This window comes from Malurus melanocephalus, unplaced genomic scaffold (assembly GCF_030028575.1).
Source record: "Malurus melanocephalus ecotype Western Australia unplaced genomic scaffold, MMel_1.1 scaffold_255, whole genome shotgun sequence".
NCBI lineage: Eukaryota > Metazoa > Chordata > Aves > Passeriformes > Maluridae > Malurus > Malurus melanocephalus.
Window position 1 is genome coordinate 387271 of NW_026623487.1, and position 72089 is coordinate 459359.

At 38.3% G+C, this 72089-nt stretch overlaps 1 long non-coding RNA gene across 1 annotated transcript; it reads left to right on the top strand.

The window, feature by feature from the left end:
* The first annotated feature begins 13966 nt into the window (after positions 1-13966).
* On the top strand, positions 13967-58808 carry LOC130579124 (uncharacterized). Its single transcript, XR_008965956.1, has 3 exons — positions 13967-14105; positions 26773-26867; positions 56521-58808. It is a non-coding gene; the product is annotated as an uncharacterized LOC130579124 (long non-coding RNA).
* The last annotated feature ends 13281 nt before the right edge of the window (positions 58809-72089 follow it).

The window sequence follows — 72089 nt, forward strand, 5'->3', positions numbered from 1 at the left end:
ATTTGGCCTAAAGTAACTCTGAAGCACTTCAGATCAGCTACCATAAAAATAAATATTCTTTGAAAATACCTGTCTTTCTGCCTGTTTCTTTGGGCAATGAGCKTTTAAAGCTCATCCAGTATAATGTGAATATTCCCAGCCATTTGGAAGGTGGGGCCATGCTGTCCCACTAAGGAATATATGTTAAATTAAAAACCTCTCCTGAGAAGATGCCCCATRTGAGCTTCTAATGGATGCATAAAGAGCAATGTGTTCCTTGCATGCATGCCCCGTGGGAAAGCCTATCAAAAGAGGGGATATGAGAGATCAGGAAAGAGTTTAAGGGAAAGCACAGCAGTCAACTCCAAGAGGTACAGAGTGGCTCAAAAGAGTGGTACTCTTCTTCTTAATAGATTATATATTATTTTTATATCATTTTTTCTTCAGTCTGTCTCTCAAAATGGTAGGTACAGGAAGGGAGCAGTGGTGTTCTTGTCTTCGAGCAGCCAGTCGAGATGTTTGGAATTTCAGTCTAAATKTTCCAGCAGCCTTCAGATGTGTCCACAGGCAGAAATCTTCATTGCGCTTTTAAACATAAAAATCCCAGAAACTGATTTTGCTGGTAGTAAAGTCTGGTGGTGTTCTAAAACATTGTGCACATACTTGTAGACACTGGAAAAAGCCAAACAGGGTGCATGTGAGGCAATACCAGCATATTTTAATTCAATATATAAGGAAGCAAAAGTGCTTGTGACCAAGACAGAAAACTGAATGCAAATAGTGCTTTGGGCTTACCAGCCAAAGGTCTCCTAACTGGAAATATTATATTTTTTGATTTCAGTTTCACAATAGTGTGTACTTGGCTTCTCCAGTTCAAGTCCATAACAAATTATTTGCATGCTGTGCTGGGATTTAAAAAAAAGTTTAAAAATTGAGAAACAGCTGCTGTTGGCTCTTTAGTCTGACTTCAATTTATTCTCAGACTCAGCCAACACACACAGTCCTCCTACACTTGTAGAGCTTCTGGTTTTTCTTGGCCCATACAGCCCTTTGTCCTCTGGCAAAATTTCACTGGAAACTTCATGCAAATACTGTTTGATCTTTACCAACTCATCTCAAGGAGGAGGACTCATGTTTTAGCTTCTTTTCCTTCTCTGCAGTGGGGAGAGGAAGGTAGAGATTTCATGTGAGGAAACAACTGTGTGCAGGTCTGATCTCAAGAACTCTTGGACAACTGTGACTGTGGGCTTTCCATGTGATCTCCAGTGAGATATTTACCAGGATAACCAGTGACTGTAATAAGGGTAATGGGGTCTTACTCTATTTTCTGTCTGTGTTTTGCATGCAGTTTACCCAACACTCCTAATCTCTCTGGAGTGAGCCGACTCTGAAARCCTCCTCTTTATTAAGTTCAATTCATTGTCTTATAAGAATGGGAAGCAATGCACATCTATGTTGGAAAATAAAAGGTAGGGAACTATGGCACTTAGTTTTTKATCACCACCACCCTTGCTGATCAAATTATGCATATGTGAAATCAAATATTCTTTGAATCTATTAAACAGCAGTGTCCAAGAAGGGAAAAGGAATAGCTTGGAATAGACATGGAATTTGTTAGTTAGGAGTATGAGAGAATGAAGAGTTTGTGATRAAAGGGGTTGTGGCAACTTAACGGTTTACCTGGACAGAAGAAACATAAAAGTTGGTTTAAATATATTTAGTAGTAAAATYAGGATGCTGTCATGGATTATATTTTCTAAAATATGAGATAATGGTACAATACAGGAATGTCAAAAAAACCTACGATTAATTATTAATACAAATAATAAATACACAGTTCCAATTGCCATTCATTCTGAATTCTTCTTTGTTCAAGGTTTAGAAGGGTCTGACTCAGATACAAACTCATTCTGTTAGTAATGCAAGCTATTTTTAGTAGTGCATATTAAGTTCCTTTAAAAGATTGTTTTAAAATTCTCTTTGATTTCAGATATCTTCATATATCACACTAGATATGTATCCCAGATATCCGAGCTGTGTGGGAAATGAGTATGTTCTAACTTACACAATGTTTTGGAAAGGCAACCTGAAACAGGAGATGTTTTGATATTGCAGTGGCAACCAAAGGAGTGTCTGGAGCCAGCTAGGMAGAAGTACTCTTTAGTTCAGCATCTGGGCTTAAAATGAATAATTGTCAGTTTTCTACTTTAGAAGGGAGAAAAAATTATTTGCTTTTTGTTCATCTACCATGGGGAAAATTGGGGAAAAAAACCCAAAACAGCAAGCTAGAACAAAAAAAATCTTGCTATCCAGTATGCATTTTCAGATAAAATGCATTTCTCTTTCGACATCTTGGCAAAACAGAAAATGTTCCTATAAAGTACTTTGGGTACTGAAGTTGCCTTTGTCTTAAAATATTTTTGCAAGCAAACTAATTCAGCAGTTTGGATTCATTTATGTTGGTGCATCTTTATTCATTTTCCAGTTTAGAGAAATAATCAGATCCTTACTTCTAAAATGTAGGAAAGAATTGTATGATTCTGGGCTTGGGCAATCCCATCCAAAGCAGGACATCAAGCATGGTTTTTTCCATTCATAAACAAGTTATTTCCTGTTGTGGTATCATTGCTGATTCATTTGGACTATTAACAGGCTTTTAAAAACTTTTAAAGCCTCGCCACCCATCTTCAAAACTGCCTCTAGGCATCTTTGATTTATGTGGTCAGCATTTACTCCCTAAGGTCTTACCGACCTTGGCAGTGTTAGAAATCATATTTTCACATGCATGAATTGCCCTTGACTAATTTCCCCAGTACAGTTTGAACATAAATAACTTTCCTTGGGCAGTTGAGTTTTTTACTTCTTTTCACTTGTTTATTTTTAAGAAATGCTGTGAATGTGTGCATGGAATATACTGCAAAGTAAATCTCTATGTTGAAGTCTGGGTAAGAATGTGCATTATTGTTCTTGAATGTGTTAATACTAGATTGAAAGTTTGGTGTTTTTTTAAATTCCTTTMTTTCTAATTTCTCTTTCAGTCATACAATTCACAGTGACTTTCGATGTTATTCTCCCTCCTAGTAGTTACACATTTCTAAGAACAGAGTGAAATTAATTTTCTCATTGTGATGTGGGACATGAACTCCATAACAGTCCTCCCTATTTGATTAGCAAACTTTARAAAGGTAAAAGTTCAGAAAGATTTGCAATTTGTGAAATTTGACTTCCAGTAGAAGTGTGCCAGGGCTGCAAACACATTGCAAGTAACTACACCAGACAACAGCCCAGAAGAGAAATACAAGAGCAGAGCTTCACTACCAGTACCTGAGCATCAAGAAAATATGCTGTGTAACTGACTGGGAGCATTTCCAGAGTGGGAGCATGGAATTTGAGCACTGCACACATTTCCCACATTTGTTGTAGATGTAGGATGTGGCCTGGCMAGCCAAGCAGCTTGGCATCAACAGGGAAGATGAAAAAAAAGATTGGAAAGTAAAGTTCCTCAATCCAAATTCAAACTCTKCAGCTGAGCCATTATGTCCTGGTGTGTAGAGGAAAGCAGTGGATTGGAGAATGTGTTAACTGCCATGGCATTAGAAAACTCCTGTGATTTGGGTACTTTCTCCAACATTTAACAGTGCTCATAGAAAGCAGGTAACCATTTAATTTACTTGATCAAGGTAAACCTTCCATATCTAAATAAAAAGAGAGTTGTAAGATGAATCTAACTAGTAACGAAATAGTTACTATTGAGTCATTCAGCTTTTTGAGCCTGTGCCTTTTACCAGCATGTTAGAAGTGGGATGAATAATTTGCTGGTACTTTCTGATACAATACATTGAATATTTCCTTAGTGATGCAACTACAACAACCATGGGTGAATGAGCTGCAAGATTGTCACAGTTCATAGAGCATTAGCTGAGGTACAACCCTGTGATGCGTTTTCTACACATAATCCTTGAGTAAGAATAGAATTTTTCCTTCTCCTTGCAAATATGTATTTTCAGTTCCCTTTGCAATGTTCTCACCAGACATATTCCTAACCTTTAGCCAAAATTTTACTTACAGAAGCTTTAGTTCCACTGTCTAATTCTTGAATTATGCCTTTTTCCTTAAATGTTATCCTGTGGACTTTCTTCTGTATTCCTAAGTACTATTTCTGCTGATAATCTTTCAGATCTTTTATTTTATTAAAAAAAAAAAGCCTTTTCTGTGATAATCTAAAACAAAGACTAATCCAACAATGGGAGCCTGAAGGCAAAAGACTCCTTGTGTTAATATGCTTGTTGCAGAAATACAACTTTCTATGAAGATTGAAGCTCTAGTTTATGGGATTGGAACCTTCAGCCTAAAGAGAAATGTTCAGCTTAAGAAACAGCTGTTCACTGCTTGTGCTGTTAGGTTATGTGTTCTTTAAAGGCCTTAGCTTTACCTACCATATTATAAACTGTCTCCTGTTTGTTATTTATGTTGGAGATTKCTGGAAACTCTTGAGAGCTTCTTGTACTGCCTGTGAAGTGCTGTCAGCATGGCACACCTTTGTGCTTTCAGAAAAGGCATAGGATAATCACAGGCTGGCAGTGGATAATGTTTTCATTACGTGGCTTGTTCCCCATTTCACAGGACCACTGGCAGTTCCAGAGGAACAAGAGGATAAATGATTCTGATCTTTCTCCACGCAAATGACACCTCTGAGGGCCTGAGAGAAAGTTGTAGTCAAATCCACATACATTCAGGCAAGGATCTTATGTAACTTTTCTTTATAAAACCCTGTTTGAGTGAATGTTTTAGAGTAAGCAGCTTTGCTTATTCTGCTTTATTGAGCAAAATAATTTTAAAACCAAGTTGTGAGAGCACCAGGTCAGGTTGAGAGCAGACATGACTGCATCTCTATCTGAAAACAATTGCCRTCATTGCATGGAAACAAAGCCTGCAGGAGGATGACCACTAGATATTTTCAGAGACATGAAGAATTAGCTCACCTTAAATAGGTTGCCTCATCACTTGTTTTGTTTCAAGCTGATGTTCTGTTCTCTTTTCCTTCATTTTGTTGCTATGCCAGACGAATAATTTATTACACTATTGTCAAGGCAGACAAGGGGRCTTTTTCTCATTTTTTTAATGTTGCTTGGATTCACAGGATAATTACATAGACTTGCTTATATGCTCAGTGTTAGAGCTAATCTCACATTGTTGTTATCACTGCCTAGGTAGGTCTATTACAAAGAATTCCTACAAAAATTGCTCAATATGGCTCAAGTACTATATGTATATCAGTTTCTATAGATTTGTCTTTGTCACCTTAAGATAAGAAAACATAAAATTCTGTAAGGGTTTGCAAGATGAAGCTATATAAAATCTTCACCACATTCTCTCACTTCTGTGTGATATGTTATGTGGTGATTTACCTAGATTCTACCAGAGAGTTGGAAATACATACTGTAGTCATATGCTACTGATTTGAGAATTGCTATGGGCTCATTAAGTCATGGGAGTAATAATCCGATCAATAAATTATTTATTTGCAATTAGTTTGGCTAATTTATATGCTGCCAAAGCTCAAATCCAAAGCAGAATCTGGGTTTTTTTTTAAAAAAAGCAAGCTGTCATGACTTAAGCAATACAACTTCATCAGATTAAATGTTATAGTTTTGTCTTCATCTTGGAAGTTGTATTAGGATGATGAATTTAGACATCAACTTTTGTAAGTGACCTGGTKTATTCAGAAAGAGTAATTCATGTATAATGATACTGACTTTGCTATAGTCAGCACAGAAAAGGAGCAGGGAGAGTTGGGGAAGCCATTCAGAACGGAGATCTGAACTACAGGAACACTAGAGGGGAACTGATTCCACAAGGTTAAACTTAACCTGTCACTCACATTCAGAGCTACTGCAGAAATTCTGAGCCTCTCACTTGCAATGAACACTGACAATACTCAGAGCTTTGCAGAACCAAGTACAGCCTTAGTTTTTCTTCCACAGATGAGACCATTTGAGAATTTCTAGTGAGGAGAAATACGGGTTTCCACCTAGTAATGGCAAGGGAGCATATGCAGGGCTTTTRGAAACACAGATACGTACAGTAACAGAGAGTTAAGTGCTAGCTTGCATTATATGGAACACTGGCATTGGGGTGAGCTCTGTAGTTGTACATTTGGCATGATCCTGTTGYTCATTTCTGTGCTCTGTCTGAGCATTCTTAACATCCATACCCTCCTAGCCCAGATAAAGACACAGAAGGATGGTCAAACTTCTTGACAGATGGGAATTAAGTCATTGCCTTGAGCTACTCAGGAAATAATAGGATTCAAGAGACATCCCTCTCCCATTCCATGCTCCAAATTACAGAACCATCTTTCCTCCCTCATTTTTTTGTAGCTGTCCGTAGCGATCCACAAAAACAATGTACTTGATTTCTCAGTGAAATAGATTTCATAGATATRCAATAAAGGACATTTAACAGTCTTTCTACAGTTACACCTAATTACTCAGGCTCTTGAATATGCATTGCTGAAGTACCTGTGAATTCATCAGTTTCACTGCTCAGCTTTAATTGGTTTACTTTTTGTTGTTTGATTAATTTGTATTGTTGWAGCATTGATGTTTTCATTGTTCTATTCAAAATAATTGAACAACGAAACCTTAAAATTCTATGCATGTGGTGCTGGTAAATTTGCACCTAAAAAACCTTGAATATAATGTTCCCAAGCCAACTAAAGGGGGGCAACTCACACATGCCTGTACAAACAGCATTCTGTCATAGTGTTTATCACAATAAARTAGTGGGTTTTTCATTGAGTAATGTGTTCTGAGCAAGATGCACAAGTGAGTAAGACAGGAGAGCCTGGGGCTGTATTTGATCACAACCTTGGCACAATCTGACTGGGTCAATTAGTTTTTCCAGCCAATTTAGACAATTTTCTCTGTGTAGACAAAATCCCTGGATTTCTCCTTAGTGTTTATCAAGGTAAGCTTTACAAAGTATTTCAGAATTTGTCCTGCCTGCCTCCTGCCTGCCTTAGGACTGATGTGCACTTCTCCACATCTACCATAAGATCAGCATGGTCACTACCAGTGTATCTTGTGTGTAAAGAGAATAGGATTAGCTGGCCACAAGTGTATCTGGACTGCCCAGGGAATCACATTTAATCTTTGCTATATGTAACTCCACCCAGAGTGGGAATGCAGGATATGCAGAATGGTTTCCAGCCCTGTCTGCAAACAGCATAGCAAAAGTTTTTCCAGTTGATGAAGACTAGGTGCTAAAATTAAGCCTCGCAGCATGACAGACACTGCTGAAATTAATTTCATTTCTTAAACTCTTTGTTCTAGAAGTTTACCCTCACAGCTCTTCATTAATCCCCCTTAATGCACCTGAAGTGTTTTTTGAATTTAGAACCTTCTAGTATTACACTTTTCCATGTTCCTGTGTTTCAGTAGTTTCTTGGTTTTTTTTTTTTCAAAGTACGTAAATCTGGCCAGAATTTTTTTGAGGTGCTTGACATTTTGGTACAGAACTATTAAAAGTAGTGAGGTTTGAAGTACGGTTTGGCAGGCCTGATTTGTACAGTGCATCAATTGTTTGTGCATCTGAAGAGAAGCAGTTCTATGTGTAGAGGTTTTGTGGGACATGGGGCTATGTCATAYTATATTTTCCCTTTCTGTTTGAGTAGTAGTTTTTTTAGTTTTGATGTTTAGGTTGCAAAGTTTCTGAGCCTGAGCCCAAGTAAGGCTTTGCTGTGATGCTGCTTATTTAGTTAGCAACACCACAATGCAGTTGAAAAGAAGCAGATAGTTCAACCACATTGGGCTTAATTTGTTGGTAGTGGAGAAATCTGCTTAATCTTAGAGTCAATGTATGGTTCATGTGAGAAAAGGGGAAGCACATAAATCCTTCATGGTATCCATGAAAACTGGAAGTGGATTGCTAGAGGCTAAATTTCTTAATTTTGTCACTATTATACTGTAGGTAAAATTAGAGGAATTAAGGTATGGTAGTGATCACAGAAAATATTAAATGAACAATTTAAAATTTTTTATGTGTAGTTTCAAACACAATTAGAGAATAAGTATTTAGGGGTTAATGGTCATCCATTTGATATGTCCATATGCTGTGTTTAATGAAAGATGGCAACAGTCTGACAGCTGGGATGTTTGTGAGGAAGGGGACAGGTTAAGGCTGGCATTGTGACTTTAATACTGTCATTCCTTGCATCTTGAGCTATTTAATTTGGAAGCACTGTGTTCTTTGAATGAGATAAGAATTTAGTATGCTGWGCATCTTCTCTTAATACATCTGCTGTCTATACAAAGCAAGGTGGAAAAAAGCAACAAATAAACCAGTAGAAATTGTATCAGTAGCACTTAGTTTTACATCCCATTTAGTGCAAAGACAAAGCAAATCAGCCCATAAGAGAAATAACCAAAAAGAAAATGAATGGTTGTAGAGAAATGGCCTATCTAAAGCACTAAGTGGGGTATAAATAAGGATTTCACTAGTTTTATGGGAGAATCCTAGAAAYAGTCCTTTCCCAAGGTAGAACTAGATTATTAGGTATATATTTCCCATTAATATGTGGTATCCATGACTGAGACACAAGTATTGGAAAATTCTATAATGGTGACAGTGTAAATAATACATAATAAGGTGAATAATACATAATAAGGTAATTATTTCTTTATTTTTATCACCCTTTTTTTGTGGTCAAACTCTTCCTTGAAGTTCCTTTGAAAAGAAAAGAAAATTCTACTTTCTTTTGAGTCATTTGGCTGCAATAAGTTTTAACAAAAAGCAAAATAATGATACAAAACCACTGTATTCTCAGAATCAGAAGACTGTAAGAGGGATTTTACTGCATGCCATTCAGAACCTAAAACAGATTTCCATGTTTCCACTCAACAGTTAGAGCATATCTGTGGAARGTTCTGAAGATCACCATCACAGGCAAGTTTCTCACTTCTTTGTCCCCTCAGTGTCGTGTTTTCTGCTGAGGTTTGGTGTTCTCTCCTGCAGGTTTGCCCCAGCCTTCTTGACTTTCAGAGCCTTTCAGTTCTGTAAAAGTGTCTTGCTAAGTTATGCCAAGACAAATACCAGCAGAACTGTATCCATGCTAGGAAATTGCACCAGTGTACCTATAAACTGAGATAGTTAAATCAGCACTGTGTGTAGACATAAGTACTTTGCTGGATTTTAGTCAAAACACTTTAAAAGTAATGTTAAATTTTGTTTTTGTGCCAGCTGTGGGCCAAACTGAGCCACCTGTGTTCATATTCTATGCTTAGCCATTAGTACATTTCAAGTATATTCAAAATTTAAGACAAGAGAAAGTCCCACTGAAGTAATTTAAAACTTAAGGATATGCATCTGCTTAACCTGTTTCCCARTTCAGGAGGAACTTAACCATGTTCTTAGATTTCTACACCAACGTTTYATGTTGAATAACTACCTTTCTTTTCTAAAATGGCAGTCAAGAAATTCTAATTTTGAATGTAATARGAAAATTCCTAGTTTCATTCAGCCAAAGATAATTGCTGTTTGGAGAGCTTTGCATGCTCACAGTAAGAAAAGTATGTTTATAYAAGGAAAAAATATACCTCTTTAAATTAGTACAACCTACAACACAGTTTTATTTTTATTAACATGTATGCTGTAATGCTAAAAGTTATTATATGTTTGACTCAACCCAATAATCACACAATGGAAGRGATATTCAAACAAGATCTTGAATTAATCTTTGCATTGGGAAGATTAATTAGCCAGAAGGTTATTTCTCACCATTCTTCAGGGCAAAATATATCATTTACTCCCAAGTTACAGCCTCTTTACCTTGCCAGAGCACTTTAAAATAGTTTTGAAATTTCTTTTTTGAGGAGCAAGGCAATAAATTATTCCCAAGGACATGTTAGATAGTATAAATTCTGCCAGTAGAGCTACTTCAAAAGGTATGAGCCCACAGCTGACTCTTGCTGGGCCACAAGAATTCCAGTGATTATCCATTTCAGTCAATTCCACTGGAGGAGAATCCCCCTTGCATCCACTCAGGTGAGCTGCTCTGGCCACACAGGTTACTGGTCCTCTGCCAAATCTGATAGATTTCCATCCAATGCTTCAGGATCATCTTCATGCCCCTTCTTCATCTCATGTTTTGTGTTTGAATGATTCTGTTGGAGATGCTAATTAAGCCTGTAGAATCTGTTTTGAGACACGCCATTAAATACTTTTTCCATATAATGCGCTTATACCTTTTCTGTGCGWAAAGGGCATCCAAGAATCTTCAGAAGGGAGGGCTTTATGAAATCAGCTTCTTACTAAATCATTCAATTTCATGGTCCAAGCTCTTTGGTAGGCTCTTGGGAGTGATATTTGTGTGGTACCAAAGGTATTCATGTTGCTGTATTTTCATCTATGTAGCCTGGATGCCTCAAAACTTGCTTTTTAGGTGTGCTGGAATTTGATTCTTGCTGTAGTATGTGCTTACACACATCTCTGTGAGATTTTTCCCCTTTCTATACAAAAGGCAAAACAACTTTTCAATCTCTTTTTTCCTTTCCCACAGCTCTGTTCTTCACTGGGGACATGATAACATATTTAAGTAATGCCCAACATGGCATTTTAACGTTAATCCTTAATGTTCTTTTATTGAAATGTGTAAACCTGTGTATTTTTCACTGTCTCTTACACCATTCTAATTTCTTTTACTCTGTTAAATTCAGAYGTAATTGAGGATGGAAAAATATATTTCAGAATTACACCTGCAGCATGTAGTATTAGTATGACTTTTTCATGGCATGACAGTGATGTTTCTACAATCTATACATATTGATTTAGGCTGATAATAAACAATTTGATTAGGCTCTATCTATAGGCTGTCATTTCAATCACTGTCACTGTTCCAATAGAGTGGAAGGCAGATAGCAGACACATATGGCAAGATTTCTCAAAATAAAAACTCTGGCCTGATTAGAGCCCTAGGTTCAGTGAATTGGACAAGACAGCTCAGCTGCCAGGTTATTAACTCCCTCAGAAAATACTCTGCCTTTTCCCTGGGGCCAGCCTGAATATTCTGATCTGGATCGATAAGCAATCTCCGGTGTGTACAAAATGCCAGCTAGAATCATTTGTCTCAGTGCAGTCTCCTTACAAAGGATAAAACACCTGCAGTATATGGCCTTCTCTCCCTCCTCCCCCACCTTCCCCTTTTTAACTAATGACCCACAAAGAAGGAAGAAGTAACTGAATCTGTTCCATCATCAGGAAGGCTCTCTCAGGTTTGTTTTAATGATCACAATGGCTACCTTTCAATCTTACAAAAATTATATCAGTCATGGTTTCCCTGTGGCATGTTTATGTAAGTAATGTGAACCACAATGTAATGACAAGTGTACAGATGTCATTGTAAGAGGGCCCTTGGCAAGAAGATATCTCAGGATGTCAGAATTTTAATAAACCGTGGGCTGCTGGTAGGGTTCTCTTTGGTGGTTGTCTTTTATATTTGTAACGTGTGCTGTGATCTGTTGCTTGGCCCTGAGATTTTTCAAGAGTGTTTAGCAACAAAGGATATTTTACAATTGATTGGAACAGAGTCATTATTTTCTGGAGTGGTGGTGTTTTCCCAATCCATTACATATCTGTGGTTTTGTTTGTAGCAGTGGTGGATTGTAGCCATGTAACTTGTACTTTCTTTAGATGCCAAAAAGGAATTTTTATCTGAATGAATTCAGAACCTTTCAAAGCTTTTGGATGTGTTTTTCACATGTTGACCTATTAATAAGCCACCCTTGACTCCAATTAAAATCAAGTATCTGCAAAGTATGAGAAGATCCCCAAAGCTCCAAGTTTCTGTCCTTCATTGGTTATTTATTACACTTGGAGTCGCAGGAAAGAACGTCCTATTGCCTAACAAGTCAGTAGTTTCATATGTCCCATGTTGTCATGAAACAAAAGCTGAATCTCCTCAGCAATCTACATGGAATTTATTGAGCAAGTTCTGACACTAAATACCTGTTTCTGAATATGGATTAGGAATGGAGACCAGTTTTGATTTATTTTTCCAGGCTACAGAATTAGCTCCTCCTCCACCTGTGAGTGACAGCATCATTCTGACCTCAGTTTATGTAACTGTTTGTGTCTCTATGCCTATGGGAAAATTACCTTGAGTTAATGTAAACTGAAGATCCAYGCCTAGTTAAAGAATTGGGGTTTTTTTTTTTGTCGTGTTTGGTTATGACAAATTATAAAAAAGCATTTTATGTTTGTACTGCCATCACTTGGAAAAGGAAGGTTTGCATTTACTCTCTGTCCTTCTTTGCTGCATGAGGTGCCTCGTCCTCATAATGTCGAGAAATCAGAATTTTGCCCTCCAGAACACTTCCTTCATGTTTACTATCCAATACCTCGSAACCAAAGATGCTTTTTAAAAAAGAACAATGTAAGGAACAGCTTCAGTGAATTGATTTCTGAATGTAGAAAACACATTTCCTATCAAGACACTTATTAGAATGTTTATCTCAGAGAAAATGCACACAGTTTATATGAAAAGCTGATGTTATGTTAWTTCCCATTATTATATACAGATGATATTGAGGAAGATGGAACAAAGTGCCTTTAAACCAAAGCTGATGACATTTTTTTTTTCTCGTTTGCTACAGTTTTATTGTAGTGAAATATGTTCATTTTAGCAGTGGAAAACTGCCCTAAATAGGCAGCATAAGAGCAATAAGATGTCACATTGCAGAGCACAATTTAAAAATGATGTGCTCTAGAAGTAAGGCTTTTAGACATTTTGGTTTATGTATTAAAACTTCCCACAAATTTGATTGAGAATGAGCCTTTGATGGATATTTGCTGCAGTTATGCTGCATTAGACTCGATTTATCCACCACCTCTCATTGTTGCTATTGATTGATTTTTAAATTAGATGAAGGCAATCAGTAAATACCACCCAATCAAGTCCTAAAAACATACAGGAGATTAGACARTTTAGGGTAATCAATGAAAATATTCTGTGATTTGCTACCACTCAATTTTGACCATAAATTACAACCATAACTTGCAAGTTAGTAAGCCATAAAACAAGTGGATGTGACAAGAAAAACTATAAGAAATGAATTAAGGAGATGAAGAGGAACCACTAGTGTTATCATTTAATGAGACAAAATTACTCTTTATACATATCTTGCATTTCTAGTTGAGTCTTGCCAACAGTACTGGAGTACAAGGGCACTARCACTACTCTCATTTTTCTACGGTTTTGGGTTTTTCACAAAACTGTTCTTTTGTGTAACAAATCAGTTTGAACAATAACAAATCTACCTAATTTTGTTGCAGCAAATAAATTAATGTAATTTTAGGTTTAAAGCTTGCTGCTTGCTGAAACCCCTCACCTTCATCACAGGCATTTTCTAAGACTAATTTCAAAGTCACACTTCTACATGGTGTTATATTCTACAGACTTTAAAATGTAGCAAAAATTTAATGATATTTTAGTCCAACACTTTGAAGAAGCTGTGCTAATACAATGTCTCTGTGATACATGTCACCCATTTTCTATATTCTCACTAGGGACTAATGAGAATACATACCTTAAAAAAATCTGTTTTAAAGCTTATTTACTGGTTGTAAATAGGTTTCCACATTTTTCCTATTTATCAACTTCASTATCTGTTTGGAATTTCTAGCCAGTATGTATCTGGTTCTAGGCTGAAAAGCTGCTTATAAATATATAAATAACTATTAACAGCTATAGGCTATATTGGTGTAAATTGGTGGAATATAGCAAATATTATCCTAAATCTGCTCCCTTAATAAAGTAGTGCAGATGTGATATTGCTGAGCAACATGGAAAATTCTTCCTGGTTAATGCCTTTATGATCCTCTTTAGAACAAGGAAGAATATTTGTAACAGGAATACAGAATAATTTGGTGGAGTGTTCATAGAAAAGAATGAAATTAAGATTTTTTTTCTGTATTAAACAGAAATCTGAGAATCTGAAAATTGCATGGGACACCTTGAGTGCTGATGRGATTATAACAGAGGACAGAAAGAACACTCTCACTGCACTCACACCCTCTGCAATACAAAAGTGACTTTGTAGAGCTTGATGGTAGAGCAATTCCTTTAATAGGTAAGTGCAAAAAGTRCAGGTCAGATAAATATTGAAAATATTTGGATTTATATTTGCCATGATTTGTTTAATTCCCAGTAAGGGCAGATTTCATGATGCAGCAAAGAAAGCAAAACCCCCAGAGTCAGAAGAAAGAGTTGGTGGTGCTGCACGAAAGATGAGTCAGCGAATTCTGGCTCTGTGTCAGTAGGTGGACCCTGTGTGAGGTGATCTGCAATAAGGACTTCATGCAAGGATTTCRTGCAGAAATTCCAAATTCTTGTCATTTCCTTCAGCCAAGGTTTTAGAATCAGGATTTACTGTTCTGTAAATTATACTGTCTGTAGAACAGCATAAGAGAATAAGTCCATGTAAGCGCTGGTTCCCTTACAAAAACCTCTTTCTCTCTGTCAAAAACAATCCCCACCTGAATTCAGAATTTAACATTGGAAAATGTCCAGGTCTGGTTTTTCACGTGTTCTGTGTTGTTAAATACATCTGTCTAAGGCAATCCAGTYTGGAGAACTATGTGAATTCCTCACAGAATACAAATAGAATATTCCTCATAGAATACTATCCCAGCTTACTAAATGTTCCTTTTTAAAATATCATTGAAATGGACTTTTATTTAACTCCTGCATTTTATCAGTTTATACATGCTTATAAGATTTTAAGGAAGAAGTAAATTCAGTGCTAGTAATGCCTTTTCTTCCTTCCACATAACTTTGGTACTAGAGGAATCTTCTGTCTTACATCATTGCCATGATTTCTAATAAGTATATACAGTAAGACTGGAAGACACATAGTTCTCAAAAATAATATTCCTCACTCTATAAGTAACATTATTTCTGAAATCTGAGATTTTTAGTTTAATTTGAAAACTCCTTTCAAAAATGCACTACCAGCTTATTTCCAAAAGATTCTGGATGTGATTGAACCTGTGTTAGAAATTTGCAAGATACASAGTTAAATTGTGAAGGCAGGAAATGAAACAGCTCAGAATCTAAATGAACTCTGGAGCATTTGCATTCTCATATTTAAATATTTGCCTGAATCACATGTGAGCTATGGCTTTTCACTCATTGGAATTTTTTGCATTCTCTCTAAATAATAGTGCTACAAGAAATCAAGGTTTATATTATTTCAATATATGAACATTTTGTGTTCAATATCATGTTTGTGTGAGTTAAAGAACATACAAAACCTCAATAACCTCTAGTAAGGAGGATAGGAATGGGAGAGAAAAAAGGAAACCCCTGACTTACAACAAAGACAGGGACCTACTTGCAGTTCCTGATGGACTGATGCAATACAATGAAGCTGGTGTATTCAATATAACTTCTAGAATAATTGCCTGGGAGGTAACCAGAAGAAGTACATTTTACTTTATCATGGTACATAAATAAAAGGACAGACTAATTAATCATATAGCTTACTAAAAGTGCTTTTTATTTTGCCATTTAGTATGCCAGAAAGATCATTTTCTTTAATGTATATACCCAGTATTAACATGATTTAATCCATCATGTTCTGTATTATGAAATTACTTTGTTTTACTCCCTGATCCAGCTGAAGATCATTAACCCACACTATTTTCTAAGTCATACATCATTTGAGTGTATTACCTCATATAGCAAAAAAGCTACTTCCTCGGTTATACWCTCCAACTAAGAAATCATTTTTTCTGGATGCTGCTGACAAGTAGAGCTGTTTTCATTAGAAAGCAGATGGTTCACGATTTCGATTCTGTTTTACCTTCACATTTGCTCCAGCTCAGAGTTCCCTGCTGCCAGTTACCTCATTACCTCTCACCACATCCATGCCCTATATCCCTGACCTATCCATAAAATGTGCTAAACAAGCRACTGCTTTGCCTTCCCCCAAGACAATCTCTCTTTGCTCCACATCCTCGCTTGCTGGAAGTCAGTCTTCAAAAAGCAGCGAGAGTGAAGCCAATCATGTGAGCAGTAGCTTCAGCTCCCACTGATCTGCAGGTGTTTGTTAGCTGAGGGTGCCAAAGGTGGAATTTACACATTCAGATTTTGAGCTTGGACGTGAAGTCATACCCCTGATGAATTTGCCTCACAGAGCTTTAAGGCAGAATCTGGTCTTCTGTYATTTATTGTAGTTTGCAGTTTTGATGTTTATGACAGTGGTATTTCCACTGTTGTGTTCTCTGAGTCTGTAGGATGTGTGTTCTCTGTGGGCTGCCCTGGGTGCCTGGTGTCTATAAACCATGGTCTGCAATGTCAATTAAAGGTGTGCAGGATAGAGTAATGGGTTCTTTCGAGTCAAAATGAAGACTGAATAGTTCCTGGACATATGTATTGGTATTTTCACAGTAAAAAAGAATAAATGGTGCTTTAAAATAGAACACTTGAAGGAACAGAAGTAACACCTGTTAAATTACAGGCTGCTTTCAGTTGTCTCTAAGCTTTTGCCTTGAGAAGTGCTTCCATTCTAGTTAGGCAAGGAGACTAAATGCTTTCATTGCTTTAATAGAAAGCCAATTATTAGGGATTAAATCCTTGGAGGTAAACCCATTGGTACATACCTTCAGCTTCCCCACACTATATGTTTTGGTTTTGATCATTCTATGTTGAGGATAATACTCAAACATTGCAGTAATACAGTCTACCTGCTTTGTGTAGTTTTTTCTGGTTTCTATGATATCCATCACAAACTCTATTTTTATTATATCTTCATGAAGTTTTCAGGGGAAAGGTTTCACCTTTTTTTTTTTGCACATCAAAGCTCATGTCAAATTTACCTTTTATTACTACCTCTTACACTTGCCATGTGTAAAGATGTTATCTTTTTTATTCACACTGAAAACTAATACAGAGCTTGGCAGGAATAAAAGTAGAGTATTGGGAGGGGTATTTGATTTTGTTAATTTGAAGGACAATGTGTTCACTAATCTCAAAGTGCTTCATAGGTGGGATTGATTTAAAACTATGATCTTTGTAGAGTTTTCACTGAAACTGAAGGAAGAATAAAGGCCTATGGTGAACATGTTGACAAAATTCAAGGAAAAGATCATAGATTTGGAATTGTTCCAAACATATATGAACACCAAGGAAAATGTTTAGTTATACTTTAATAAACCACTGTACAAAGAGTTCTGAATGAGCTGGGGAGAAACATAAATCTACAATATTAAACAAAGCCAAAGCTGAAGGTCAGCCTGCAGTTAATAACCATGCTCAGTTACACTGTTTTTATGATGAYACAATATTTAAGCTACTGAGCTTGGCACCACAAATAGCCATGCACGTTGTGCAGAGTGAAGAATATGGGATTGGTTGATATGGATTTCTACCTGTCTGTTTATAAGATCCATGGATTCTGGTCTAGTCTCAGTTGAATGCAGCCTCAGCACCCAGCCTGAATAAACCTCACAGCCATAATTCAGCTGCAAATAAAATGGAGCAAAAATAGGAGGTGCAGGTGCTGCTGCTTGCACATTGTGAGCCAGAAACTGAAAAAGGTAAGGCAGAGGCAGATTCTCTTCTGCAGGAGGAGCTTGGTGCAGCTCCATTGGGGCTTTACAGGCAGTGCCTTTACACAGTGAAGTCTTTGCTGCAGAGCTTTCAGCTCCTCTTGGTGTGGACAAGATTGCCAAAGCAATGAGAAGTCTGCACAGTCCTTTGGAGAGCCTGGATTATCCCACACTGAAGTATGTGCAGTGTCAGAACTTACTCCAGTAAATGGAGAAAAGATGGACTTTTTGGTTTATGCCTCTCAGTGCTCCACAGAATGGTGTTTAGCATTGATATCACCCAAGCCAATTTTTTTTTCTGCTCAACAAAGCATTTTGAAACTACTAAACTGTTGATGAAAGCAATTATCAAAGCTGAAAAAGGATAAAGCAACAAAAGAGTAATACTGTGAACTGTTGATACAAAACTTCAACATAAATAACTTAGTGGGCTTTGCTCTAACACTTGTGAACTTACTTGATATACACATAAGTTTTTTCTAACCTTTATTTTATCCCTACCTGACTGCTGACAGTATAATCACAAAACTTTTTAAAGTACCATAGTATGGTAAAGCAATTCCAAACAAAACAAATGAGAGGCCATGGGAAATTATAGCATAGGCCCTTGACAAGCCAAAATAGAAAACTGTAAAGTACACCAGGTGTCATTCTAGGATTTGTGTGTGTGACTGTACAGAGTGTACTGACACTCCTGATGTTCATATAAATCACACAGACAAACTCCACCTGGTATTCTATGGGAATAAGTTAAGTATTCAAAATTATATCAAAGACAGTTAAAAATGTAAACCATTAAAATGTGATATTATAGAATAGCAATTTATTTACAAAAATGTCATTTGCAGTTTTGAACACTGTTTAACTTCCATGCTAGTTTTGCTGTTTTCAATAACAAATTGACAATTTCAAATTCATAATGAGGAATGAAATAAATGAGAGGGTACTGAGGGTGAGTCATTCATTAATCATAAGCAAAACAGGGACAAAATCAAGGACACAGGAGCACAAACTGTAAAAGAAATAGATTGCATAATCTTTGTATTTAATATTAACTACATTATGTTTTTCACATGAGTTCTGAGAAGTTGAGCTTTTTATGTTTACATGAAACTAATCCAAGATAAATTTTATTTCCCAATATTATTTTATCCTAGAGGTTGCCCTCTTTTTAATAAAGTAGAAAACAACGAATTCTAGCTTATCACATTGTTACAAAGATTTAGTAGAAGGGTTAGCAGGAACATTGAAGCCTACTGAAACTTTTGATTTAGGATATTCCACTTTTGACTAGAATATACCAAACCCTTCTTGTTTGTCATGGCAGATCTCCCATTAAGACATAAATTTACCTGGAATTAGTTGTTTTGGCCAAAATAAGTTATTATTCATATTCATCTGTCAGARAAGGACAGAACAAGAACTAAGATTCAAACCATTCTGTCTTTATCCTTCAAGAGTCCAATCCACTGCGATTACACAATGTGCAACAAGGTTGTTTACAGTTTGCAGGTGATGTGAGTATTTAAATGTTGTAGCTCAAATAGACGTAATAAAAATAATTTGTTACTCCATGTCAGATTTCAACAAAAAAACCCACAAAAATTAACTTCCTCAATATTTGTATTCACAATTTTTGCAACTTGAAGTTCTTTCTGCAGTGCTGTATTCAGAGGGGAAAAAATTGTCTGTTGATTAAAAGTAGCTATTTTATCAACTTCGTATGTTTTCCATAACACTTAATGAAGGAAATATCTTAATTTTTAAAACTCTCGTTTAACTAATTTCCTACCTTCTCTGCTCCAACATATTTACATTTTATAAATTGTATTGGTTTTAGATTCACACTGTTTCTTCCTTATATGAGAAGCTATAGATAAGCTGCAAAGTGTGAGCCAGTAATGGTTAGTGGTGTTTTTCTAAAGAAATATAAAGGACATAATCAATGAATATGCTATTAACACTGAGGAATTTGCCCAATCTATGAAAAATCATACATTCTATTAAGGTTTGTGTAAGTGGGGAGATCCTAATAATATATTTACCTTCGCTGTAGATGCAAATGGTTTAAGTGTGGTGCTCTGGTTTAGATTCCAGAGCAAATAGGTTACCTATGATATTATCATTGCCAGGAATATATTGCCAACAGTGCCTTTCTCAAGCAGTATGGGTAAAGGGTTCACCCTGTCCCCCGTGGTCCTCTGCTTGAATGCTTTTCCCAAGCTCCAGATCAATCTTTAACTCCTCACTTTTAAATTAAGATGAAATAGCATGGTGAAGAAAGGGAACATAATTACATCTAAAATCCTAGTAAATAGGTTTTCTTACTCTTCCCTCTCCTAAGCAAGGCATTTAAAATTATGAAGCCCATGAAGTCTTCTCTATGCTGGACCAGGTATTTCCAAATTCTTTGGACCAATCTCCAATGTTTCAGCAAAATATATTTTTTTTTCCAAGAAATCCTCTAATGTTGTTACAGAGTCTTCAACTCAGTACCAGAAACAGTTTGCTATGGGCCTGAGAAGTCTGTCAAAGTAGAAAATTTAAAAAGAAAAATCAGTACCATATCAGGAGAATGTTCCTTTTATAGGTACCCTGCCCTGCTCTTGGCATCGTGTTTTGCACAAATAAGCTCTGAATCTGAGCTGGGCTTCCTCAGACACTCCAGTTGCAGAGCTTCTGTTACTCTGCTTTCAGAGGCTGTTCCTGCAGCAGAGATGGATGGTAATTTTATATCCAGAAGTTAAGAGGTGGAAAGAGTTTGGCTTTGGGGGGGACTTGAACTTATTTACATCTTCAGCATATTTGAAATTACTGTTGAAATACGTACCAATGTATTCATGAAACATGCCTTAGTTGAAGGAATGCATTTTCAGCAAATGCCCTCTCCCAAGGTTAATGATTAACACTGYGAGAATTCAGCTTGATATTTACTGTATCATGACACAAGTAAATTGAGCTCCCAGCAAGTCATTATCTATTTTTTTTCAAGTATGCAATGCCAAATTATTAACTTTTGTGGTAGAAGGGCAGTAAAAACACGGATCAGGTGGTACCCATGGAGTCTTTTGAGACTCATTTGTTCACACCCAATGTAGTACATAAAGAACATTGTTCCTGCAGAAGAAGGCTTCCTGTTTCCAATGCTGTATCTAAACCATTTTTWAAAAATATGCATCTCTGTTTTCATTATTGTGTTTAAAATAATCTTTGCATTCTCTGTTTCTCACTCTTCATCATAGCAAACTGCAGCTTCTGTTCTCTGCATGTTTCAATGGACCAATCAATTCATCTGTTCTCCTGCCCGATTTTGGTAGGAGCACAAATATGTTAGTACTGTGCCTATTACAAAATCAAAATTTCCAACCTTCTTAATTCTGTAGGAAGGGGGTTTTACTTCACTAGAAAAGCAGTTACATTTCTTGAAATGTAAATATTACCTTTCAGGAAAAATATTGCCTGCTATAATCTGCCTGCAATGTGAATGCTTCAGAAAGTTACAAATGCCTAAAATTTTGAGAACTTAGGTTAGAATAAATACCTGGGCATTATTAACTATCCCATGGTTAAACCTGTATCTAGATTGCCCTGTCTGCAGAGACTTTAAGGTTCTAATTCCATTTTGCAATTCCCAATTTTTTTCATTATAAGCTAGCACTTTTTAAAGGCTCAAAGGTTTCACCTAATTTTCTTTGTATCTCCAGATAGTACATRGCCAAGTTATTTAGATACAAATAAGCCTTGAGAATATCACCAAATCCATTCTAATTTCATTCATGCCTTGGAGATAATAATTTAAAGAGCTAGTCACTGCTTGCAATTAAGCATGGAGAAAATAGATCCGTCCCATAATTTATGTCTGCAAAGGTTGGGCTGGATTTGTAATTAATGTTTGCTCCTTTTAATGAAATACTCCAAAGGTCTGCACTTCTGTCATTCATGGAGGTAATTTTTCAATTGATTAGTAAAATAATACTTGAAAAGTAAATGCACCTGCTTTAGCACAGAAATGTCTTAGTCAAGTAGAGACAATGATTGGAGTGCTAAAAAAATATCATTTCAATACAGTAGAGACTGGAGTTTTACTCCTCCAGAATTCAGAACTCCCACTAAAGAGGAAAAAAAAGAAAAGGTAATTAAACCTCCAACAACTTCTTCAGCATGCTTTCATCCAGTTTAATTCCTGGGTGGTTTTCAGCATAGCTAAATACTTTTAGGAGCACAYGCCTGAACTGTGYRCRTGAAATATATCTGGAAAGAATATGCTATAGCAAGACATAATTTTTATGTTTGTGTGCCTTAGTATTTTTGGGTGGGCAAGATCCAATAATTTAGTATTGTAAATTTGTTTCCATTTTGGATAAACATWTAAAATTAGACAGCTCATTTGGATTCTATTCTTATTTCCTTTTCACGATCATGCCTCTTGAAGCCTGCAGAGTAGCAAGGCTTAAGAGTTAGGTTCCTGCAACTGCTGGTTTGAAATGGCTGGTAATGTCCTTCCTGCAAAACATCCTCTATCAAAGCAAATTAAATCAAATAGCAAGCCACTCTGCCTGTTTTCAGGGAATTGATAAGGATTTTCTTTTAATTAATCACTCCAAAAAGCATGTTTGATGACTTCTCCTGCTTTGTTAATTTAGTCATTTTGATACAAAGGTTTACTAATCCTGTACTCCCAAGACCTCACATTTTGTAGTTTATGGGAATTGACTGCAGGTTGACCAGACAGGATGCATAGCAGAAGCCACTGTCTCTGCCAGATTTCTTGAGGGCCACATCGTGGTGATCCAAGAGGTTTTGAGCCTCGTRTCATCTGGGAGGAGGATTTTGCTTTCAGAGGAAGAAGCAAGRGAAGTGAACACGTGGTGAAAGAAGCCCTTATCCAGTGCTCAGTCCAGTGGAGCGGAGTAATCCAGACACTGCAGCAAGGGGATTAGAGTCATCAGGCCATTTACCTTTAAAGATAAAAGTTTATAGTTTTAATGCTACAGTTTTAAGTGTTTGAGTCATCTGAAGGATCCAGCTCTTATTAAAGCACAAGCAAAGCAGCACCTAAGGACTTCTAAAAACCTGCACCTTGAACTTGGTATAACTCCCATTAAAGTCRATGGCTGCTGAGTCAGACCTTAATTCTTTCTGCATCTTAGAGATTCAAAAGGTGAAAATCCTGGCACTACTGATGTTTTGCCATTGACCTCATAGGGTCAAGATTTCATGCTAAAAGCCATAAAATGGCACTGACATTTCATCATTGCTGTCTTGGATCAGATTCATAACAGTGACCCAGGAGAGAAGAATCTGCATAATCCATTATTACTGTGCCTCTACCCAACACGTCTCACCACCTTCTGCCTTGCTTAAAGACAGGGAATAATCCATAATTTTGACCTGCCTTTATTWTAACTCAAGTGAAAGGGAATGGAAAAATCCTGGTGTTCATTTTTCAATCACACTATTTTAACCTTTTAAGTAAATTCTTGATTATTTTATGTTTTGTATTAATTTAATTAGGAAATTCTCTTTTGGAAATGGAGGAGGTTTTGTTGGGTGATCTGGGGCTTTTTTTTCAATACCTATTCTAAAAAGGCTTTGTAGTAAAACTGGATGGCAAATTTCGGATTGATAGCACCATTGAATGAAATGCTTATGATTAGCAGKGAGAACTGTGAGGAGTTTGTATAATTCATAATGATCCTTAAAATATTGAATTAAACACCAGTTGGAAAGATGATCTTGGTTAATAAGAGGAAATAAGGGAATGAACTAATTTCTATAATGCTAGAGTACTTGCAATATGTGATAGATGCTACATATTATTAGCAGTTAGATACAATAAACTGATAAAATATAAAATTATTCTGCCCCCTCTATTAAATTTTCAACATTGAAAATTGCAAAATATTGGCTGTTTGTTGCAGATTATAAAGATAATAGGCTCCAAATTCATGGATACAAACATACTGAAAAATACAGTTTAAAATTTGTGCAGGAAATAATATTGTATATAACATGGCTGCCTTGGCACAGGTCATTGCATTACTTTGTGGCAGTCCCTGTGTCCAGTRCTTTCAATTGTAATTCTGGTTCTTCCTTCTAGCAAAGCTTGGTCCCCTGTTAGCTTGGGGTTTACACCTTTCATCGTAGTGATAAATTTGCTACCCCACTGGAATCAATGGGTTTGATGTATTTAAATATAGGCATAGCCTGAACTGGGGTTGATCTGCTTATTAAAACAGCAGATGTTTACATTTGGAAGTTAAAAAAGCCTGCTTCTGAATTTTGTGTTTTTCCTTCATTAAAACCTCTCTTTTTTTAAATAACTTCAGATCTTGAGACATTAAGGGTACTCAYGTTACTTAACTTGGTTTCTCTGAGCTTTTTCTGAAGAAGTCTATGGAGACGAAAAAATGTCCCTTATTTTCCCAGAGGAAAGTGGTGTGAACATTCCTGTTTGTGTCAAACTGCACTCTGAGTGCATGTTCTTTACTGGGGTAGTTTGGGCTTTCCACCACTCAATGAGACCTTTGGAGCCCAATGAGTTTTATGCAGTTGAAGGTCCAAGTCAGGTTAATAATAAGATTTTAACCATTTCCTTTCCTGTTAAATTTAATGAAAGTATATATTTATCTATTGAGCCTTTGAAAATTAATTTCCTGGACTTCTCTAGGGATACAGGGGTTGTGTACGATGCATAGCTTTTCTTTGCATTGTTTATGAATGTAGGAGTATAATCTAGTAGCAGCTCCCTTTATGCACAAATTTTTAAGCTCTTTAAGTCACTTTAGTTGCACTGAACTTTGAGATGAGAATGAAGCCCTCTTTCTCTTTATTGGGAGTTTTTCCTAGAATGTGAAACATGTTTACTTCCAGAACACCCTGTAAATATTTCTTAAAGAGGTGCTTTGCAAATAAGCTATTATGGTACTAAAGAAAACATTGATTAGTTCTAAATGGCAGTAACAATTCAAGTGTATGTAAAGACAAGTGCATTTTCTTTTGAGGTTAAGCCTCTGAATTTAATAATTGAAGGAAAAAATACAATAATGTGCAATAGAAGAATCTTCTGTGAYGTGCATTATGCAATTATGACTGCCATAACTACAATTGCCTTTGCAGATGATAGGATGTTTTCTCCTTAGAGAAAACAAAGCCATTTTTATTACCTTTTCTGTTTGGAAATATGGACTGTTTGGAAAAGGTTGTATTCTCCGTGATAATTGTGTTGATCAGACAGAAAACCCATCTGTTAGTTCAGGAAATCTGAAAATTCAGGACACTATTCGAGTGAGTACAGCTGAAGTAATCTATGTATTTTTAGCCTTGTCAAAGTTGTTTTCAAATTTGAAAACTGTTTTTAGGGAATATCTTTGCCCATTTCCTCARTTAAATCATGCTATATTTTGCTTACCATACACAAGACCATAATTATCAGAAGGGAGATTTTGGCTGTGTGTTGTGCAGTTTAACTTGGTGAATTGCACAAGTCATGAACTGTCTAAATCAGAGTGTGATTGTACTACTCACAGAACCTGTGTGCTGGAAGGATCCTGTGTGATGACTGTGCTTACATAATCAAATTTGTTGCAAAAAGGGAATACTACAACATCTTCTTCATCACGTAAAATTGGCCAAGAAGTAGGACTACAATTCTGGTGGCAAAAGTTTAGATTAGACTTAAAGAAGTAGGGATATTAACTAAGAGGTTTTACTGTGTTAGCCTCAAACCTATAATGAGGAAAGGTGGTGGGAAGGGGTTTGGCTAATGAAACACTTTGTTAGTGGGTCCATAGTTCAGGGAGTTTGGTGTAGTTCCTGTAAGGAGCACATTTTAATTGTGCTGGAGTTCAGGTTCCCTCATATGAAAGAAGCATCATGGTTAAAGTATAAATGTGAAGTGTAAGTGTTAAGAATAACTTTCCACAAAAAAAAAGATTTCCAGGAGTCCATCGTTTCTTGGGGGGTGTAGGTTAGGAARGAGTGGTAGAGTAGGRTACACCCATTTAATTACTGTGYTTCTTGGTTGCTCAAATCACAGCTACAACTCCTCTGTGTGTTGCAGCTCTTTTTGTTTAATATCAAATTTTCTGAAGTCACTCAGTCTGTTTTCCATGGATACTGTGTGTTCATATAGCCATGTTCATTTTCATTTGYAGTGATTTCTGATCTAGCATAGTTTTGTAAAGACCTTCTAGCTCAGTAGCATTAAAGATGATAAATGAATATATAAATCTGAGGGGAAAGTACTAAAGTTAATAGTGAGGAGTTTTTTGCATAAAATAGCCATGGTTTCCAACCTTCTACAAAGTCTCTTCTCAGCTTAATGTGTGCTGGTAAAGATCCGTTCTATACAACAATTTCCTCTCATCTCACCACACCATATCTGCAGTTTTTCCTTATGTCTATTCCTTTTAAAATCCAATTTTCTAGTTATACTAGTATTTATTAAAAGCTTGACTGTAAGGTCTTTGTTTACCCAAAGATCTATTTTTATCATAACTGTTTATAATGATTAAACCTCAACAACTTAAACACTTTACACAAAATAATGTATTTTCAATAAATTGAAATATTAACCAATCATATGTAATGGTTCAGTTCTAGCAAATGGATTGGTAGAAATCCTTAGGGTTTCATATAAATTGAAAACTGTATTGACTGACCAGGCTGCACTCGAATTGCATTGCATTTGGATCAAAAAGCATAGAAAAAGTTCTCATTATAGTTCCCTGACATTAATTTGAGCATTTTTATATGTGTGTCCTATTAAGTACTTTAAGTGCTTTTTGATAATTGTGCTTTGTAGTTTTTACAGCACTTCAGCCTATTCCCAGTTCAATTTCCTCTTTTATCCGATGTTTGAAATATTGATTTCTGACAGATAAAAGCAAACCTTATAATCTCAGCAGCATGCAATAAGTGAGTAAGACGGGGCTGCAGAATGCATCAGGGAATGGTCATATTTGAAACCGTCTTTGTTTTATTACATTTCGTCAACAGAATTTACTTACCGCTTGCTGATATTTATGTAAAAGCAGGACTCCTGATAGTCCACTGATATTACCAGTTCCTGGTACACTTTTGCATTTAGTAAGATAAAAGAAGAAACTCCCTTGGTGGTTGATGATTGCAGCTGCTTAAACTGCTGTCAACTGGCTTGAAGTAACTGTGATTTATCTTCCTCAGATTGTGCAGCGTTGTGTCCGTGAATTTCCAGAGTTTGCATTAAAAAGTGACAGAACATYAGAGTGCCAGAAGCTGCTCATATTGTGGCCCTGAAGGTAAAAGCAATAGAAACTATCTTGGTTTGTGTTTGGGAACACTGTCCAAAACCTCTGCAAAGCTCAGGTGACATGAAAGAGAACTTAAAGAAACGGGTTGGCATTTTGAACACGGACTAAATACAGTTAAGAGATGCTACTAAATACAATTAAGAGATGCTAAGGAGTAGCATCTTTGTCATCTTTTCAGGATGTTTCTTCTGTAATTTTTAAAAACCAGAAAGAGGAATTCAGTCCAATCCAATAAATAGTTAGTGGTATGCTAAGAATTCAGTTCATTTATTTCCTTTTTGTTATCCAGTGTAATCCAGTGTCTCACAAGTAGCATTGCATTAAACATCTCTGCTCAGCTCCATCAGCACCCACAGTAAAACAGCAGAAAATACAGGGAATTAGCTGCTTCATTTCTGGCAATATTTCCTCTGAAGTTGTGAAGGTGAAGAACAGGTTTGGAAGGTGAAGAACAGGTTCCATTCCTGTTTTGGAAGGTGAAGAACAGGTTCCATTCCTACATGTTTCCATATATACAGCTAAAGCATCAACACAAGGATTCTACAGTGGGTGATATAGCTGTAGACAATCTCCATTAGAATTTCAAAGGAGCTACTTAGCATTTTTCATATTGGATAGGTTATTTACAGTTCACTATTTAAAGGAAAAAACATTGGAAAAGTTTTATCTGCTAATAAATCAAGATCATTATGACATCAAGTCACAAAGCCTAAAGGTATAAAGGCAGTTGCAGAAGCTGTCTCTCGCAAAATATTATGTATTTTATATTATATTGAGTAGCTGAATTAARAGTGCCTCAATGAAGAATTATAAACAATTAGAAATGGAAAAATAAAGTGTGGAAAAAATCACTGATGAATTTTTGTTGAGGTTCTTGTGGGAATCAGGCTGGGAAACAAGCCTTTGAATACAGCAATTGGTATTTTCTTTGGGTCCAACATCRTATATAATGCTTCAGGCATGCACAGTCCGGTGTTATGGCTGATAGAACTATCCTAATGCTTTTAGCTCTTAAATTTAATTTTAAAATTATAATCTCAGTGGTGCAAAGATAGCATTGAACACATCAAACAAATGTGAGGTGTTGAACAGCTTCAGAAGAGTGAAGTGTAATATCCCCAATCTTGTACATGGGAAGGATGTATATGTGTAGGTGTTGGCCTCAAACATCTATTTAATTGCTTTGTTTGATGGGAGGCAATGTCTTTGTGTAAAACAAAGAAAATTAATCAGAAATAATTCACCAGACAAGCTCAAAGCAAGTTCAGGTGTGTAAGTGCCTGTGATTAAGTGGACATGGAACCAGCTGTTTGACTCAAAATATCTGTGAAGGAAATCTGTGATTTTCTAGGACTTTTTAAAATATAAAGTTGTTTCCAGTAATAAAAAAAAGAGTGACAGTGCTTCACTAGGTTCTGTTTTGGTGCTAAATAACTTTTAAAAAGCCCAGCCTAAAGAAACAAAAAAAAGCCTTGAAAAGCCTTTAGTTACAAGCAATGAGATCAAAAGGCTGAAGTTCAGCCAATTTTGTTATTCCTACTTCTTTGTTTCTGTACTGAAATTTTTGAAGTGCTGTAGAAAGTTTTGGAATGATATTTTGGAGAGTTTCAACTAAAATGATTGTATTTTCTCAGGGTATACATACAGTCAGACAGTTCAAAAGGAATGATTTTGGTCTTTTGCACGTATGTTTGAATGTTGAATATGTCCCATTTTTCACAGCTTACCYGTTTTCTGACCACTGAAAACAGAATTTCAACATGAATCCCTACAGTCATTACATCTGTCCGTACAAGTGCTCATTCCATGTCACAACACTGCTAATAACTTGTGTCCTCTGTYACACAAAGTACTGCATCTTGTGCCCCTCCAAAACATGCACGGTGTGTGCACTACAGSTGTAAACTGGATTTTCTGTTTTGTCTCACTGCTGTAAAGGGTTAGAGGAAAAAATTAATTCACCTTCATAGGTGTCTTCTCTCACTTTGGGCACTCTGACCAGCTGTGATTTCTCTTTCCATGTACATCATACAAGAAAATGAAGACATTTTAATGACAGTAAATACTATTTGTAGTAAGTTTGCTTGCTTGCAAACTATTTGCTCAAAGAAAACAACTTTAAAATTTTATCTGAGATTTTGGAGCATTTTTTTCATAATATTTGTAGGGCTAAGCCTCTAGAACTCCAGTAGGATGCTTGAGGAATCAGAGCTCCATGTGTATGTTTGCAAGTATTTTTAGTATTTTTCTCTAGAAGTTAGGCAAACAGATAACATTAGTATATATTTATATAATTAAAAAAGCAACTCATCCACTTCCCAAAGCCCGTGTGGGTTGAATCCTTTTGTCAGCTGAACCTGTGCAGCTGCCTGCTGGTCTCTATTGCCTTTGATGTGTGCAGCTGCTGTGTGCCACGGTGCTGCGGGCTGGGGACACACACAGCCTAAAGCCACCACTCATGGGGGACACAGACCCTCAGCCTGCTGTCCTCAGCAGATCCTGTGCTGATTTCTGTGTTAAACAAAGTGTCCAAAGTGTTGGAAGAACGATAGCGAGAGCGTTACGCTGCTATGCGCATTACGCATTACGCATTACGCTGCCGTAACCAAATGACAACATTCCTCTCCTTTATATCATCTTTAGCTGAGTGGGAAGGAACACACATTGCATGACCCTGGGGATTCTTGTTTCAACATTTGTTATTGGAAAAAGTATGGCTTTCGAAAGATGAAATGTATTTCAAATATCACATCTCTCCCTGTGCTGCCTTGATGTATGCCTTGTACGCTCTGAGTTGACAGATGTGAAGGACAAGTAAGAGCAGAATTTGACCAGCTAAATTTAACATAATGGGATTATGAATACTGCAAGGGCAAAGGATTTTCTAAACATTGAATGCTACAGCATGCCTGAATTCTGCTTTCACATTTTGTCCTAGATAGTCTGGTTGTAGTATTCGCTACTATGCAGTAACAAAGCAGCAAAGAAATATCTGTATTTTTTGTTAGGGATCTTAAATGGACAGTGTTTAGACAGCTACTTGTGATGTACTGGGAGGATTTAATGTAAGTTTGCCCTAATATTTTAGCTTTTTTTTCTGCTTCCTTTCTCAAAAAACCTTCTAATCTTAGAATATATTCAGGGGAAGTATTCAATTTGCTTGAATTACATAAAATTGTAATATAAAGGAGTTTTCTGGCCAATTCTGGGGAGGTTTTATTGATGTTAATGAAACCTGGTTTTARCAGTGTTTGCAAATGCAGAGCACATTGTTCAGCTGAAACTTTGGCCAGTGACTGGGGCAAAAGGTTTTTTCACAGTGACCACTGTCATGGCCTGGTCTTTACTCCTCTTTACTGTGGAACAATCACACAAACAATTGCTGCACCAGATCCTGTACACCCACATTTTTTTCAGCAGCTCCATGTAACAAAATACTTTTTTTTTGTTTTGCAAAGCAGGCAGAAGCAGATAGGGAATCTTGCAGTGATAAAGGCTCCTAACAAGGTCTTCTCAGTTTCACTAATTGTGGGATTTCCAGCAAAAAGTGATAGCAAAAGCCTTCCTTTGCAACAAAATTGATGCAACTTGGTAATTAGTGCTTATCAAGTTGAAATATGAGGATCCAATCAGATAACAGATTTTTCAGAAAGGTTACAGCATTTTACCTGTCAGCATTGATTAACAGAGTGTATCTCAGATGATGCATCTCTCATTCTTAACTTTTGGTTTCACTTTCCCTTGCAAAAGATTTGTGGGAAGAAAATGCTTATTTTCGTTCCATATTWTGTGAAAGGTCTGAAAAAGAACATTAACACAGATATGCCCAAACTCAACAGCTCTTCTGGGGTCCAGGCAGACACCAGAGATATGAGAAATGCAGATTCTGACCTTTTTTTACCAAAGCAAGARGTGCCACTCTGGTTTCTTTCATTACCAGTCAAATGAGCAAATTATTGTTTTGGTGGATCCTCTGAGAAGTTAGGAAGGTCATCTGTCATCATCTTTTCCAAACATTCCATTCCCATTTAAATAAAAAACAACTACTTTTCAAAAGCCATCTTTGCCCTGTGACTCTTCTTCCAGCCCTAGAGCTCTAATTTCTTGGGAAATTTTCTTTAGGGCTATTTTGCCTAAAAGTAGCTGGGTCTTTATTAAGATATTTTCATTGTAGATGAGCACGTTTCAGGGTTTTTTCTCTCTCGTCTTTTTAGACATGGATGGGTATTGTTCTAGCATCATGCTAGTGATCACTTACTATCAGTCTTCTTGGCTGTGGACCTACAAAAGCCTGTTTATACAACCCAAACCAGTCAGAAATGTACTGACTGAAATTGCCTGAACCCTTGTTTGCCAAAGAAAGCAAAGGAGATTATTATCAAAATCAAAAGACTTCACAAAATCGGTTACTTTCCCTAGAGCGCTTTCTTCATATGGAAGAAAAAAACGGCTTTTTTTTCAATATATACATAAGAAAATTTTTTCATTTTTCCTTCCTAGACGGCTTCCTTTCAGAATTTGTATTTTGTGTGTTTACACAACTGCAGTGGCATTGATTCCAGTGCTGGCAGGACAGCAGCAGGAGACCCTGGGAGCTGTGCCCCTGGGAACACCTGGCAGCTCGGTGTCYTTGCCTTAATGAACAGTTCTGTCAAGTGAAACAGCAGCAATGGCACTCGAGGAAGGTGCCACCTTTGAAAAAACTGCATTTGGGTGTGTTCAGAGGGTGGTACCCATGTGTCCCACAGACCTTTCACTACACCACTACCACTGCTGCCAGTGCCTGCTGGCACCAGGGGCAGGGTAAAGCATAAAGGTTTTATCTTTTTGTGAGAAGAATGAAATCTGGGCTAAAGGAAAGGATTAGAAAGGTATGAAACTTGTGTTGTGTGTGCTTAAGGAAATTAAAACTGCCTCCACAGGCCTTCAGGGACAATATCTTAGTGTAGAGTGTGTCTTAATTTTACCCTCTTGATTCATGCAGAAAGTGCCTGCATGGTAAAAGGAAGTCAAGGTTTTCTTCTACAGGGATATTTTATGTAGGGATCGTGCTGCCCTGGATGCAAAGAGCTCTTGCTACCTGAGCACTGAGGTCTGAGAGTTCAGGAARGTGCAGAGATTGTCTAGAAAATGATTTGAGGGTTTTTTCCCCCTGTCTTTACACACTGCTTCTAATGGAAATGGTATCTTCTCCTGTGAGAGAGGGCAGACTGTGGTTTCACCCAACTGCAGGGGCACAGTAGATCCATGGGATAACCTGGTTTTGCCATTGGCTTGTGGTGTGGAGCCTTTACTTGTGCAAGTGTCTTTTGTTTCCTGACCCTTTTCATTTCTTTCCTGCAAAGCACTGCTTCCCATGATACTGCTAAGACAAGCTTACCCTGCCTTTTCAGGAGGGTCCATTATCTCTGCTTTAGGCCTCTGTTGATGTTAGYATTTGCTTTTTTCAGCCCTCAGCACAAATATAACATAAAAAATACCTGGTCCTGGTTTGTGCTTTGTGGTGATACTGAAATAGGAGTAAGAAACACTGGTGCAACTCACTAACATGAGTCTTGTACCTTGAAGGACAGGCATTCCTGACAACAAAGAATGTATTTGGCTATTAATGTTGCTCATTTAAAGAGGGGAAAAAAAAAAGAGTTGGAAATATGAAAAAAACCAAAAAAATCTAAAAAAAGGTTGTCCCTGTAGTAAAAGCAGACATTCAGCTGTTATAAATTGGCAATGATCCGCTGGCCTCAACACAGCTATGCTGATCATGCCAGCTGAAGGACTGACCCTGAATATTATCAAAGTTTTCTTGGAGGTGGCAGGAAAATAAATCCTTTACAATTTCCTCTTTAAGAACTCAGGATTTCCGTTTTTATAACTGCAAACTTTCAGAATGAAATGTGGAGCGCAGAGACAGGCAACACCACACTGACTGTATTTGATTAGGGTAATCCTTTTTTTCCTTCTATGTGGTTACTACAGCCAAGCAATTATTTATCATACTTTCAATTGCTTGAAGCACTGTAGACTACAGGTTAAATATTCTCATGTCARTGTGAGCTTCTGCTCCAAGTTCTCATTGAAATCTAATGACTTTCATCTTCAAAAGAAATTTTAATGAGCTCAAAGTATCTACCCTTCTGTTTTAATTGTTATACTTTGTACATTTCACATTCTGCAGATCAAAACCTCCTATTTTTCTTTTTTTTTTTCACCTGAAAATGCTGTTGACAAGTTCTTTCCGGAGCTCTCTTCTTCTGTCCRCTTTTTATTGGTCATATTCATGTAAGATATAAATCCAGAAATACACAACACATGCACATTTAAAACCTGCAACAGATCTAGTACTAACCCCAGAAGAATGGAACATGTGCCATGTTGCTTTGATTGGCCTGAGATCAGGGATGTCTCAGATGTGCCTGTAACAGTCAAATAAACCCATTTAATCAGTGCTAATAGATGTATTTGGTGCAAGTACCAGGGCTTTTCCTGGACTGCATGTGGAACAAAGCACAAAAAGAGGTATTTCTTTTCCTGTGTGTTTAGGCAGCTACACATAGACTGTTGTCCTCTCCTTTTGTCACTTCATGGTCCTGCTGCATGAATGTCTCAGGTGCCATTTGTTCAGTCCCATCGGCATCTTCACACATTCTTGTATTTTCATAATTCYCTTTTGCTATGAGCATCCTTCTTTCACTCATCCTCATACATATTGATTACTGTGGTGTGGTTGAGATAAATACAGTTGGACAGCTTTTCAAGTGCAAAGTTATTGGATTGTTTCTGTGAATCTGTGGTGTTGAATTCAAAGTTCTGGTCAATATTTAGCGTGTAAATGAAATGGGTGTGACCTGGGGCTGTTGCCAGAAATTGTAGGAATTTAAGTGCCCTGAAGGATCTGGCCTTAATAGTTGARTTTCCAGGATTCCTCACAGGAAGCATTTGATTTGTTCTGTCCCTCCAACMCTTTAGAGGGAATTCCTTTGTGGTTTCTTACAAAATTGTGCAATCCATAGCACTGAAGGCTGAAACTCTGCTGTGCCAGACACTGCCCCTGGTAAGTGCCTGTACTGCATGGAGAGAGACTGAGGCTTGGATCAGGTCCAGATCTAGAAGTTATTTTTTATCTGCTTGTCCCATAGATAGACTTTGAGGAGCTGTGCAGTGCTGCTCCAATAACAATGGCTAGCAGGCTGTTCAAGTGCTGCATTCTGCTCATTACCAAAGGTGGGCCACCATCATGTTTGCATCAGCAAAATGTTCAAMCTTCATGTTCTCACAGTGTTTGCTACTGCATGAAACCTTCTTGGGAGAATGCAATGGAAGAATTTTGTGCTTGGTCATGGAAAATGAGGAATGCAGCACAAAAATRTTCTACGTGCATTTTGAAGAGGTATAAAGTGCATCCATCCTGGAAGATTCAATTGGGTGTATATTGCACTCAAGAATGAATCAGACCCTTGAAGCTCTACAAAATCTGTGTGGTGTTTAGAATAAGTGTTAAATCTGTATGGAAGAATCCTGAAGTAAAGCAGTGAGACACAGGTCTAGATCAGATCTCAGTCTTTGAGTATTCTTAAAGTTWTTATTTAGAAAATAAATTACAAGCTGACACTTGTGCTCATCTCCGTATATGATGCTCTAGGTTTAGAACTCAGTTACTAGTTATTAAAGAATTTTCAAAATTGTTCTTTTTTAGCTATTTAATTTACTATCAACCATCCAAAGACAGATTGGTAGGATATAAATGAAATGCTATAATTATACAAGGGAGTGGGTCACTGACCTTTGGATTGCAATATCTTGTCTCTTTTGTCCTTTCCTTATACCATCCAGTCTACGGGATGAAATTGCATCTTTTTCTTTGGTTGTCTCAAGAATGAGGTGGTATTGGAAACTAGTGAGGCATGGCACAATGTAGGTGTTCATAGCTTGCAATAATTTACCCATTTTCATTTTGTTTGATTTTATTAACACCTGTGTCTCCRGGGAACACGGGGAGCAGGGGGGGAAAGGAGAGAATACTTCAACAATAATCTAATGATCAGCACTTACACTCCCCCCCAGCCCTGCTGTTATGTCAAATGTCAAGATACATCAGAGCCGAGCAATTTATAATACAAAATGCGTGTATGTATAAAGGAAGAGGTGCAGATGGTAGGAAGCTGTGTGTCATGACTTACACACATACATGGGAGACAGCAAGGGAGTCATTAAAAATATGGATTTTTTTTGTAATGCAGTGGCTGTTTGTCAGCTGGTGTAATTGGCATACATCAATGGAACCACTCAGAAATACACCTTCTGAGGAATTAGTCACTTAATGGAAGTTAATCAAAATTCCTTATTGAAGACTAAAAGAAAAATTCTTAAACAGAATTTGGTGACAAAGGAAAAGGCACATAAGGAAATACAGGATTGCAGTCTACTGAAGTTCTGTCTGGGTATTATTTTCTGGAGTATTTTTGTAGATATTGGTATTCCAGGTAGTAGAATGAAAATATTTGCTCTCAAGTTAACCACAATATTCTGAGATTTGAGGAATTACATAGTGTTTAGTTAGACACCTGAGTTAAACATAATCAAATAAATTCATTGGCAAACTTTTAAAGTCAGAATCAAAAGAAGARTTTTATGAGTGTCATTGCCTTTTCTTGTCCTTTTGATTGTTAGAAAACATTTTCAATACTGTGTAAACACAGCATTGTATTGGCTTAACTATCAATATTGTATTTTTTTAATATTATAAAATGAAATCAGTCTGCACGGACTGCTATGGGACTATCCCTATATTGCTTATGTGTGATTATTTGATCTTGGTTATTAACAAATAAATATGTTTAATACATATATATAATAAATATGTAATATATAAAAATATTTAATATATAGAAATAAAAATATATGTAATTAATAAATAAATTAATTAAATTCTCCATATTCAGGAAAATGCTATACACTTAACAAAGCTTTTCTTAAAAGTCCTATTTGCTTTCTATTTCTGAATATGGTTCCCTGTATATTACATTAATAAGACTGGCATCATTAACAATCTGAAAAACTTCGGCCAGCGTATTAAAAAATACTAAAAATGCATAAAGTAGTTCAGGTTTGTAGTCTGTTTTCAAGGACTTGATATTTTCAGTAYCTGACTGCAGTAATATAATTTTTGTGGTTGTATACTCTGATCTTTCAGACATGAATTCTTTGTTCACAATCTCTATGGGAGGGTTTGTTCTTTTCTTTGTTTTCCTGTGATTCATACATGTGGGAATCTGGTGAGAAGGAGGCATTGAGAGAAAATGAAGGGTAGGAAGAGTAAAGTGCAAAAAAACCACACAGGCAGTTCCTCCTCATCAGCTGTCTTGTCCTAGGAAAAACTGAAAGTAACACAGTTATTAAGATATTGGTGTTATGTGAGTTTGAGATGTGGAGGGAACAAATGAAGCCTACTGCCTCGTTCTCCTTTCTGACTCTTTATAAACGTGCTCATTGATTTTTCTTTTCCTCTTTGGGTACAAGAGTAAAACAGGTAACGGTGTCGAGTTTGATATTTAGCAAAACAAAAGGTTGTTGTAATGTCTTGTTGTGCAGGTACCATTTCCTAATAAAAGCCCTCGAGATGTGAATTACAGCATCAATAAAAGCATATTGAAATAGGAGGTATAGAGTGAGTTACACAACAAGGGAGAGCTGAATTTAAAACATACTTGTAAACTGAAAAGCCTGTATTCTCTTTTGAATAAATGACTTAGAGTTTGAAGTGTTAGGATTTGAGTCTTCAGGAAAGCACATRAGGGTGTGTTGCACTGCAAAGGGATCTCTGTGCCAATAGGGGATAACCCTGCTCTGCAGAGAGTAGAAAGGTGATATTGAACTTTTATTGCAGTCACTCATGGCTGGTGTTTCTGAACGCTCACCTGAGCTGCTGTTTGTGATCACACACCTGCACGTAGAGGTGGCAGCTTATTTAGAGTTACACAGGCATTTATGTACGTGGCAATACATCAGAGTAATCAACCTTATCAAATCTGTGGTTTAGCATGCTTGTGAATCATTGGTTTCACTTAGCTGAATTTTTTAATGGTCGTGCTTTTTAGTTATAATTGAATATGACTAAGGTTTCAAACAAAGCATTATTTAAAATTTAAAAGATCGAATGGTTTTTCCCAAAAAAATATTGTCTGGTCAATTTAAAAGCCAGCTGCGGTTATTTGTGGGATTAGATTCAATCTTGTGAATTTTCTCAGTTGAGTGAGGGAGAACATGGGTAGAGAGAAAGACAAAAGGTTGTGCAGCAGCAAAAAGAAAACCACAAAAACCAGAAAGTGAAGATTGAAGGCACCTGAAATGGCTGCAGGGAGTTGTGTCGGTGCTCTTAGGCACAGGTTTGTGTATGTTACAGGTTTTGGAGCAGGCAGTGAGAGCTGAAGGCTGTGACAGTCCTGTATGGCTTTAGTGCTGTAGGGCCAAAGCCAGGGAAGGATGAAAGGTGGCCAGCAGCTGTAGGAGCAGGCAGACTCTGCTGTTATCTCCCTCCTCTGTCTTGATCTGAGTCCATCATCTGCCACAGGCTGCTCTGTGAATGTGCCAGAGTGAAATGCAGAGGAGAGAAGCACAGCCCCTGCTCCTAAAGAGCCACATGGTGTGCAGGTGGGCAGCAGAGCTGGCCTGGCAGGGGAGGAGGAGAGGAGTGCATTAACACATTCAGCAATTCACATCTCGTGTCTGTGTGCCCATGCTGTTCCTTTCTGCGTGCTGAGAACTCTCTGGAGYTTCTTAATTCCATCACCTCTACAGGGAGCTGAGCTGCCTTCTCTTGCTGCAGGTGAAATGAGGAACACCACAGGTTGTGACTGTCGAGGGACACTCATTTCAAAAGTGTTTCATACGGAGTGTTTCAGCCATCTGAGTGCTGAAATTTGGCTGCAGGGCAGTTTAAACTCTCTAATTCTAATAGAGCAGTTAATTTCTCACAAGATTTTAGACCTGGTTCTCACTGTTATGTTACCAGAGACACCMTTAAAACACTGCAGATAAACTGTACAATTTCAGTTCATGAAAGAATAAGTATCTTGTATGTCTGTGTTAACCTGTTTCTCAGAAACTGATAGGGAACATATTCCAAGGAGTTTAATTGGATGCTGTTTATAAACTAACTGTACTGAGTCTGGACTGATTCCAACATTGCTATTATTATGCTAAACRGAACAATGAGAACTCAGTTTCAGTGGCAATTATGATGCTAATGTATGTGATGCATAGATAGTTCYCATGTCTAAATTTCTGATCTGATGCACCCCATGAGAGGCACAGCAATGAGGACAACCTGAGTCCCCCTGGTTCTACTGTAGTGATGTAGAAATATACTTTGGTATCTAATTATGATATCTAATAATGATAATAACTCCCAAATTTCTTTCTCCTTGAATAGGCTTTTACATAAAACTACAGGTTTCTGCTCTAAATATTCTATGGAATAAAGCTTCTTGGTTTTTCCTCTTCCATTAGAAAGTAACCAAAAACTCTTCAAGTGTGTATATATGGTGATAGTTTCAAAGAGTGAAGAAACTCACTGGAGAAGCAACATGTGAGCTTTCTGTATGTTATCTTAAATMATAAATACCAGAGATAAAAAGGCTGATGGTTTTTTAATGAATATTAACTGCATAACTTGATTTTTTKGGGGTCAAATTTCAGTAGCTCTTTGTCCTCAATCACAACAAATTGACAAGCACAGGTATTACCAAAGTCTTCTTGTGAAATTATTACTGGTTTTTGAAAATGTAGGTCATATCTGTGTAGCAAATTTAAATAATCCTCCCAAACACCGACTTATCATTAAATCCACTTATTCTATGATTTTATCTGAATACATAGATCTACACAATCCAAATTGTTCTAATAATTTCTTCAGAAGGCAATTTAACAAAGAATTATATTTTTCAATCCATGCACAGTCAAGGGAAGGTACTTGAAAGGCTTATTCCAGTATGATATTTAATGGTTTCATGACTGGAGAAAATCCTGAAGACAAGCTAAGCATACCTTAGTTTGTGACCCTTATTCTGAGGGCCTAGAGCTTGTAATGTTTCATAATGATGGCTATATTTTTATTCAGGTTTTAAAATTTTTTACATTTCTTTTCTTTTTTTTAAGTTACCAGAAATAAATGCAAAAACACAGAAATTTCCTCACACTTTTTGGCATCTTTGCTAATTTGGAGACAACAAAGGAACCTTCTGAATCTCACAGAGTGAATCACTGAGCTGGCAAGGGTTTCTGTAAAGGGTGAATATAGATGTGCTTGAGGCTTCAATATATGAATGTATTTATCTTGTGCAGTTGTAGGAACTTCCGTCCCTTTATTACCTACTTGTATGTAAAACCTAAACATGCTTGAGATGCCCTCAGCAAGTTTTTTTGAAGGTTTGGGCTTTAAAAGGATAGAAAAAACTCCTTGTTATGAGCTGAATAATGCATAAAGAACCACAACATCTTCCAGCTGCTGCCAAGAGTAGCCTTTGAACAGATGAAGTTGTTGTTGGCCACCTTTCTCTCTCTTTTGATTAAAAGGTTCACCAAAAGATTTATAACAATATCATCTCTAGATGATATTAGTATAAAAATAATAGTGTAAGTTGCCATTCATCCCTCTGCTGAGCTGCTAAGTCAGGGAAAACTATTCCCTGCTATCATATTTGTTCTCTTTTTTTTTTTTTTTTTTTTTTTTTTTTATTGTGGTAGAGGCCTTTCAGAGCAGGAAAATAAAGGAATCAGAAAAAAAGACAACAAACTTTGTAAGTCTATTTGCAGAAAGGTGGTTTCTGTCAGATTAAACATTGTAAATTTCTGTGCTYCATGTAGTGATAAACATTCCCTCTCCTGTAAACATCTTTTTGCAGGCATAATGACAGTATGAGAGCTTTATCATGTTATAATGAAATGGTGATCTTCACTCTGAGCAGTGCAGTGCAGGACTGAGGCACCAGAGTGAGGAAGCTCCTTTGCCTGGGGAGCACCTACAGGGGTGTGCCAGGTGCACAGAAAACTGTCAAATGTATAGAAATGTATAGAAATGTATAGAAATGTATAGAAACCTTGGAGAAAAAACCTCCCAAGGGCAGCTTCCAAATGCTGTGCAGTAGCCTTGAGGAGCAGCCTCTGGGGGATGTGCAGCTCTGGTTACCTGAACAAATGGCGAGTCTCATCCAGCAACTGATCAGCTGGGGCTGGATTTGGGAAGGAACTAGCACAGATCGCTGCAAGAGATCTTTTCATCTGAGATGCTGCAACCCAACCTTTGAAGAGCTCAGAGCCAGTGCCATGAAATGCACCCTGGTGGGCACTGCCCCACTGCCATGGCACTGAGCTTGTCACCAGCCTGTGTGCACAGCAGTGATCTGTGACAGTGCCAGCTGCACTGTCTGTGTGCCTCAGCATCCTGAGTTCCTGATGGAACTCTTCTTTCCCGCAGCAAAACAGTTTCTGTTCCTCTCTTCACGCTGATGCTGTGTTCTGCAAGCCTCTGATGTGCTTAAATAGCCCAGTGTAGCCATGACTGACAGACCATCTGCATTCAGAGCTCCAGCTGCAGGGAAGGACACATGGTGCCTCTCGAGGGGTTTGAACACAGAACGAAACACAAGCACTCAACCTGCTTTAAATAAATAATCTTTCTTGCTTTAAAGAAGTTTGATGCACCAAGCTCTGCTCTGTTCTGAAAGGCTAACATGCTGAGTTGTTCCTTTCAGTGCAAGCAGCCATCCCCTTCCCAGCAGCCTGAGGAATCAATGAATCTGAAGATTCAGATTACTGAGAGTGCTGATTTGAGTGAGAGAGGAGTGGGTTTAGTCCTGTAGCATTCATGGTTTGTGTGTGTGTTTTGTATTTATAAACAGGGATGACCTTTGAAATTTTCRACGATACTTTTGTTCCATCTAAATACTCAACTTGCTGTCTGYCTAATCAAACCCATCATTTGGGGCATAGTCTGGCATGTTCTGCAGGTCAGTCACAAGCACCATCAGTTCAGCTGAACATCAGTTCAGCTCCCTTATTCACCTTCATAATKGTATTGAAGTCATATGGATGTAAAACAAAGTGGGGTTTGACATCTTTCTTAGGCTGTTTATTCACTGAATAAAGGGTCACTTTGACCTCCCCTGTATCCTTATTGCCAGAGGTGTAGGTAGACCAAATCTGATGGCTGTGCATGCCAAAAACTCCTGGTAAAGCCAATGGAAAATTAGGTTTATTTTTATGTTTTTATTTTAAATGAGGCAAATGCCATTCTCTGAATCAATACTGGATTCAGTGAAAAAAAAAAAAAAAAAGTTTTAAGAGTTCAAATGCAGTTTATTAGAGTTCTCTTGGCATGTGCACCACAGGCTGCTGTTTGTTGCTTTAATGCTCTGTTAGGCTGTATTTTCTAAGGCATGAAATTCGCCTCAGAAAAATTGGYTGAGAGAACTTCAGATAAATAAATTTTAGATAGATAAAAAAAGAAGTACAATACTTAACTTCACAYATAGCATTACCAACAAAGTAGTCTTTAGAGACTGAGCCTGAAATGCATATGGAAGTTCTTCACATCAGCTGGGTATTGAAGGTTGTGTTTTATGAATACAGTACACTAATTGATAGATACGAGGTAGCAATCAAAATGTAAATGGAACTTGGTTTACATTAGTGCCTAAGTTTGCTGTATAGATATGTAATATATGCTTTTAGGATGCTGAACTCAATTTCAAAGCATATCTTTAATTCATGAATTGTTAAAATGAATTCCATTTGTGGCTTAAAAAATATTGTGATTAAAAATTATGCTTTTTCGGAGCTRAAAACTCAACTTCATAATTTCACATCATTCTTGTATTGAAAGCCAAACCTCTTGTTTGTTCCAAAAGCACTGCTACCTTTTTTCTCATATTATGAATCATGTTCAGTTGACCAGTTACTTTCACTGCGACTGCTGCACCTTAGGTGGGTTCTGACAAACCAAATTTAGGTTAAAGGCAATATTTCATTATTGTTATTCATAGATGCTTCTCATATTCAAAGGACCATATTCAGAGGCACATGATGTGCTGTTTCTAGTTATGCATTTATGGTTTGTGTATGACAGTTACACAGTTGGATAAAACTCCTCAGCTCTTCTGCTTTCCACCAACTGGGTAGAGGAAAGGGCACATACATTGACAGGGATGGTTTTTACCTTTACCCTTCTGTTCAGCTGTCCTATAGATCTCATTCTTCTGGTGTACAAAATCAAGTCATCTGCAGAACCTGAGATGAATTTCCTCCTCCCTACAGGCCCTGATAATAAGTGCCAAGCAGTTACTCTTTGAGTTGTTGAGGAAACCCTTTGTGGAGGGATAAAGCATTGCAAGAGTCTTGCAGGTAGAGGCAAATGAAGTAYTTAGGAAAGTCTGAAGTCAGGGGAGAGTTGTCCAAGTTGGTAATTGGACAAGCTGAGTTAATTCTCATTGGAAGCAGAAGTTGTTACCAAACCCTGGATACACTGATGGATGTATTTAGGACAACAGTGAATTTGGGTTTAGGAAGATTTCATGGTACTGAAAGGGGTAGATTTAGATTAGATAAGGAAGAAATCCTTCACTGCAAGGGAGGKGAGGCARTGGCACAAGTTACCCAGAGAAGCTGTGGATGCCCATCCCTGGAAGTGTTGGAGGATTGATGGGATGGAGCAGCCTGGGTTAGTGGAAGGTGTCCYTGCCCATGGCAGGGGTTGGGACAAAGATGGTCTGTGAGATCCTAACCAAAACACCCTATGATCCTACAATGCCAGTSCTTGTCATGTGTGAGAGAGAAGTGTGAAATGTGCTTTATCTCCCAGCAGCAAGAGTTCAACATGAGCAGTCTCAGTGCAGAGATGAGGGAGTGAGGTTTTTTKGGGGAGAGCTTTTATGTGATAACCTACAAACCTCCAACTTGGGAGGCAATTAGATGACTGTCCAGATTATGCCCTTTTATTGCAGGGCAGCAATCAGTTAATAACCCATCTACTAACAGGTAAGAGATGCACACTCTTTCCCCTCATTTGTAGCAGCTAATACTCATGTGATTCAAAAAGCAAATATTCACAGTGCATGAGCCTTAAATATATGGCMTGTTTACCCGAGGCTGGTTTTTGTGTTTGTTTATTTTTGTTTGTTYGTTTTCTGGAAGCTAACTGRCCACTACCAATATAATTTAAAAATGCTAAAATKATCTCAAAAGTCATGTGGGAAAACTTTAAATAACAAATGCTTATTTTGTAGCTAGGCATACTGTTACTAATGGCTACATTTAGTGATGGGGACTATAAACTGTAAATCATACCAGTGTTTCCCATGGCAGAGCAAGCTGCAATCCTGATCTGACAGTGCCCTTTGACCTCTCCAAGGAAGGCATAGTGGGAAGTATGTGAGGACATTATGCTTGATTAGTCTCTCCCTAGTTTGCCTGGGTGGGAAGATAATTGAAAACACAATGGACTTTGGAAATTGAAGGTTCTGAAATGCACTTTGCAAACACATGCAATTTTAAATCTTTAATGTGTCATCTATATCAGCAGTGGACATTGTCTTCATTACATAAATACAATTCTTCTGCTAATACAGTGCAAATAGGGGTTAGGCAGCATCTGCAGCTATTGTAATTCACACTTCAAACAGCAGTATCCATTTTATATTCTTAAATTCTGAGAATTAAAAAAGAGCTTGGAACAGAAAAACTGAATGGCTGATTGATTTCACGTTTGCTGATTTATAGCGTTTAAGTTGAATTTTGTCCACTATGTGATCTTATTTAAAAAAACAAACCAAATCAAATCAACTAAAAAGAAAAAAAATCAGGATAACTTATACTTGAGAAGAATCAGGATTTGGGAACAGAAGGAATTTGGTTTAGCTATTTTAATACACTGCATCTATAAGCTGGTACCAAGACTATTATTCTGGATGTTTTCTGGTCTGTTGAGTCCTAATGTAGCTAATCTCCAACAGATAGTGCTGCCCAGGGTTCCTGTAAAACAATCATCTGCAAACATATTTATTAACCTTTGTTATTTAGTTTTCTGCAAAGTGCAGGCCACCCTGCTGAACAGTCTACAGCATTTATTTACAATGCTGACTCCTATTAGATATCATTAGGTACCTAATAATTATAATAATTATGTGCATTGCTTAGGCTACCCTGCTAAATAACAACCACTTTTATTCAGAAGTCATAATTGCTGCAGCTAGACTTAAAATGAAATCTAATTAGATTTCAGTTCACCCCCATTCACACACAATCTATATCTACTGTATARTGGTGAAATCTGTCCAGCAAACACYAATTCATTTAGCCTAAGAAACTATTATCTTTATGGCCTGTCAGGTAAAAGTTGCCAGTGAATGTTTTGTAAAAACAAAGAGTTTTGTTGCAGTAGAACTTCAGGGATTTTGTGTGACTCACTGAAGAAGGCATAATGCTTTTTCACAGAGCTATTTCCATGGTAAACACGCTGGGGTTATGCAGCCATAGCTGYATTAATGAACATAATAATTCTGTAACTCGATAGTGGGATATAACCTTGAATTTAACTGTTTCCTGAGTTTTGCAAATTTGATCTGATCTTAAGTGAAGCTGTAGTCTTCCYTGTGTGAAATTAAGAAAGTCTGCATTCTTTTGGGTAAGGAAAGGTAGAAACACAAACTTACAAGATGAAGAAAGTACGGAAGGCAAGTGATCCTTAAAATTACATGATGATTCATTTACTAAATCTTTTTTCCTTCGAAGGATGGAGCCAAGAATTTGCTGATACCTTCTCACCATCGACCATTTTCCCAGGTTCCTGGCTCCATCTGCACAGACATACAATCTTTCTGCAGGGYGATAGCTGGCACTGGCCTTATTTAACCTGTGACCATTGAACATTTACTCTATAAGAAGTCTCATTAAATGATTGCAGTAAAAGTTTTAAAACCTTGGATGTAGCTAGGAAGGCAAAAAAAGTGAGTGGAGTGGTCAAGGATTAATGGAGAACAGATTCAGTTCTGAGCATGTAACAGGTTGTGATTTCACAGGTCAGGATTATCTACAAATTATTTTTTTCCAAGTGTTTTAAAAAGGGAGCAGGTTGTTTAAGGAAGGCTGTGAGTGAATTTGGGTTCCCATAACCTGCTGTTCAGGAGCAGCTTTGTGCCAGGGAGCCTSAATGTAACTGGAAATGGTCACGAGTGCAGTGAGAGCTGCAGACTGCACTGCTCAGCAGAAGTTGTGCCACTTGTGGGCATTCAGTAGACAATCTGGTAAGGGGGGCAGGTGGATTTGTACCATCCTGAGGATGTTTCCAGTCTGAAATGTATTTAGGGTGTTCTAGGGCAGCCTCAGCCCCTCCTGGAGTTACTCAATCCCCACTCCAAAGTCAGATAACTCCCAAACACTGAGCTGATTTCACACAGCCACATCCCATCTAAGCCCCAGTGCTCCCTGCAGTCCTGCCTACATTTCTGCTAGGGGTTTCCACTAACTTTGTATAATTGAGTTTTAGATTAAAGAGTTGAAATCCTCTTTGCAGACTGCCTGAATTTAGCAACTTCCAGACTCTGCTGGTGCTGTGGTGACATTTTGCAAGTGGCAGCATTTTGACTGGCCATCCTTGATTGTTGGGCCGTGTTGTGTGCCTTGAGTATCATATTTGTGTAGCTTTTCTTCAGCAGAGGGAAGTTGCAATTTTCCACTGCAAAACTGTTGAGGCTCATGGTTTCCTTAGTTGCCCAACACAGTGCTGATGTGTGTGTCATAGCAGTTAGAGTGCTGCTGCTTCAATTTGAGCTTGTAACTATTAATTCTGGGCTGTGATGTCTGTACAGCCCTTATCTGGGGGGAATAGTTTATCCTTCCTTTCCCTTTCAAAGAGGGATGCTGAGCAGGTTGCAGCTGGTCAGTCAGTTGGCAGTTTTGAGTACACACCTCCTGGGAAAACATTGTAATCTGTATTTTCACTCTAACTGTGCTCTACCACAGTTAGATGATACCAGTTCTGACCCAAAAGTACGTGTGCTTCCTGATAAGAATCCTGCTGCAGGGATAGCAAGGTTAGTATGGCTGATCTGAAAGAAAATTACGTTATTTCTATAGCTACAAGAAAGACAAAGGGCCAAATGAGCAAAACAAGCTCATACATTTATAACATATATGTGTATGTATATATATATATATATATATATATATGTTCTCTGAGAGACTGGTGTCAAAAGTTTTCAGCCAAAATTTTAGAAGCTTTCCCCTTGGAATATCACTGAAACAATGGCATCAGCCCTTCATGTAAGATTTCCATGTCTGCTCTTTGTTGTGGTTGGCCAATCCTCTCATCCCTTAGTGATTCTGAGCATGCAAAGCTGTTTAATGCATGTGTATATCCACAGGCATTTCATTTGTCTCAGTTGTACCCATGGAGAGGTATTCATCCAAGAAMAGGTGGGTGACAGGTATTGACAGGCACAAAACATTAGGAAGGGTTCTAAAGTAAATCTCCTTCAGGAGTTTTGGAATAATAATCAACAGACTTTGAGTAGTTTGAATGTTCACCTTGAAACTGCTCTGCAGAGCAATGCCATGCACTGGTGTGAGWATTGTGGGCTGACATGGAACAAATCCTTGTGATACCTGCACCCATCAAACTGAGAGTTTCTAAATGATAGAAACTGAATAATAGAAATCTAAATGATAGAATTGATCTTTGGCAAATYTCCACTAATTAGTTAACCTGAGTTGGCTTTAGATGTTAGTGCTGGCCTTTCCTGGCTGTACTTGTTTGTTTGCTTGGTTTGGGAGCTCCCATCAAGAAAGGATCAGGGCTGTATATTGATTTTAGTAGAACAGAGGGGTATCCTTGACACAAGAGAGTTCCCTTTCCACTGAGGGGAGGAGCAGTTTTGTGATTTCAGCACAAGTCYCTGCAGACTCAGGGAGGCACCTGGGTGTGCCAAGAGCAGCTCCTGCCATTGCAGATGGCAACATTCCTCAGTCAGCAGCTCTACAAACGCAGTTCAAAGCCTTTCTAGCACCAAATCCACACCCTCCCACAAACCTGAGGTGGTTTCATTGTTTGTTTGCTGTTTGGGGGTTTCTGGGTGGGGATACCCTCCTTCACCTCCCTCCAATTTTCCATGTCCCTTGCTCATTTTTTTGGCTGATCTTTTGGAATTATAGAATTTCTATGGCTGTGTTAAGRCTCACAGGTGGTGTCAGAGAGGGTGAACTTGGGGTGGCTGGCGTGGAGCAGAGGCTGCTGATTCAGCAGGAGACAGTTACAAAAGCACGTCTGAGGGAAGCCAGAGCATTAGGCAATGCTGTCAAAAACAAGAAAAAGGAAGGATGGGAACAATCTCTTCAAGTGCCTGACACTAGTCTTGTTTGAAACTGAGTCAGGCTGCTGAAATGAGCAGTGATGATTGTGTGAAAAAGGTTAAGAAGCCCCAGAACGTGGCACTTTCTGGAAGGAGTGCTGAACAAACAGTCCTGTGTAATTCCACTGACAAATGGTGGAAAGGGAAGAAATGGCAAGACTGAATGTGGCTTTGTACTTTTTGATATGCTGTTTCTGTAKTGTATCTGATCACGATTGGTATATRTATCAAAACAATTCAATTTTGATAAAGGAAAGTTGGGGCAATCTCAKTAATGGGAAATGTCATTAAGAGGGTGTGAATAAATACATGATAAGCCTGGGAGCTCAGAGGGGCAGCCCTCTCACTTTCTTCTTGTTTCTATTTCATTACAAAAGCAAAGGACTTCAGTTTTAAAATGGGAGTGTTTTTAAATATGTGTCAACAGTAGAAGCCCAATGAGAATGTTTTAAGAAATCTATTAAACAATCCTAACAAGAATATTTTTATGATTTTTTATTAAATCAGCCTGAGGTTTCATAGTTCACTTGCCTATAGAGTAACATAAATACTGGAACAGGCCCTGTCACAAGGTCCTTTATCTTGATTTTAGCAGCAGTCGAATCAGCTTGGAGTGAACTGCCTGCAGTCCTGAGTGTTACATTGCCCAGGACTGCATCAATCCAGGGAATTTATTTTGAACTATGTTTGAAAGTTGTTGTGTATATTTTCAAATGCTCCTCTATTGAATTATATGTTTCTCCTATGAAAAGTCATAATATATGTCCCAATATTTTTATATTAATGAATGTATAAGTTGATTGCTTACAGAAAGTTATTCCACAAATATATTTAAAATAGTTCTGTTAAATATTAAAAAGGCAGAGGCAAAKCATGAGTCAAACTGGGTTAAAAAGYAGATTTGATATCATCAGCACAACATACTCCTATATAGAAATTAGTGAAGCATGTTCAGAAAGGAAAACGATCTTGTTTTTTAGAAATTGGTCCATGACATCTGGCACCAATGTATTTCACATCAGGGAAGCACATATCTTGCTCAACATATTCATTAGATCTCTGATAAGGTATTTTTCCTTCATCAGAAATTGTGAAAGAGTATTCTGGTCATTAGATAAATATTAGTGTTGTGATTTGTCAAGCTAAAATGCTACCAAAGAAATTAAAAGTCTTATTTTAATTTCTGTTTACCTCTGTACATGTTGAGGTAAAAATAAAAGCAACTGACATTGAAATTTAGTACTTGCTCAGGTAGTCATAAGGTACAGTGCATCTAATAAAAAACATTGGCAAAAAAATTATATTTATACTTGCAATTGTTTATGTGGCAATTCTGATCCTTCTCATATTATTGATTAACAGCAGCTTGATATTTTTACTTCTTTTCTTTAGTGTGGTGAGAAAATCGCTGAGGAGTGATGTCTGCAGCAACACAGGCATTCTGCAAATCCATTTATTTTTGTAAGTGTAGATACAGAAGATCTTATCTGCTTAAGTTTACAAACATTTTCTGAAGTTGATATAAATCATTCCACTTCAGACATTCTGAGATATATYTCTCACTTAAAACCCTTAGTGATCCACAATCCGCACATTTTAAACCAAACRATTACAGCAGCAGGGAAATCAGATGGTTTTTCCCTGTTAAAGGTGTGTAATTGATCAGTATCGTTGTTTCCCACAAAAGTGACTCAGACAGATGAAATATATCCACCTTCTTTCCTCTTTTATACACACRGAGTGTATCAGGCCTCAAGATACAACAATATTTACAAGCTCATGCTCCTGTTAAGTGGACCATGCTGCCACATAGTGGAGGTCTGATACAACCTGTCCTCACCCATTTTATTAAGTTGCATGAATATAAAGATGAAATAATGGGGCTTGTTCATTTATGTAATAATTAACGGCGCATTTACACTCGCAGCATATCACTGTTGATGTTTACTATTTGATCAAGTATGATGGATGCCTTGTGGTTGCAGATTCAGATTAGCATAATTTCATCACCAAGGGACCCATGAAAAGGTTCAATTATAGAGCAATCTCATTAATACCAGGGCTTGTTAAACTAATAGAAATAGACATCCCAACAGCTCTGATATTTATACATGTGCATGGAATATAATTAATGGAAAAGCAACCCGTACCTGAAACAAGCTTGAATGATACAATTACATGATGTACTAGGCTGACTGAGACAAATGCTGTTTTGTTAGCTCTGCTCAGAGAAAAAAATGTCAGCAGAAATATAGGCAGCCCTTCTTCCAAAATGTTAATAAATTATTTATCCTCTATCTTTAAGTGATACACCTTTTTTTTTTCTTTGCCTTTTCACAAAAAACTATTTAACTCCTGATGCCCTTTGATAGGGCAGCATGAGAAACAGCAGCTCCCCAGCTCCCCTTTATCTTCAGCCTCTTCATTTYTAAGCAGCCATTTTTCTAGAACTTGAGAGAATTTACCTCCAAACAAGAACTGTGGTAAGGAAGTTTGTACAAGTTCTACTTATTGTAGCTGTGAATGTGAGTGGGCAGCCAGCTCTTTGGAGGAGCACAATTCAAATTTCTCAGAAAGGAGAATAGAAAACTACTGCAAGTGGCACCTGTCATTCATGCATGACAGGAAGGAGTTTGAAGTCCAAGCAACAATCTTAGTCTTGCAGATTTTCTAGTGACAGACAAACCCTTTCCCTCATTTTTTTCATCAGCTAAATACTGAAGCTGTGTGCARAAGCTCTTTTCCCAAAGCTGATTTTTCTCTATCAAGACAATTTGAGTTCTTACTTTCTTTTTCATTAAAAAAATCAGTTTGCAGAATGATTGCCATGTTACAAGTACATACTCCTTTACATTCCCTGCTACTCCARCCATATCAGACCAGTGATGATGGGCATAAATTCTACTGTGAATTGTTCACTGCATCATTTCCATGGCCAACTGAGAACTTACCCATAGCCTGCTTCCTYTCATGTCAACAAAGAACCTATTCTAAATATTTTATATTAATCATTTCTTTGATCAACCATAGTATTCTGATCAAATATTTTCTGTTAAGTGCCTTGCTAATACTAATAATACTTATTAATAATTCCTAATGTTTTATTAATAATACCTCATAGTCTCTTATTTTAGGAGAGTCATGCACAAGCAGCTGAATGGTTATTTTCATGAGCTCTGGGCTCTCCACTGCTGTGTGCAGCAGAATATGAACTGCATGGGAAGAGAGGTCCTTCCCTTGAATGACACTGTCAGCAGCAGATTAGGAGTTATGCACTGGKAAAGGCTATTAAAATTATTTGGGACGGACTGGATTTGGCTGTCTTTCTCATAGCATCACACTAGAAGATCCAAATCTCTGATCCCATAATCTYTTGGAGACTTGGAAACAGTGAGGGGCATTTGGAACCAGCTTCATAGTTACCTCTTGCTCCTTTTGCAGGAAGCAATATGGGATGTCCATCCATTTGATGTCCCACTGACACCAAATGTTTGAGAAATGGTGAATTTCTCAGTGGCTAACATCTTGTGAATTCTGGGAAGATTTGTTCGGAATTCACTAAAGTGTAAATTTGTTTGTTGCATCCAAAGAAGCCCCATGAGCCCATTATTATTTGAYTCCAGTTTATACTGCTTAGTAAGGAGTTTCAAAAAAACCATGAAAAGCCACTCTGAAACAAGRATAACAGTGTCAACAGAGTCATGCATCTAAGAAAACTTTCTCTTTCAGGCAAAGTCTTGTGACACAAAAACTTTGGCTCTTGATGGAGGAAAAACTTCCAGATTTTGACACAATCCTTCCCATTATTTCTCCAAATGGCTTTAATTCAACCTTGCTCAAAAGCCAAAACTGATCTCTGCACAAGAGAACCATGACTAAATGTCATTTAGTTTGAACCTGTGTGAAAAGCTGTGTTGGATGGTCACCACAAGCACAAGGTTGTGAGCTCAGGGTTCTGCCACTGCTCTTCATGGCTTTGTGTAAAGCTGGGTTTATTTTTCCTGTCTCCCAATGGTGTTGGTGATTCGGGTGCTTACACTGAAGTCGCTCCTTATGGGATAGAATATGTTTAGGCATTATTTAAATGAACAAACCACAAAACCACCTACACACACAAAACCCAAAAAAACCCACACCAGAAAAATAACAAAGTCCCTGTGTAAATCTAAGAATACTCACTCTTTCACACTAGGAGTAACATGAATAGTCTGTGTCCTAGACTGTAGTAGGACTGAATCTTTTCAACTGGATTTGTTTCTGACTTCACCAATGGAAACTGGCTTTGGTCATGTCCTTTGAGTGRTGTCTGATGTCCTTACGATCAAACTCTCAGTCATTTAGAGCTCATAGAAACCTTGCATGTCTGCAGAATGCTGTGGAAATGGTGAACTGCAGCAGAGTATGGAAATAAGTATTGTAAGCACGGACAGCATCTGAGGCAAGAACTTTTTGGCAGCCATGACTAGCTCCAGTAAAATGGGTCCTGTTCAGAATACAATAACTCTCTAACAATTCATTGTTGAATCCCTTGTTTCCTTTGTAGACCTAATTTTTGCTAAAATTAATTTTTATGCTGATGTGTATATGCTTTGATTCCACCATGTGAGCTTATTAAATCTATAGTGGTGCATTTTTTTATCACTTCTGCTAGTCAATTTTTCTGCAATTTTAAGCAAAATAACACAATTCCAAAAATACTTGAAAGCTCATGAATGACTCATACTGTAATTCATTGAATACCATAAAATATTCAGTGACTCAGAGTCCTAGCACAAACCAAAGGTCCAAAAAAGACTCTATTGTTCACAATACAGAGGTACAAAATCTGAAGATTTATAAATCAGGCAYTAGGAGCTATTCCTCCTTTCGGGGTTGACACTTGTCAAAATTCTAGCTAMTCCCTGTGTGTATTCTTAAAACAGTGTAATGGAACCTAATAATTTTTTAATGAGAAACAGTGTGTTTGCTAGATTAATTTCAATTTGTAATGTTGATTAGTTTCATGTGAGAGTGTAATGATCTGGAGGAATATATGACACTGGAACACTGGAAACAGTTTTCAAAGCATAAAGCAGCTGTGTTACATGGTTCYTCTACTCAGAATTACAATAGCAGTGTAGCTCACTTTCTGAATGATTCAGCTTTCATGTTTTGAACACCAAAAGCTTTTATTCTCTGGGGCAAACKGATCCCTACATAGTCCAATGAGCATGTCTCTGGCTGAGTGGATTAAGTAGGAAATGGCTTAGAATACCCTGATCCAGAACTGAGAATATTTGAGGAATGAAGTTCGCTCAAGCTTGTTTCCCATCTGAAAACAACACTTCTCCATGGATTATGCACCCTGCCAGTTACATATGTGGGTATCTTTATTCGGTTTCATCAATCCTGATCTTTTAATCCAGTATCACTTTGCACTTGCATACATCTACTGATGTGGCCAGACCAACAGCCATTCAGGGATGCCATAAAGGAAAGAAGAACCAGTCTGTCACCTTTAAAAATTGTGTATTTACTTTTGAACACAACAGCATTTTGAGGTGTGGCTATGCTTACCCACAGCTTTGATGGATAATGCCCTTTCTGAAATAAAATATCACACTGCTCAGTAAATCCAGAGACAATTCAGCTGGTGATAACATTTGGTTTGAGCTGAGGTTTTGATAATGAAACAAAAATGGCATTGAGAATCATGTGGCTTCCCCAGAAGCCCCTTTGGAGGAGAACAGGTGCATCAAAGTAACTTTTTAAGAGGACTGAGCATAACTGGGGTTTGAGGATTTCATTGGAAGACTGAGGATTTGTTTAAATGTGGTCTCTGGAGAAGACAGAAAATGGTAGGTACGAGTCTAAGTGGGTATCACAGGAAACAGTAGAACTGTAATGCTGTGTTACTGCACCCAATAGAATTAGAAACGTCAGTCTGATAGAGCAGTTCTATTTCTTATGCGGAAATTTTTTAAATAAAAAATCGGCAGCCTTGTGCAGATGACTTTTAAATGAATCCATAAGCATTGATACATTCCCTTGCCAAGGTGCAGTATCATTGATCACAACTGGGACTCATTGTTATTAAGGTTTCAACAACATTTGTATTAACAAGTCACCTTTGCATCGTAAAAAGGGAGAGGGTTGATAGGCATTAAGAAAACAGCTGCATCGTAGYGAGCAGCCAAGAGCACAATGGGTGTCAATAGGAGGTAAAACTACTCCCGCTGAGACAAGTGAAGAAGAAAAATGAAACAGGAGGATTTGTTCCAGCAGCCCTGTCTAATTGTTTATTCCTTTCTCATTCCATCCTAGTCACTTAAGGGCTATGGCTTCTGTCATGTAAAAGGAAGAATCAAACCTTGTGCTGCTTGGGGTTTCTCTCACTGTAAATGAGTGGAATTTGGGTGCTGGGAAGTTGTGGGCAGGGTGATGGCATGTTACCTTTTCCTGATTAGCTACAAGGCATTTACTTCAGATAAGTGCAGTGTGAGCGTATGACCTCATAAGTGGCCCCAACCAAACACTAACAGTCTACTTTAGAGAGGAGATTAGGTTCCACTAATGGTGTCACAGCATGAAATAAGATGCAAYGTATTAACTGGGGGAGAAGGAGCAGGAGCGGGCAGAGGCGAAGCTGGGAAGAGAAAAGGACAGCTGAAAGGTGCAAAGGGCAGCACAGGATATCTATAGCTCCTCAATGTAAGCAGATTTTTCRGGCTTCTTGTGTGGAAAAACAGAATTTTAAGCAATACAGGTACTGACTCCCCTGCACCTGGCACCCAAAGTTTGGCTCTCCTGAGCGTGCTTGGCCAGTGCAGGGAGCCCATGCGTGCCTCTGCCATCGCTGGGCTCCCAGAGAGGGGCAGAGTTTGCCYCAGCAGCAGCTCCAAATTGTCCCATGCCCCTCTGGGTGCTGAGGGCAGCAGTGCCTTACTGGATTCAGCATTTTGGTTCTGAGAGCAGGAACWCAAAGCATTGTTCCTGGGAGCTGCGTTCAGTGCAAGCTGATTTGGTCCTACTCCCTTCAGAGGCCTCTGTTTCCCTTTCGTGGTTATACCACAAACTCTAAAAATAGAAATTTTTTCATCACTGGTAGCATTGAAGCTGCTGTTCTTCTCAGGAAGAACAAGTCAGGCATTTCCCATAATCTGCAGAGAGCTCTCTTATAACTCTGAGATTAATTTCATTAATAGACCAAGCAAAGCAGTTGAACTCAGAAGCTTGCTCTCAGGTGAAAGATACCTGGCAAATTTTGTAATCACTGTTATTCATCCACCTAAGCTGAAGGAGCTGGAGCAACTTTTAACAAACTGGCCATTTTTTTTTTCTCAACTGTTCTTTCTTAGTTCTAAAACTAGTAAAATCTGGCAGAAGAATTTCTGCTCCAGTTTATAGGATTTCTAAATTTTTGAAGCTCATCGCATTTGTGCTGACCACATTCCCTGGCAGGCTGAAGTTAGACAGCTCACATATGTGAAAAATGTTTTGGCCCTTGTCATTTCTCAGATTTTGCCATATTTATCAAATGGGTGTACCAAATGAACACAGTGAAAAAAACTGCTCTGGTACCTATTTGCATATATCCATGCTCATTTTCAAGTCCATGATGCTCCCATTAGAATCTGCTTTTACATGCTAAGAATCAGGCAATAAATGTTTATATTGCATTTTCTATGTGCCAGCTGTCTTAACCCTACATGCAAACCCAGTGGGTAAATAAATATTTGAATCTGATTTATTGCAAAGAAATCCTAAAACATTATCAGGAATTTTTGGTCTTATGCAATGTCTATATGGTTTTGCAGTCCAAGCACAGTTTAAAGTACAGACATAATTTAAGAGGCCAGCATGAGAGAATCTTTTTCTGAAGGCTGTCTRCTGATTTTACTGTTGTTTACAAGCTGAGAGCTTGTGATTAACAACACTCTGGCTTTGAATAACAGGGCACTGGATTTTCACTAGCAGGCATGTTCCTCTGTTAAAGCACCGAGGTGTAACGGTGCAGGGTTGCTGCTGATGAAAAAAATCCAAGAGTGATCTGCTCCTTCAGCAGCTCGAATTTTCAGGGGATGAAAAGTACAGGTGCTGAACTAAAGCACAAATGTTAATATCTGTTCTCACACACGTGCACATATGTATGTATGCATATAGACGTCTATATTACACATGGTTACAGACATATCAAGTGACAGATTTTTTTGAAAGAACACCTTAAAAGCAGTGACTAATTTCTGGGCTAGGTTTGAGACAGAGCAGATGACCTAAGTGCATCCCATGCCAACATGAATCTGATGAAAACATTCATCTCTTTGGAAGATGAATGGTTGAATTGTGGTTCTTTGCATGGGGGCAAGATTAATTTGGAGTGTATCCTCTCTGGAGATGGTACCAGCCACTCAGACTTATTATCCCAGAGAATTCACTGTCAATTGAAGCYATCAGACTATTTTCATTGGACAAATGCCTCCTTCTACAGGATTACACRCGAAATCATTTCCACCTCAGTTAAAGACTATCTGCTTTACTGTAGCTAATGCTATTGAGCAGTTGGGTGTTTAGCCAGCCTTCTCCAAGGGACTCTGAGCACCCTCAGGCCAAGGTGGGAAAGAATCAGATTTTGCCACTCCAAATGCTCCAACTACAAGACTASAGAAGAGTCAGGAGCACAAAACACTTGCAGCTGTCACTGCAGAAGATATATTCCACTCTATTCATAATGTTGAGTTCATGAGAGAGGGGCTTTAGACGTGACATTCTCATGTCCCCAAGGGGCTTGGTGGCCTGTAGCTCAGGCACTCAGGTGTGGCAAAGCAGTGGGGCTCGTGGGGCAGTTTTATGAGGCATCTGATACTCAGCACTCTTCTTTCCTCAGAGATTTTTTTTTATGGTGGAGAGGATGTTTGCCAAAGTTCTCTGCTACCTTGTAYTTCAGTCCCCAAATGCAGCTGTCTCCTCTGGGGCAGTGCTCTGGTCCTGTAGCAGCCTTTCTAACATGGTGGCAGTGCACAGCTAAAGCAGAGACTGGGGCTAGGGGTGAAAAACCAACTCATATTTTATTACATGAAATACAGCACAGAAAGTGCAATTTCCACATTATTTTCAGTCTCGGAAGGACAATGCAAGATCACAGTGTGGAAACCCACAGCCTACTGCTATAGATGTTTGTCACTTTTGCCTTCTTTTTGAGGAACTTGAAAATGCTGTCTTGCTATCATTAAAATACTGATTTAATTGTCTTCTAATTTTCTTCTCAGCAATCCTGCTCACCAAATAAATAAACCAGAGGCATGAAACCTACTGTTCCATCTTCTGTGCCAGATGAATACAGAAGGCTCTCTCCATGCAATTTGCAAGGTTCATGTATTTCTACGATTGCACCCAACTTTCATAAAGCAGCAGGATTAGGGCATCATTCCTGCAGGACACACCACCTTTCCTTACACAAACTCCATTYAATATCTCTGCCGCAGGTTCAGAACTGATCACTGCTCCCAAGGCTGTTTGAAACACTCTGGCCACTGACCTCAGTTGTTACCACCCTCATTTCCCAATATGGCCCAGATTTGTAGTTACACTCTCTCTGGGAGCTGTTGAGGCTGCAGGGGGCTGGACATGACATTGGCTCTGATCCCAGTGCCCTCACACATGACCCCAATCAGCTTCGCTACAATTCTCATGGTACACACAGGGTTTCCAGATGGAAAGAGAAAAAGAAATGTTATCAGCACAATCCAAATGGAAAAGGGTTATTTTTTTTTTCATAGATTATCTCTGATGCTGATACATGGGAGTTATTAATTAATCTTTTTGTATAAGAATAGTTTCATTTGTTTGAACAAGGGAAATATATCAGGCTTACTTTGATTGTCAGATTSCTATTTTTCTTTTAAAATGGGAAATAATGCTAAAAGGAATTATCCTTTCTTTTTAATGCATTTTCTACTGTTCATCAAATCTCTCAGTCCATGATTTGGCGTACCACTAGAGCTGCTGAGTGTTGGAGCTGGGAAAGGAGCAGCGCTTCTGGACAGTCACTCAGTTTGTTGTGTTCAGTGTCAGTGGGATGAGCAAATAAGGTGGGCAGTAACTGGAGGAAAAWGCTGCTGTATTTCTTTCTTGGCACAACCCAGGATCTTTATTTGCAATTCACTTATTGTTATACAAGCCCCTTTTTGCCAGATCCTCAAGTTTTGGCAGTTTCTTCATTAAAGTCATCTCTGCTAACAAATCTTTCTTGATTATACCAATTTTTAGTGCAGTTTAGAGGTGCAACTATGCTATACTGAGACCAAGTTGTTTGCTGGGTGAGCAGTTTACTGAGCAAATATGTAGTGCCAGAGTTCACACACAGCTCTGAACATGTGTAATTCATACATACAACTTATTTTGTTAAGTAAGACTACGTTTGGAAGTTTTCAGAATCAGAACCTGGAATGACTTTTTCTGCCCTGCTCCTACTCCTCCAGCCTCAAACCCATGATCCAAAAAATAAGCAACATGCTGAACTGCAGAAAACTCTCACCATCAGCTCACTTTTTATTTAATAGCAACCAGGTATTTTTCCTGCCAGATCCATGCTGAGGTTTTGATGACATGCATATGGCATACAGTGGCCAGTAAGGTTAATCTCAGATCTATATTTTTTAATATAGATTCCMATGAGGATATCATATTCTGCACCTGCTGTCGATGTAAAGATGGCTTTCCCAACTGCAACTCACCTCAYGGCGTGTTCTTGAAAACCTTTCACTTTTAACATATCTGCTTAATAAAAATGCCTTCAGTGACAGTGAAAAATGGAACCTATCAATGTGTTACCAGCCCACATTTCCATTGCAACCATCTAAACTTGAGAGAGCCRTGCACTCAGTGAGAGGCAATGATGCTGTTACAGCCTGACAAGGGCATTTTGAGATCCTTGGGCATTGACTGCACAAATGCTCTTATAGGTTTATCTTTTAGAATGGGCCTTGCAGTWGGGATATTTGAAAATTTCTGGCTTACAGGGCATAACAGGAATTGATCTGAGAGCTCAGAGAATGAACAGAAATTGTGAGTGAGCCAAAGGTAAATGTGTGTGTATGTTCCCATTGAGGATAAAAGAAGCAACAAGTAAACCCACTACCAAAACCGAAAGATCACAGTTCAGACTGTGTTTCTAAAAGATGAAGAAAGGTAAATCAATCTTACCCTCAGATTCAGCAACTTCTAATAGCTCTGCCAGGGATGTCAGCAGTGCTGCTGTCTGGCTGCATTGTGGTTACGGGGTTCATTTCAAACACTGCAAGCTGTGAACTGTCCTAGAAAAARCTCAACAACTGCAATTAAACAGTTTTAAAGTCCTAAGTCATAAAGAATAGGCAAATAGTTTTCTTTGCAGTGTCCTGCTTAGGTGGGAGCTGTCTGGCCACTCCTGCAGAAGGAGACTGTGCTCTTAGAAGCACACTTGTGGACACTTTTACAAGGAAGCACCCCAGACTCCTTCGTGCTTGTAGGGATGAGCCTGAATGTGTTGAGGTGTCACTAATGATCCTTGCATGGATTAAAACACCGGATATAGTCCTTAGGCATCAGGAGAAGCCTCAGTAAGACACAGGTATCTTCTTGTCCTACTCCCTCAAAAGGGATGTTACTTTCTTGTAGCCTAAATTCCAAACATTCAGTTTTGGAGGAGAGGTGTTTTTGTTTTAGTGAAGAATGGGACAGGGAGTAGGGAAGTCAGAACACTGTTAAGTTTTGAGGCCCTACCAGTGACAGTGATCCTCTGAACTGCCAGTGGTTTGATTCCATGCTCAGCATGAAGAAGATAAAAATTCAAAACTGAGCAATACAGGGAACTGCAACTGGGTCTCCAAATCCCTGAACATTTTTTTTTTAATCATTTGTCTCACCTGTTGCAGTACAGCCTGACTGTCGTGCCTCAGGAATCAGAATTTCCATCCTTGGCCAGCAGCAGCTCTGCTCTGACCTGGTGAGAGGGGATGGGTGTGATTGCTCCCAGCCACATCCTCAGGATTTAAAACCTCCATGGCCTGAAGCACCTGTCCCCAGCACAAAGAAACCTCTGCTCTCACTGCATAGGCTAAATTATTATCTAACCCACACTAAGTTATAATATACCAGTGGTATATTCAGAGCTGGCCTGGTCTTTTGAAATGCAAATTAACAGTTGAGTAATAACCAGGTGCTTTTGACCCTGAGTGAGAAAAGCCAAATGTTGAGTCAGTTTTTGCAGAGCTGGAGAGGTGCTGTGTCCATCACAGAGCCATCCAGCCCAGCCAGGCACCAGCTCCCAGTCCCTGGTGCCACCAGGCTGCATTTCCCTTCTCATGGCTCTCCTGCTTTGAAGTTGAGCTGCAGCATGCCCAGCTGTGCTCAGCAGGAGGGCCAAAGGTTTGAATATTTGGATTTCATCTGTGTTTATAGAGGCTTTTGAGATGTAGGAATTCTGTTACATAGTCCAGTGTCAGGGGGAGGTTGTTAATGGGTCCTGAGGAGCTCCATCCCTTACACAAACCACTCCAGGCCCCGTCTGCTCGTGCCAGACACTAATGGCCGCATGGACCTAGTGCATAATATCAGGGACCTTTAACAGAGCTCTTTCATTGCATCTCTGACTTTATTTCTGGTTCTTTCATAAGGCTGCATGCGGCAGCAGGCAATATTTAGTCCATTCCACTTAACTAGTTCTAGTTTGAAGTTGATTTTGGTGTACTATTGCTTTCTGCAGTGGCTGACTCACACACACATGAAATTTCCTTGGTTTCCATAAGGAAAAAAAGTATGGAATTTGATAATATAGCATGGAAACTATTGATTCTCTAAAGCCTCATGTGCTGCTTCAGTGTGTGCAATAGTCTCATGTAGACATGCACACATCAGCCCAGTTAATGAGTGGGGGCCAGGAAGGGCAGGACGAGCAGAAGAGCATTTGCTTGCTCTGTCCTTTCATTCCAAATCCAGACAGGCAGAGAAGCATTACAATATTCCTGCCAAACAACTCGGGAAGGACATATTTCAATCTCACACAGCAGAACTGTGGAAGCTCTCCCGTTTTCCAGGCAGCTCCTGAGCTGCACCATGAGATGTGCAGCGCTGGGTGTGAGAGGATGGAGGCTGCTGCTTCTGCTACAAGKGTGGTGTAGCTGCACTGCAGCAAGCTGTGCTGGGGTAAAGGAATGAATCCCTGTCCTGTTTGTTTCGTGGAGGACCCTTTCTCCCATTACAGAAAAATTGGCAGCTTCCAGTYGTGCAGAGCTGTGTGCACAGCCAGCAAAGGGGCAGGCTTGCCAAGGGGTTTGTTGCCTGTCAACAGAGAATGGCACTTTGTGGAGTGTGCCTGAGGTCGACCTGTGACTCCTTTCTGCTGCCAGTCCTTATTATAGGCCATAATCCTCTCCAAAGTTATTCCTGCCCTTTTCTTTCTCTTGTGGGCAGATGTTCCCTATTCTTTATCAAGCATTGATAAATGAGTGAGTAGGAACAGAAATATTGAACTGGATGAGCTGTTTTAGCACTGGGTAATTCTGTGGTCCATGCAGCATAATTAAAGGTCAAYGTGCTCCTTCCTAGTTAAGGTCACTTTGTGTGTTTGAAGGTGCACCTCAGACTCGAGTGTTCCCCTGCATGGGAGGAAGTGTTATAAATGAATGAATTGACCTATTCTACCTCCTCCTGCACTCTGGAAAACCCCATTTTTTTCTGTAAATTGTGGGTACTGCACTCAAGGAAGTGCTGCACAGGGCTGCTGTACAGTTACAGTGCTATATGGATAAATTGAATATATTTGCATAGGGTGTATGCTGGTCTCTGTGCCTTTTTTTTAACCTTTTCTGGTTTATCCTATACAATAATTAAGCAGCCCAGTGGAGAAGGCACAAGAGGGGTGCCATTTCCTGGACATTGCAGKGATGTAGCTCCAGTGTCTGGCAGAGGGGCTCCTATTGAGCCAAGTGTGAATCAAATGCCTGCTATTAAAAGTAACACACTAAAATGGGATTCCATCAATTTGCTATTTGTGTCTTTTAATATTAATAAAAATATATTTCTCGAGGCAGCAGGGATAGAGTGAAAGCAAGGACAAGTCACATCCGCATCTTCTCCATGTGATTAGAGTATTTGCATCAAATACTTTATTATGAAGGCTGGAGAACAAGAAAAGCACATTCAGCATCATATGTTATGGCACAATCCCTCTCTGGTAGAGCAAACAATGGGACTATTATACAAGCTGACATATTTTTTGTTTCTAATATATTCTGCTTCTTTGTGTCTGTGTGTGCTTAAATAGCAGGCACAGATGTACTGTTTCCAAAGGTCTTTGACTTGTCATGAGAATACTGTCTTTACCAGTAAAATAAATTGATTACTAGTGACAATGTTAACTGTTATACAAAGAACACAGCTCTGGTGGGCTTTGTTGGATTTGAAAGAAAAGGTGATTATTTCTTCTTTATGACAGTTTGARAGGTTTGCCATGTGGATATGGAGAGATTTTGCTCATGAATATGCAGAGGAATGGCAACAGGCCGGGGAGCCAGAGCTTCACATTGACCGTTGGCTGTGATTGAGTTGGGGGAAGAAATAAAACATGAGACGAACWCAAAATCTACAAAACCAGCATGGGAGGTGGTTAAAATATTTGTGAGGATATTGTGCCATATAATATTTGGTGATTATTATCAAATTGATTACATAGTTAGAGGGAAAACGGTGCCAATGGGATGGTGCACAGGGCACCAAGTTCACGGTAAGGCCATCAAATTCTGGAATGCTTCTTGTGCCTAGGGATTATTGGTTGATAATAYGATCAAGTGTCCTCTGAGAAGTGACATCAGGAAAATGGCCTGTGACATGAGGCATTAGACTTATCAAGGTGTGTTGCAATATTTCTGGGAAGCATTCAAGTTTGCTAAAGAAAAAAACAACTCTTGCAAGTGTTTCAGCATTCTATGGCACAGAGAAATTTATGAAACAACAGAGTAAAAATCACAGCCACAAAATGCCTACTTCTTACATTACAATGGCTTTTCACAGATTTTTCTTTTTATAATGTGAAAAATTATAAAAGGTACACTTAGAGTAAGTCTTTTACTAGAATCTTCACATTTGAGCAGATTTTTGATCTAAAACATATTTAAAAAATTGTACAGATATCACATTAAAATAATTTGGGATCTTTTCCAAACTAATTTAAGATTCTACAAATATTTTGTGTAATGCGATGGGTAATTACCCATTTGCTCCCCCTAGAAAAGGCTGTGAGTTCTCCCTTGATTGCAGTTCAGATCATGCTGCTAAACACCAATTTAGAACACAAATCAGGCTCCTTGTTGATTGCAGTTCAGTTCATGCTGCTAAATACGAGTTCTCTGATCAGCAAGATGCTGCTCTGTGGGCTGTGACCTGGGCCTCCCAAAGCCRTGGATGCCTAATTTTACATAGGTTGCATTACTAAAATTAGGTCTATCCTATCAAATCATAATTAAGGATATCATTCTTAYCTGATTAATAAACCTGCTTTGCTCTGTATATTTTCAAATTGCCAAGAATTTATTATACAGAGTGTATTTAAAAAAAAAATCTTACTGAAATCCTGCAGAGACTTTGATGGAACAGACCCTAAACAKAATGAAAGATGGAATATGGTAATAAAGGAGACTGAAACCAAGTTTTCTTTGTCACAGCAGTTTCTAATCAATCCTTATGTATCACRTGGTCATGTTTGTAATGAAAATATTCTCATTAAATAAGGAAAAGTATAAAGTGTTCACTCAAAAGCACCTACCAGCTGCATGCACTGTATTAATAGAAAGACTGATATACCTAATCAGGAGTTCCCATTTCAAACCAGGAAGCCTAACAGCTTCTGAGATATAAGTAAATGAAAATTCATGATTCTGTATTGTGCCCAAGAGCCAACTTTACTGCTATTGCCATATAATTATTTATAGCTGCAAACTATCAAATGGAATTGCTTACCACCACCTTACTATGTGTGGTAATTGATGTGAAGTGAGGCATTGCGTCCCCAGCTGACCCCAGCATCCTGAAAGTCAGATGGATTTTATCTAACTCAATTATGATTGATATTATCAAAATCCGTGAAGCACGACATGGTGTGGGGGGCTCTCCGAGTGTATCTATCGATTGTTTCTCTGCTCTGTGTGGCTGCATGTGTTTCTCCAGGCTGTGGCAACGGAGCTGTCTCTGGGGAAAAGAAGAGCAGTACTGCTAACAATTTCCATGTGTAAATATATATTTCTGATGGCTTAACTTGCCCTCCTTGCCTCATAGGGATTGCCAGGACTTGTACTACAAAACCTCGGGTTCACTGGCGAAGAATTTTGCTACAAGAAGAAAATTTGCCAGGATGGTTGGTGGGGTTGGAAACCAAAATGTTCTGTGRTGCTTAGCTGTGACTGGAGCAGAACAAGAACTCTGTGTGGCAGTTCTGTGCCGCTCCTTCACTCCACTGGAGCACTCAGTGTCCCATAAAAGCAACTGGCCCCACGCTCTGGCTCCTGCAGGTGTTTGCAGAAACAGCCATAAGGCTGGAGCAGGGAMATGGAGCTTTCCCCCTGGCAGTCGTGCTGCTGCCAGCAATCTGGAGTTGGGGCTGCTGCTTAGATCTGCATCATTGTGTTTAATAATCTCTGATCAACAKTCCTAGTTTGAATTTTCTCCAGTCAGCTTCTGAACTCACACCAAATRTAGTAAAGAAGGCTGTTTTGATAAAATAGGAAACATGCAAAGTAATATATATTTCTATATACCCGCTGTTCTGTAATTTCCTAGATTGCCCCATAATTGATGCAGCATCAAGAGAAATGGTAACTATTTACTCCCCAGTCAYCTTTTCCATGTTAAGGTATGTTTTTATAGACTCCTCACAAATCCTTCCTCAAGCTTTCCTGTYCTAATCAAAGGAATCCTATCTAATTAATTTTTCAGAAACCTCTCAAAAATGTTGTTATTATTATTTTTCTCTGTGTTATTCTGTAATACCACATTTAAGATCAAACACAAAGAAGTATTCATGAATCAGGGGTGCTGTGTATAAATAATGTTTTTTCCATTCCTCATCTAAGCATYGAGTTAATGTTTACTGTCCATAATTACTCATCCACTTTGCTAAGTGATAATTAATTATTTAGGGTGGCATACTGTGTTTCTGGTTTGGGGTATTACTTTCTCTTCCCTTCCCCCCACCTGTGCAACATTTGCTTTTGTCTCCTCAGCTGTTTTATCACCATGTTGCTCAGAGATTCTTTGCCAAGTCTCGGTCAGTTTATGTTTTCACTGTCCTGTAATGTTCTATTAGATATTAAATTGTCACCAGGATATGCACTCCTCTGTTTTTCTAAGTCAGTTATGAATATGTTGCAGTACAGGTCCCACTCAGAGTTCCATAGGAAGGTACACTTCCTTCACCATGAAAAATCAACTCTTCAGTCGTCATTTTGTTACCAGCATGTAGGATGGATGCATTTATATGCTGGAGAAGTTTCAGTGCTCTGCCTGCTCCTTTTTGATTTAGTTTTTAAGTTTTTTTTGTTTTTTTTGTTTTTTGTGAGGTTATAATGGGAAGTCTGGATAACTTCTTAGGAAATAAGTTACAATGCCAGGTATTGACATTTTAGAGTTTTTTGTTCACTTAAGTTCTTGTTATTCTTATTRGCAAAGTACACAGTTAGTTTCTTTGCAGAGTTTCTGTAGCTCTGTAGTTCCTTCTCTTTTTCACAGCCTCTTGGGGTTTCCCAGCWCTGCACAAAGCAGCCGTGGGGCTGACCTGACTGCCCTGTCCTTTGCCTAAAGACAACACTTGGACCACAGGAAGTTAGTTTAGGAATGTTATCCTCTTCTCTGTAGGAATATGGTTAGGAGATTGCACATGCATCCATAGTGTCTGCTGTCAGCCAGCCCTCCTGAGCCCTGAGTTTCTTGTAGCTGTGACAGCACTAAAGGAAAGTTGCATTTGCTCTTCCTTCAAGTCATACCATCCTGCCAGGCCAGATCTCTTCAACACATGGGTCACACCATCCTTTAATCAGCACTTGTGGGAGAAAATGGAAAACTCTTGAAGATGGTGCACTGTAAGCAATGCTTCCTCTTTTTATAGCCATCGACTTTTAGTGAACTGAAGAAATAAAAATCGTTATTAGAAGATTCAATATCCATTTCACAGCAAGAAATTCACAGAGCTGTGAAGTTTCTTGCTATGGAGATGTATGTTTTTCTGATATGTCTGGTACAAGAATCCCTATGCACTACCTAAGACATGTTGAGAGCATGCTTATTTTGTATTTCTCTCCTCAGAAAAGTGATATATTATCTGTAGCAATAATTCTATAGCTACTATTATTTAAACCCATGTGGGTAGTATTTATTTGAGCTGTATCCTCAACATCATCCAAGTTTGCTTATCTGCTCTATCAACAGTTATGCATTTTCCTTTTGCAAAACTTCTATCTTAATGAAAGATTTCTTGCTCATTTTTTGTGGTTTGGATTTTTGGGGGGTTTTTTTTGTGTTAAAGAATACTACCTAACATAGGAAATGGATGAAGTTGTGGTTCCTGTCTTTGGCTGCTCAGAGGAAACCAGTCTGTCTTTGAGTGAGCCATCAAAGGCACAATGTTTGTATCACACCTTAATTTGGGCTCCGAGTGTCAGCCAACAAGTAGGCACCTGGCCATGGGATTCTGCAGCCCTTCAGCCCAGGTAACTTTCATGCTTCTACAGCATCTGACATGGAGTTCACCTGCTAGTGACTGACCCAGTGTTTAACAGCGATTCACCACTGGAAATAGTCTTTGAAATTCATAAATTCAAGGCAGGCCTGGTTTATGGGGACTGATAATGCTGTATTAGTTGCTGGAAGTTAATGAGGTCCTGTGTTTGAGTACAACCAGATTAAAATGAAAAACGAACCACATTACATTCTGTTTCGACAATTATTATCAGTTGGTTGTAATATAAATATGCAAATTTCTCAGCTTGAACTTTAACATCCTCTGTAGAGACCATTCATCTCTTTAAAGTATTAATTTAAGTTGTAAAAGGATCCATACATCATTGCATGTCATTTTGAAAACAAATATTAATCAATTTTACACTCTGAATTGCCACTGTGCAAGTGTAATGTCCATTATTTTGGAGCAAGTCAGTGGCAAGAAATTTACATATTCATTCTTGGCTTAAGAAATCATATGATAATACAAGTACAACACAAGAAATTCAAAAGACTTAAGACCTTATCATCATCTATTCAATGGCAAAAGGCTGCCTTTGCATTCTCAATGCATTGGTATGCAGATTAGGAATATGTTTCTCATTCCTATCAGTATAACCTTGAAAGCTGGTGACAGCTGAAGTGTAGTCATAAGTTTTCTCTTCCAACAGAAAAAAATAGAAAGAGAAAAGGCAGCAAAATGAGTGTAAAGGATACAGCAATTTCAAGTTTTATGATAAGCTTTTTGATAGTGTATCTGACTACTTAGATAGACTGTACTGTGTGGGTACGTAGCTTGAAAGTGTGTTATGTCTGGATTTGCTAGAATTGTAATTGCAAGTACATCTCTGCTACCAAACCAAAGTTCATATTTCTGATATGAGAGTTAAATTTCTTTTATTGGCTAACACTGTAGGAAATAGTTGAAGGTGTTTGCATGTTAATTTTTGTCAAGGACACCAGTTTTTCTAGCCGCTGTCTCCCAGAGAAAGAAGGCAGTTTCCATCTGGAAAGCCAGGATTCCAGACAAACACTGTGCTGAAAGCCTTGTCCTGCTGGAACAGACAGGAAKCCGAGTCTGCAGCCCAGGTAGTTTGCCTTCTTCTGTGGGAATCATAGCAACTGAATTATTGTTTTACAGTCAGAATTGAAACAGGCAAGGACAAATGAAGCTTTGCTAAAAAGCTTTTATTTAAGTCCTCACTCAGCAGTGGCTGCTCTCTCTCAGGATGGAGTGTGTCAGTGATGAAGGTGAGTCCCAGCTGATGCCCACGAGAATGCTGCTTCCACTTGAGAAAAGCAAACTGCTCTTCTGGATAGAGCTGGGGACTCCAGAATTGTCATTCCGTAGCTCCAAGATGACAGGTGGAGAAGAGAACAGCACTGCAGGTATCCCCTCATAACTACCTCATCTTTGTTAAATATGCAAAACCGGGTTCTGAGTTAATTGTCCTGGCAGAGGTTATACTTAAGCTCCCTCTAGTGGATTATTAAGCAGGAATTTAGAAAAGCACATCTTTACTCGGATCATGTCCTGTCACTCCATATGCCCCTGAGACTCCCAGAGGCTGTTCCATGGGGCGAGCTGCTGTCTGTCCCTGTCCCGTCCTCAAAATGCTGCCCCTCACCCTGCACTTACAACACGAGGAGACTGCAGCATTTTTGGGCTGGGCTGGCTGTTCTTCACTCCTTGGCAGGGTCAGTTCKATTGCTGCTTCAGAATGCTGATGTTCCTTCATCATCTGCCTTTGTTTCCTGGTTAAGTGAATGGGGGAACACTTTGCCACAMATTCTCTGTCAATCCAACCAGTTGGGAAAAGCCAGTTGAATCAAGATATACATTCTTCATTTAATAAATTTGTCATTATGGCATAATCAGGTTATTAGCAGTTACCCTCCTCTTCACAGGTTAATTCTATATTCCTGGAAGAAGTGCACTTGGTTACAGTGCTCCTGTCTCTGTCCCCTGGGTGTTTGCCCAGACCAAAACTGCAAAGGCAATATGCAACACACTCGTGTTCGTGTTTGCACAGTTCATGCAGGTCAGAGGAAAATCATAAAGAGGACACGTGCAAGTGGCCAGATTAAAATGCAACAGTACATCAGATATGTCAACTGGATTTAGGAYTATAACAGACATGTAAGCAATTAGGGTATTTGCTGGTTCAGAATACTCACAKGAATGAACCCACATTATCTTCTGAAAAGCATAATAATATGTAATTGCAGTAACAATTCCTCTTCCATTATGTCCTAGACATCAACATTCTATAATATCCTGCACAATTGATTGCAGACAAGCMCTCGGTAAGAGAAATACTCCCAGATGTGGTAATGTCCCAACACTGTGGCTGCTACCTAATATTAAAGAATTACAGTAGAAATGTTTCAATAAGAAAGTAGAAGCATTTCAGTTTTTATGTGGCATGGATTGCCACAGACACTGCCAAGCAGCTTTATAGAGTTCTAAATCTTCATTCAATGCCCCTTTACATCATTTGAATGAAGATTTAAGCCTCAATAAAACTTTCTGAGTGCTTGTGGCCATCTTTGCTGTGTAGTAATCAAAGTGGGGTACAAGCAGACAAATGCAGTACAGTGCTCCTAATGATCAACACTATATCCAGTGACATTTGCCTTTGTARGATGACTTGTCTTAAAGGCTGCAGCAGTACTCATAGAAACAGGCATTTATATTCAGTTTTTATACAATCCTTTAAAAGATTGCTTTGGGGRTTGTGGCGATTTTTGTTGCTTTTTYCCCCCTGTGTAATGTTTATTTTCTCTATGGCTATTTTGAATTAATGTATTATATGGAAGATATTTTAGAAAAAAAATAAATAATGAAAGCTAATATTTAAATGGTAACTTTCCACAACACTATGGTTCCATTTCCTTGTTTGCTTATCAATCTCCAACTGTAATTAAGATATTGCAGTGCAATGAGTTGTGGCATTGAATTAGAAGCTTAAATGAAAATCAGYTTCTAGCTAAGATATTAGCTGGGAAATTCAACACATGCTAGTGCATAAGCTCAAACACAAGGTATGACTGAGTGGAATTAGAAACTTTACTGTGAGAAGATGCCGTTGATAAAATACGTGTTTTGTTTCAAAAATACAGACACTCATTCAGGAAAAAGTTTGAAAAATAAATAGCCAGTGAGTGAATCATGGAGAGGATTTGGTGTTAGGATCTTCCTGCAGAGGAAAGTGTGGGACCATCGTGTGGATATGAGCATCCACAAACTTCCACAAATGTAAAGTACAATTTCACCCTTGAAGCTTAAACTCCCACCACCGCAGGGTGTTTATTTTTTATTATGTTTTACTTTACATTAAGGTTTTATGTTAACGAATAAAGTCTCTGAAATTGCTCCCCTTAAGCAGTTACCTGCAAAGATGGGYATGTCTGGACCCATATAGCTCCATATTAGAAATCTGGTCCCTGTTCAGTGTTTTCCATTGGTACTTTGGCAGCATCCTTCTTCCTACTGTAAAACAGCAAAATGCAAATCTTTATTTGTAGGACTACTAAGAACATGGCATGRCAGCTACTTTCTGTGAAGTATACAATTGTTTCTGTATAGTCCCCTCATTTTTTAATGGGAATTTAAAACAAGATGAAATGTGGAAACTGCTCAGCCCATCTCGTCTTGGCAGTCAAGCTGTTTCTGGTTCTGCAAAAGCCAGCATCTGACCTGCAAGGAGAACACCTCAGTTACCAAGGCACTCAAAAATGGGCTTCTCACTTGCTCGTGATGGAGCTCTTCCAGTTTTTGTAGAAAGATTTCAGGTTTTATCAAATCAAATGGAGACAAGCTGATTCTTTGACCTTGTTTTGGGGAAAATGGTTTCATTTCCAGTTCCTTTGTTAAGAGATGCAAAACTGGAGGAGCTCTGTAGAAGAGAGACCCTCCTCAGAGCCCCTCTTGGACAAGAAGGGGTGACATTAGCACATCCTTCCCTGTGCTGATTCCTGGCTCAAAAGGGTAACACACTGACTTTAAGTCAAACTTACTGTTTCAMGTTAAATTGACCTACAGTTTTCAGCATATAAAATGTGCAGGATCTGAACTGTAAGGGCACATGAGGGCCTTGCTCTCTGAAGCACCATAGCCTTATCAGAATTTGCAGGGTTACCTCAACTTTCACCAGCAGAAAACCAGGCCTGAGGGCTCAGTCGAGATTTGCAGCTGAAGGATCAGAGCAAAACTCAGGAAAAAAGGTATATTTCCCTTTTGGGTTCAAGATGAGAGCTGAGTTTTAACATAATTTCCAAATGATTGATCCCGAGCAGTAGGTTAGGAGGGGGATGTTTTGAGCAATATTGTCCCTTCCTTCCCCTTGTATTTCTTTGTAAATAACATATTACCTATATTAAGGTAAACTGAATCTATTAGACAATTACCTAAGGGGATTGTGAAACTGGGGTCTGCATTATAAAGCAAGTGAAGTTATGACAGCTGTGACCCCAGAGGAATCAAGGCTGAATAAAGACTGTCTCCATTGCAGACAAATGATGATAAAGTGATCCTTTTAGCCAGCAGTCAATGGAACCTGACAAGGCCAAACCTCCAACTAATGAACAGCCCAACCTTTGCTACCAGGGAGATGTACTGAAAGTTTAATCTCAATAAGCATCAAAACACATTTGGCCAAACATTTTTAACAAAAGAGTGGCACATATCATTAAATGGCCGTGAAGTTAGATGGGTGAGGAGGAAAATAGGAGCATGGGGGTGTATGTTCTTACTGTATCACAGGTGCACAAAATTGCCTTGATAGAACAATATCTTATTTTTCTTCTAAAATTGAATTTCAGATGGTACCTACGTCACACAGACCTAATAATACAGAAAGCAATTGTCTCAATGATTCCTATTAAATCTGTGCATTTCCAGATCCTTATAGAGTAATGTCAGTTACAGAACAATGTCAGGCTGACGGACGCAGCACAGCGTTAAAGAAAAAAAATCATGCACACAATAGGCCAGCTGCACATTAATAAATATGTAATGTTTGATTAAAAATATGGATCGTATTTTTCCCCCCAATTGCTGACTACCCCTAAGGCAGAAGATGTGATCTGGCTCCCACTGATGGGTTTATTTCTTGCTTGCTTTGAAAATACAAACTAAAATGTTTTCCTGTCCCAGCTGTTTCCCATTGTTCATGTTTATCAGCTCAAAGGGTGAACGGAGGAATAAAAAATACGCTCGCATTTCAAATGTGCCAGTCAGTCAATCTATTGTTAAAAGAAGAAAGCCTAATTGTCTGTGCTGGCAAACTTCTTTTTGGTGAATGTCCAGTTTTTAAGAAAAGCTATTCAGCTGTGCCATTTGTTTAATACATGCATAAAAAAGCACATAAAATCACAAGTTTTCTGTGGGATGGGATGGGGGGTGGGGAAAATCACATTTCTAAGTTATATCCTTGAAATACTCAAGTGGTGGCCTAAGTGTAGTCCATGGATTGGTTTTATGGTTCTTTATTGATCTGAATAAAGGGCTAGAAGGAATTTTCATGGAATRAGACCTAATGCCCTAAAACTGAAATTTGCCTCCTTCTCCAAATCTTATCTTTTATGTCTTTGAGAAGCACCAGTCCTTCCAGACTGCGTCACCAATGCAGTGGTGAAGAATATGTCTTTTCCAGTTCTATTCACAAGAGTTTCATGTTTTAATTTAAGCTACTAATGTTCTTCATTTCTTCAGACCCTCATCCTAATGTGAAATTAGAATCAGGGTGGGGAGAGAGCAGGAACTACTTTCCTGCATAGGAGAATCTTCTTTTGTCTCCTGCTCTTGTGGTAATTACACAGCTCTACTCTGTCTTGACTTTCTCCCCAGCCTGTGCTGGCAGTGCTGCTCCTCCAGCTTTCAAACCAAACCCAATTAATCAGAAGTGACACTCATTTTATGCCATGCRAATGAGCAAATATTTAACTCACAGACTGCTATACTGACCATTGCATTCGTCCATCTTCCCGTGGCTAGTGCAGTTTTTACTTTGAAAGCTTTTTGAGGAAAGGGTCATCTTGTGTTCCTCAGTTGTACAGCATCAAGTGCAARACAGTCTCACAATCTGAA